The sequence below is a fragment of the Oryctolagus cuniculus genome, chromosome 16, assembly GCF_051225735.1.
Source record: "Oryctolagus cuniculus isolate XC-2025 breed Fujian yellow rabbit chromosome 16, ASM5122573v1, whole genome shotgun sequence".
NCBI classification, from domain to species: domain Eukaryota; kingdom Metazoa; phylum Chordata; class Mammalia; order Lagomorpha; family Leporidae; genus Oryctolagus; species Oryctolagus cuniculus.
Genome location: NC_142882.1, coordinates 10868136 through 10940224, shown reverse-complemented (window position 1 = coordinate 10940224; position 72089 = coordinate 10868136). Strand labels below are relative to the sequence as shown.

The window sequence follows — 72089 nt, the reverse complement described above, 5'->3', positions numbered from 1 at the left end:
TTATGGCCTGGGAAAGCAATAGAAGATGACCCAAGTTCTTGGACCCTAGCACCCATGTGGGAAACTTGGAAGAAGCTCCTGGCTCCTGTATCCTTGCTTCAGAACTGCACAGCTCAGCCATTGTGGCCAATGGGGAGTGAACCATCAGATCAAAGACCTCTCTCTCTCTCTCTCTCTCTCTCTCTCTCTCTGCATCTCCTTTCTCTGTGTAACTCTGACTTTCAAATAAATAAATAAATCTTAAAAAAAGAAATGAACTAAGGATATGAACAAGCATTTTTAAACGGATGAAAAATAAATGGCCAAGAGACACATGAAAAGATCTCCCCATCATTTTAATTGGGGAGAGGCAGAATTCCCTACACTTGAACCCACAATATGGTGACCATTCAGACAAAACTCAGCCTTTACCAAATAGACTCTCTGAGGATAGAGAGGAGGGAAAAGCAGGATTTCTCATGTGCACCTCCCACCTGTCATCTGAATGTTCTCCCTCTTTCCAATTGTGCCTCCCCTCCAGCTTCATCCACTTCTGAGGAAAATCCAATTTACCAACAGTGCTGGGGAGGATGTTTCCTTCCATGAAATGAGACACCGTATGGCACACTATGATATCCACAACATTGTGAATTTTCCTGCTGGATTTCGTTTGCTGATTAAAATTGGGGAGTTTTCCTCTGAGAGTGCACACGGCCAAGAGTTGGTCCTCAATGAAGACATGATAGAATGGCCTGTTGCTTTTAAGGAGGTGTGGATCCATGGGAATATTGGATACATATGGAGGTTCTGAATAGAATCTGAGAGGAGATTATGTGTGAGAATTTAAATAAGCATTCAACTCTCATTTCACATCTTGGCTTCCAAAGTTATGGTGTTCCTTACACATATAAGAACCAGTGTGTATTAGAAGTGCACGTGTGTATTAGATATTGTTGTTTTTTACTTTTGGCATATTTATGCATCCTGAGGTTGAGTGACTAGAATGAGCAAGGTTAAGGAATGGAGACAGAGATCAATATACAGAAATAAATTACTAAATGCATGTATACACAGATTCTAAAATTTTATTTCAACTTTTTTATTTATATAACTTGAAAAAATTTCATGTATTATATATATATATATTTATAAGCATAGTGATATTTTAATCACTTGGTGAGAGTCATTATTATGTTTTGATGCAGTATGAACACAAGTAAATTATGAGTTGACTATTTGTAGAAACTATTCCCATTTTCCTTTGTCATTGTGCTGTGAATCAGTTCAGTTTTCATGTATTATGTATATATATATATATTTATAAGCATAGTGATATTTTAATTACTTGGTGAGAGTCATGTTTTGATGCTGTATGCACACAAGTAAATTATGAGTGGACTTATCCATCACCTATTTGTAGAAAAAATTCCCATTCTCTATATTTTCATTGTGCTTTCCAACCAGTTCAGTTTTTCTTCTGAATTGTACCTCATAGCTGTGTTGAAATACCCTAGACTGTTGTGCATGATTACTAACTTAAAACCTCATAGCTGTGTTGAAATACCCTAACTGTTGTGCATGATTACTAACTTAAAACCTGAGTAGCACCCTTACTGCAAGTATGGCCCAAGTAATATCATTTCCTTTCTTTTTTAAAAAAGTATTTATTTTATTTGAAAGAGTTACAGAAAGAGAGAGAGAGAGAGAGAGAGAGAGAGAGAGAGAGAGAGACCATCTACTTATTCATGCTCCAGACAGACACAATTGCCCAGGTTCAGCATGGCAGATGCCAGCAGCCAGGTTCACTTGGGTTCAGGGGACCCAAGCACTTGGGCCATCTTCTGCTGCTTTTTTCATTTCATTAGCAGGGAGCTGGATTGATATGGATCTACTAGAACACAAAACAATGTCCAAATGTGTTGCTGGTATTGCAGGTGGTGGCTTTACCTGCCATGCCACAATACTGAAGATATTTTTGTTTTTTACATTGACATATGATTGAAAGAGAGACAAATTCACCAGCTAGCCTGTTCTTAATCTTTTAAACAGGTCTTCTCCATTTGAGTATAAGTAAGAAAAACCTTAAACCTGATGACCCCAGATAAATATTCTAACCCATGTGATTACAAGGCTTCTCCTGAGAGACCCTGGGGACAGTAGAGAAGAGGGTTTGGAAGACTCCATGCCCATATGAAATACGGGAAATTCATCATTTTATAGAAATTAAAGCACTGAAAGAAATATCTCTGGGTGACAAGATGAGTCCACATAGCCCTATATGCTAAGGGGGTTGTTTGAATGAGTTTCTGCCAAATGGAGATAAACATCATACCTGGAACAGGACTGCTGAAACCTCCTCTATTGTTTCTTGGTATACATCAGAGCAGGCAGGACTCACCACAACATTGCAAAGGAATGTTTCCTTAACAAGGAAGAAAGAGCAAATTGTGAAATGGAAACACAGAGTCTTCCTTTTCCACACAGATGCAGAGCAGTGCATCCCATGTGCAGATCACGAGTACCCAAACCAGGAAAGAAGTCGCTGCCTCCCTAAACTGGTGACATTCTTAGCCTTTGAAGAATCCCTGGGGATGGCTCTGGCCTGCATGGCTGTGTGCTTTTCTATCCTTACAGCTGTGGTCCTCTGGATCTTTGTGAAGCACCAAGACACTCCCATCGTCAAGGCCAATAATAGGACCCTCAGCTACATCCTGCTCATCGCTCTCCTCCTGTGCTTCCTCTGTTCCTTACTCTTCATTGGCCATCCCAACACAGCCACCTGCATTCTATAGCAAATTACATTTGGCCTTAGGTTCACAGTGGCTGTTTCCACCATGCAAGCCAAGACCATCACTGTGATTCTGACCTTCAAAGCACTGAAACCTGAAAGAACCATCAATTTCTGGTATCAAGCACTTCTAACTTCATCATACCCATCTACTCCTTGTTCCAACTGGCTCTTTGTGGCATCTGGTTGGGAATCTCTCCTCCCTTTATTAAGTTAGATGCACTCTCTTAGCATGGTCTTATTATCCTGGCATGCAGGAAATTTTCCTTCCCTGCCTTCTATTGTGTCCTGGGCTATTTGGTCTCCTTTGCCCTGGCCAGCTTAACTATGGCTTTCCTAGCCAGGAATCTGGCTGACACATTCAATGAAGCCAAGTTCAGCATGCTGGTGTTCTTTTTTTCTGACAAGCAGAGTGGACAGTGAGAGAGAGAGAGAAAGGTCTTCCTTTTTCCTTTGGTTCCCCCCCTCCAATGGCATCTGTGGCTGGCACGCTGCGGCCAGTGCACCACGCTCATCCGAAGCCAGGAGCCAGGTGCTTCTCCTGGTCTCCCATGCGGGTGCAGAGCCCAAGGACTTGGGCCATCCTCCACTGCTTCCTGGGCCACAGCAGAGAGCTGGACTGGAAGAGGAGCAACCGGGACAGAATCCGGCGCCCTGACCAGGACGAGAACTCAGGGTGCTGGCACCACAGGTGGAGGATTAGCCTATTGAGCCACAGTGCTGGCCTTTTTTTTTCATGCTGGTGTTCTGCAGTGTCTGGGTGACCTACCTGTCTGTCTACAAAGGGGAAAGCCATGGTGGCCATGGAGGTCTCCATCTTGGCCTCCAGTACAGGGCTCCTGAGCTGCATCTTTGCCCCCAAGTGTTATATTCTCATAAAACCTGATAAAAATACTTTGAAATGTTTAAAGAACCAACACAGTTCTAGCGGATCCTGAAAGTTTTTTCATGAGTTTCTTCACATTTTCCTACTTTAATCAAAAAACAAAGGGCAGCAGCATTTCAACCGTATCAAATAAGCAAAACTATAAACCATTGTTGGTTAGGAAGTTAGCCCAGCTATTAAGATGACCATGTCCCACATGACAGTAGTTGTGTCTGTAACTGGGCTATGACCCCTCACCCCACTCCAGATTCCCAGGAAAATAAACCCTTTGAGTCAGTGGTGACAACTCAGAGCTATTGGGCCCCTGTCAGTTTACATTTTTTCTGGCTCTTGGCTCTGGCCTCCGTCCAGGCTCAGCCACTGCAGGCACTGAGAGGTGAATCAGTGAAATGTTGTTCTCCAACCATCTCTCTCTTTCTCTCTGTTTTTTATCTCTCTGCCTCTCAAAAAAATACAATGCATACTAGAAGTATTTTAATATGAAATAAGAGTAATATTTAAAACTGAAACACAGGAGACCAAGTTTTAAATCAAGTTGTAAATAGCAATGTCATTTTATGATAGGGCTATGCCTGAACTTATAGACACTGTTTACTGCTTAGGAGATTTGTCATTCTATAAGACTGCTGTGTGAACTGCTTCCCATGTTCAAACATTCTCACTGTTCTAATTCTTTTTTTAAACTTTTATTTAGTAAATATAATTTTCCAAAGTACAGTTTATGGATTACAATGGCTTTTCCCCCCCATAGCTTCCCTCCCACCTGCAACCCTCACATCTCCTGCTCCCTCTCCAATTCCATTCACATCAAGATTCATTTCGCATTATCTTTATGTACAGAAGATCAATTTAGTATATATTAAGTAAAGATTTCATCAGTTTGCACCCACACAGAACATAAAGTGTAAAATACTGTTTCAGTACTAGTTATAGCATTAATTCACATTGCACAATACATTAAGGACAGAAATCCCACATGAGGAGTAAGTACACGGTGATTCTTGTTGACTTAACAATTTGACACACTTGTTTATGGTGTCAGAAATTTTCCTAGGCTCTAGTCATGAGTTTCCAAGGCTATGGAAGCCTCTTGAGTTCTCTGACTTCGATCTTATTCCAACAGGGTCATAGTCAAAGTGGAAGTTCTCTCCTCCCTTCAGAGAAAGGTACTTCCTTCTTTGATGACCTGTTCTTTCCACTGGGATCTCACTCACAGAGATCTTTCATTTAAGGATTTTTTTTTTGCCAGAGTGTCTTGGCTTTCCATGCCTAAAATACTCTCCTGGGCTCTTCAGCCAGATCCCAATGCCTTAAGGGCTGATTCTGAGGCCAGAGTGCTGTTTAGGACATCTGCCATTCTATCAGTCTGCTGTGTATCCCCCTTCCCATGTTGGATCATTCTCTCCCTTTTTTATTCTATCAGTTAGTATTCACAGACACTAGTCTTGTTTGTGTGATCCTTTTGACTCTTAGACCTATCATTATGATCAATTGTGAACTGAAATTGATCACTTGGACTAGTGAGATGGCATTGGTATATGCAACCTTGATGGGATTGTATTGGAATCCCCAGCACGTTTCTAACTCCACCATTTGGGGCAAGTCAGCTTGAGCATGTCCCAAATTGTACATCTCTTTCCTCTCTTATTCCCACTCTTATATTTAACAGGGATCACTTTTCAGTTAAATTTCAACACCTAAAAATAAATTTGTGCTATGTGTCCCATGTTAGATATTTAAGAGATGTTTCCAAATACATGCATTTTTAAAATTTATAGAAGGCAATGAACCTTCTGGTAAATGTTTCCTAATGGTTGAAATTGCTTGCCAAGTTTTCCTTTGATATGGGTACTGTCAGTAAGCAATCTGAGACTTCCTTCCACATTTCTCTATTCTAAGCCTGGCTTTTTCCCTAATTTTTCTATTCTCTTCAAGGTGGAAACTGACTCTATGCTAAAAGATTCTCTAAGATTCAAAATTTTTTATTTAGTTCTTGTAAAAGGGATGGCTAACATTTTCTGTAATAATAGTATAGCAAAGGGACAGCTTAGATTATGATTTCATAGCTAGATTTACTTTGCCGTGGGCACAGTAAACAGACAAAACCTCCCCTTCAGACCAAACAAAGGGAGTGAAAGTTTTAAAGTGATGACATAGCTTTCCTCATGGGCATTCTCTACCTCAGAAAAACACTACTAGAACATGCTAGTGACTATAGACTTCCAGTTTAGGCCACTGGAGACTAGGGATGGGACTTGAGCACTCCCTTGACTTGCATCCTCTGGTCTGTTTAAAAAAAAAAAAAAACAAGGATAAGAAGAAAGCTAGGTATCAGACACAATGTAAAGATAGGTGGCAGGCCTATTAACAGCGGCTCTCTTCAGTAATCTGCCCTCAAAGAGACCCAACAGGCCAGTCCATTGCAGTGGCTTTCAATGTGGAAAGCTAGGACTTCAGCAGAAAGTCAGCTTATGAAGAGCCTTGGCAGCTCTGCCAGCAAAGAGGTGGATCATCGGAAATGGAACTTTCCTGGAGTTGAAAGACACCCAGGTCAGAGCCACATATCTTTCTAGCTCTAAGCTGAAAATCCCTTCACTCAGCCCAGCTTCCAAAGTAACCACTGCTGCTGAGGGGTTGGCCAAGTACAGCCGGTAATAGTGCAGACAGAAATGTAAATTTCCTGTTAGAGTTGCCAACTGCCTTTGCCTGGCCAGCTCTCCTCCCATTCCAGGTAGGTAATAGAAATCAACATGGTGTTTTCCCCAAGGAGGTTCACGCCTCCCTTGGGATGTGCCCATTGGGCAGAGATAGATAGGCCTGGGCCACATAACTGACAAGGCATTAAAGCCCAACAGATTATTATCTGGCCCCTTCTGTCAGTTTATATTTTCCTCCCAATTGGGGGACTTATTTGTGGCTTTGAAAGCACCTTTCTTAGGTTCTCCAATAATGACTATGTCTTTTGTTCTAGACCCTATCTAGCTCATCTGGGGCCTTGTTCCTTTGTAATTATAGCCTCTACTCTAACATCAATGCCTCTACTCCCAACCTGTGTGTATTTATGGTGCTCTAGCCCAATTAATGTTGCATAATTGTTCAGAATTTCTCTACAGACAAACCCCTCTATCCGAAAAAAAAAAATGATGAGTGGCTTTTCTCCTGGACTTGGCTGGGATCAGCTTTAAACCACATCTGTCAAACAGTCCTCACAAGGGTCTAGAGACCACTCTCATTTCCTCTTTTATATGAGATCCTCTCATTACTTGTTTAATGCCACTCTTAGGATCATTAGTTGCTTTTCTCACCCTGTCTTTTATATTACCATGTCTGTTTAAGTGTTTACAGGAGGTGATAATGGAATTAACCAGGCCTTCAGCAACCAGGTGGTCAAACAAATGCTGCTACAAGGATATACTGGGCTCTCCACTGAGGAGAAGTGAAGTGGCTTGAGACATCACTCCATGCAGGCAGAGTGTACCTCATCACCCCATGTCAGTGGAAAGTAGCTCTAAACAGATAATCAGGGCCAGCGCTGCAGCAAAATGGGTTAATATCCTAGCCTTCAGTGCTGGCATCCCATATTGGCACCGATTCAAAACCCAGCTGCTCCACTTCTGATCCAGCTTCTGACATGGCCTGGAAAAGCAGTAAAAGATGGCCCAAGTCCTTGGGCCCCTGCACCCATATGGGAGACTCGGAAGAAGCTTCTGGATCCTGGATCCTGGCTTCAGATCAGCATAGCTCCAGCCATTGCAGCCATCTGGGGAGTGAACCAGCAGATGGAAGATTCTCTTTGCCTCTCCTTTTCTCTCTATGTAACTCCAACTTTTGATAGTTTATGAACTTAAATTAATCACTTTAACAAGTAAGATGGCATTGGTACATTCTACCTTGATGGGATTGAATTGAAATCCCCTGGGACGTTTCTAGCTCTACCATTAAGGGTAAGTCCGAATGAGCAGGTGCCAAATTGTACATATCCTCCCTCTCTTATTCCCACTCTTACATTTAACAGGGATCATTTTTCATAAATCTAAATGCCTAAAAATAATTGTGTGTTAACTAAAGAGTTCAACCAATGGTATTAAGTAGAACAAAATAAAATCACTAAAAGGAATAAAATAGTAAGTTGTTCCTTGACAGCCAGGACAAGGGCTGAACAAGTCATTGTTCCTTTTAGTGTCCATTTTGCTTCAACAGGTTTCCTTTTAAGTGATCAGTTAGTTGTCACTGATCAGGGAGAACATATGATATTTGTCCCTTTCAGACTGGCTTATTTCACTCTGCATCCTATTGAATGGGGAAGAGTTGGAAGCATTTCCACTGAGATCTGGCACCAGATGGGAAGGCCCACTCTCACCACTGCTATTCAACATAGTACTGGAAGTTTTAGTCAGAGCCATCAGGCAAGACAAAGAAATTAAAGGGATACAAATTGGGAAGGAAGAAGTCAAATTATCCCTCTTTGCAGACAATATGATTATTTACTTAGGGGATCCAAAGAACTCTACTAAGAGACTATTGGAACTCATAGAAGAGTTTGGCAAAGTAGCAGGATATAAAATCAATGCACAAAAATCAACAGCCTTTGTATACACAGGCAATGCCATGGCTGAGAAAGAACTGCTAAGATCAATCCCATTCACAATAGCTACAAAAACCATCAAATACCTTGGAATAAACTTAACTAAGAATGTCAAAGATCTCTACAATGAGAATTACAAAATCGTAAAGAAATAAATAGAAGAGGATACCAAAATATGGAAAAATCTTTCATGCTCATGGATTGAAAGAATCAATATCACCAAAATGTCCATTCTCCCAAAAGTAATTTATAGATTCAATGTGATACCAATAAAAATACCAAAGACATTCTTCACAGATCTGGAAAAAATGATGCTGAAATTCATATGGAGACACAGGAGACCTCGAATAGCTAAAGAAATCTTGTACAATAAAAACAAATCCAGAGGTATCACAATACCAGATTTCAGGACATATTACAGGGCAGTTGTAATCAAAACAGCATGGTACTAGTATAGAAACAGATGGATAGACCAATGGAACAGAATAGAAACACCAGAAATAAATCCAAACATCTACAGTCAACTTATATTTGAACAAAGATCTAAAACCAATTCCTGGAGCAAGGACACCTATTCAACAAATGGTGCTGGGAAAACTGCATTTCCACATGCAGAAGCATGAAACAAGACCCCTACCTTATACCTTACATAAAAATCCACTCAACATGGATTAAAGACCTCAGTATACAACCAGATACCATCAAATTATTAGAGAACATTGGAGAAACCCTGCAAGATATAGGCACAGGCAAAGACTTCTTGGAAAAGACCTCAGAGTCACAGGCAGTCAAAGAATGAATTAACAGTTGGGATTACATCAAATTGAGAAGTTTCTGTACTGCAAAAGAAACAGGAAAGTGAAGTGCAACTGAAAGAATGGGAAAAAGTATTTGCAAATTATAGAACTGATAAAGGATTAAAAACCAGAATCTACAAAGAGATCAAGAAACTCCACAACTACAAACCAAACAACCCACTTAAGAGATGGGCCAAGGACCTAAATAGATATTTTTCAAAAGTGGCAATCCACGGGCCAGTGCCATGGATCACTTATTTAATCCTCTGCATGCGGTGCTGGAATCATATAAGGGAATAAGGCTCTAGTCCCTGTTGCTCCTCTTCCAGCCAATCTCTCTGCTGTAGTACGGGAAGTCAGTGGAGGATGACCCAAGTGGTTGGGCCCTTGCACCTGCATGGGAGGACAGGAAGAAGCACCTGGCTACTAGCTTTGGATCAGCATAGTTCCGGTCATAATAGGCATTTGACAGGTGAACCAATGAAAGGAAGATCCTTCTCTCCTTCTCTCTCTCTATCTGTCAAATAATAATAATAAAAAAAGAAAATCCATATAGCCAACAGATAATAATAAGAAATATTATTTTAATTACATTATAATAATACTATTATAATTAATATAATTATAATGGTATTATAATAATTATTATAACATAATAATAATAATAATCCAAATAGCCAACAGATCTCTAGCCATCAGGGAAATGCAAATCAAAACCACAATGAGTTTTCACCTCACCCCAGATAGAATGGCTTACATACAGAAGTCAAATAACAACAGATGCTGGCAAAGATGTGGGGAAAAAGGCACACTAATCCATTGCTGGTGCGAATGTATACTGGTAAAGCCACTATGGAAGACAGTTTGGAGATTCCTCAGAAACCTGAACATAGCCTTACCACATACCCACCCATCCCACTCCTTGGAATTTACCCAAAGGAAATGAAATTGTCAAATAAAAGAGCTGTCTGCACCTCAATGTTTATTGCAGCTCAATTCACAATATCTAAGACATGGAATCAACCTAAATGCCCAGCAACAAAACACTAGATAAAGAAATTCTGGGATATGCACTCTATAGAATATTATGCAGCAGTAAAAAAGATGAAATATGGTCATTTGCAACAAATTGAAGGGTCTGGAAAACATGCTGAGTGAAATAAGCCAGTCTGAAAGGGACAAATATCATATGTTCTCCCTGATCAGTGACAACTAAATGAGCACTTAAAAGGAAACCTGTTGAAGCGAAATGGGCACTATGAAAAACAATGACCTGATCAGCCCTTGTCCTAACTGTTGAGGAACAACTTACTATTTTATTCCTTTTAGTGTTTTTTTTTTTTTGTTGTTGTTGTTGTTCTACTTAATATCATTGGTTGAACACTTTAATTAACACACAATTTTTCTTAGGCATTTAAATATATGAAAAAGTGATCTCTGTTAAATCTAAGAGTGGGAGGAGATATACACTTTGGCACCTGCTCATTCGGACTTGCCCTAATGGTAGATCTAGAAATGTGCAGGGATTCCAATTCAATCCATCAAGGTGGCATGTACCAATGCCATCTCATTAGTCAAAGTGTTCAGTTTAATGTTATAATTGATCATAATGATAGTATTAAGTCTCAAAAGCAAAGCATAAACAATACTAGTGTATGCTAATAATAACTGAAGAATTAAAAAGGAGATAATGGTCTGACATGGGTAGAAGGATACACAGCAGACTTATAGAATGGCAGCTGTTCTAAACAGCACTCTGTCCTCATAATCAACCCTTAAGACATTTGGCTCTGGCGAAAAAGCCCTTGAGACTTTCATAGGTATGGAAAGACAAGACACAGTGCCAAAAAAATAACCTAAATGTAAGATGTCTGTGTGCGAGATCCCATCAGAAAGAATGGACCATTACAGAAGGAGGTAACTTTCTCTGAAGGGAGGAGAGAACTTTCACTTTGACTATGGACTTCTCCTAATAAGATAGGAGTTTGTGAACACAAGAGGCTTCCATAGCCTTGGCAACTCATGACAAGAGCCTTGACTGATTACTGATGTCATAAATAAGAGTGTCAATTGTTAAATCAACAGCAGGGGTCACTGTGCACTTACTCCCCATGTAGGATCACAGTTGTTTTTTTTTTTTTTTTTTTTTTTACTTTTATTTAGTAAATACAAATTTCCAAAGTACAGTTTATGGATTACAATGGCTCCCCCCCCATAGCTTCCCTCCCGCCTGCAACCCTCGCATCTCCATCTCCCGCTCCCTATCCATTCCATTCACATCAAGATTCATTTTCAATTATCTTTAAATAAAGAAGATCAATTTAGTATATATTAAGTAAAGACTTCATCAGTTTGCACCCAGACAGAACATAAAGTGTAAAATACTGTTTGAGTACTAGTTACAACATTAATTCACATTGCACAATACATTAAGGACAGAGATCCTACAAGAGGAGTAAGTGCACAGTGACTCCTGTTGTTGACTTAACAAATTGACACTCTTGTTTAAGGCGTCAGTAATCTCCCTAGGCTCTAATCATGAGTTGCCAAGGTATGGAAGTCTTTTGGGTTCACCGACTTCGATCTTATTTCAACAAGGTCATAGTCAAAGTGGAAGTTCTCTCCTCCCTTCAGAGAAAGGTACCTCCTTCTTTGATGACCTGTTCTTTCCACTGGGATCTCACTCACAGAGATCTTTCATTTAGGGATTTTTTTTGCCAGAGTGTCTTGGCTTTCCATGCCTAAAATACTCTCCTGGGCTCTTCAGCCAGATCCCAATGCCTTAAGGGCTGATTCTGAGGCCAGAGTGGTGTTTAGGACATCTGCCATTCTATGAGTCTGCTGTGTATCCCCCTTCCCATGTTGGATCATTCTCTCCCTTTTTTATTCTATCAGTTAGTATTAGCAGGCACTAGTCTTGTTTGTGTGATCCTTTTGACTCTTAGACCTATCATTATGATCAATTGTGACCTGGAATTGATCACTTGGGCTAGTGACATGGCATTGGCACAAGCCACATCGATGGGATTGTATTGGAATCCCCGGAACGTTTCTAACTCCACCATTTGGGGCAAGTCAGCTTGAGCATGTCCCAAATTGTACGTTTCTTCCCTCTCTTATTCCCACTCTTACATTTAACAGGGATCACTTTTCAGTTAAATTTCAACACATAAGAATAACTGTGTGTTAATTACAGAGTTCAACCAATAGTATTAAGTAGAACAAAAAATTTGAAAAGGGATAAAGTATTAAATTGTACATCAACAGTCAGGACAAGGGCTGATCAAGTCACTGTTTCTCATAGTGTCCATTTCACTTCATCAGGTTTCCTTTTTGGTGCTCGGTTAGTTGTCACCGATCAAGGAAAACATATGATATTTGTACCTTTGGGTCTTGCTTAATTCACTCAGCATGATGATTTCCAGATTCCTCCATTTTGTTGTAAATGACGGGATTTCATTTTTATTACTGCTGTATAGTATTCTATAGAGTACATGTCTCATAATATATTTATCCAGTCTACTGTTGATGGGCTTTTGGGTTGATTCCGGTCTTAGCTATTATGAGTTGATCTGCAATAAACATTGAGGTGCAGACAGTCTTGTTTTTGCCAATTTAATTTCCTTTGGGTAAATTCCAAGGAGTGGGATGGCTGGGTTGAATGGTAGGGTTATATTCAGCTTTCTGAGGAATCTCCAGACTGACTTCCACAGTGACTTGACCAGTTTGCATTCTCACCAACAGTGGGTTAGTGTCCTTTTTTCTCCACATCCTCACCAGCATCTGTTGTTGGTAGATTTCTGAATGTGAGCCATTCTAACCGGGGTGAGGTGAAACCTCATTGTGGTTTTGATTTGCATTTCCCTGATTCTAGTGATCTTGAATATTTTTTCTTGTGTTTGTTGGCCATTTAGATTTCCTCTTTTGAAAAATGTCTATTGAGGTCCTTGACCAATCTCTTAAGTGGGTTGTTTGTTTTGATCTCTTTGTAGATTCTGGTTATTAACCCTTTATCTGTTGCATAGTTTGAAAATAATCTTTTCCCATTCTGTCAGTTGCCTCTTCACTTTCCTGACTGTTTCTTTTGCAGTACAGAAACTTCTCAATTTGATGTAATCCCAAATGTTAATTTTGGCTTTGACTGCCTGTGATTCCAGGGTCTTTTCCAAGAAGTCTTTTCTGGTACCTATATTTTGCAGGGTTTCTCTAATGTTCTCTAATAATTTGATGATCTTAGGTCGTAGATTTAGATCTTTAATCCCATTCAAAATAGGCACAAAAAACACAAATACCTTGGAATAAACTTAACCAAGGATGTTAAAGATCTCTACGATGAGAATTACAAAATCTTAAGGAAAGAAATAGAGGAGGCTAACAAAATATGGAAAAATCTTTCATGCTCATGGATTGGAAAAATCAATATCATCAAAATGTCCATTTTCCCAAAAGCAATTTATAGATTCAATGTGATACCAATAAAAATACCAAAGACATTCTTCTCAGATATGGAAATAATGATGCTGAAATTCATATGGAGACACAGGAGACCTCAAATAGCTAAAGAAATCTTGTACAATAAAAACAAATCCAGAGGCATCACAATACCAGATATAAGGACATACTACAGGGCAGTTGTAATCAAAACAGCATGGTACTGGTACAGAAACAGATGGATAGACCGACCAATGGAACAGAATAGAAACACCAGAAATCAATCCAAACATTTACAATCAACTTATATTTGATCAAGGATCCAAAACCAATCCCTGGAGTAAGGACAGTCTATTCAATAAATGGTGCTGGGAAAACTGGATTTCCATGTGCAGAAACATGAAGCAAGTCCCCCAACTTACACCTTACACAAAAATCCACTCAACAATCAGTATTTATTAAGATTTTTTGGACAACGTGGCATCCCCACAAGGAACACTGCTTGACCATGCTCCTCCTGTTTCTGGGAAAGAAACCTCACTTAAATCACAATGCCAAGAAATATATGTTAAACAATCAATAGCCAGGGCAAACAGAACGTGAAGCATGTTAATTAGATGTCTTAGCAAATAAGAACACTTACATTGTCTGCACATTGATAAATAGAAATTAATTCAGTCTCCAGAATTTTAGGAATAGCAATTTAATATAAAATAACATTGCTGTTATAGCCTTGATGCACATCCGAGGTTTGATTTACACCATGATTTACTTTACTCAATTTAAATTTTTTCCCTAAACTCCATTACTAACTCTGAGAGGGAGAGAAAAAGAAGTTTAGTGATAGAGACAAAGAGAAATCCTATTCAATGCCTCATACCTCCTCAACCCCAGTGCTTGTTCCTGGGTCGAGGCTACAACCAACAACAGGGAGTCAGACCCAAGAATTTTACATGGATGGCCAGGACAAAGTTACATGAAGATTCACCACTTTCTCCAGGGCCCTAGGAATCAGTAGCCCAGGTCAGGAGCAAAAAACAGAGCCAGAAACTGATGCCATTCTCTCAGATCACTAGGCTAAACACCCAACCCACCAGTTACATTTAAAGGAAAAGTCAATTTCATTTCCTTCATATAGCTTAAATGCCACTTCAGTCTGGATTATCGGTCCTAAACTCTGAATATGTGACAGCTAAACAAGTGGAAATCTTTAGAATCCCTTAGAACTTGCTCTTTTCTTTAAGTCTTTCAAAGAATTCTTTTCAGGCCTTATGAGAATAATGTAGCACTTGGGGAGGAAGATGCAGCCCAGGAGCCCTGCACTGGAGGCCAAGATGGAGAAGACCTCCACGGCCACCATGACCTTCCCCTTGGTGCTGTGGTAGACAGGCAGGAAGGTCACCCAGACACTGCAGAACACCAGCATGCTGAAGGTCAGGAACTTGGCTTCATTGAATGTGTCGGGCAGGTTCCTGGCTAGGAAAGCCACAGTGAAGCTTGCCAGGGCCAAGGAACCCAGGTAGCCCGGGACACAGTAGAAGGCAGTGGCCGAGCCCTTGTTGCACACCAGGATGATATGGTCATGCTCAGAGTGTGTATCTAACTCAGTGAAGGGAGGAGAGATTCCCAACCAGATGCTACAGAGAGCCAGTTGGATCAGGAAGCAGATGGGAATGAGGGAGTTAGAAACTCCTGATACCAGCAATCGCCTGATAGTTCTTCCAGGTTTTGTAAGCTTGAAGGCCAGAAGCACAGTGATGGTTTGGCCAGCACAGTAGAAACAGCCACTGTGAACACAAGGCCAATGCTATTTGCTGGAGGAGGCAGGTGGCTGTGTTGGGACGGCCAAGGAAGAGTAAGGAGCAGAGGAAGCACAGGAGGAGGGCGATGAGCAGGATGTAGCTGAGGGTCCTGTTATTGGCCTTGATGATGGGAGTGTCTCGGTGCTTCACAAAGACCCAGAGGACCGCAGCTGTGAGGACAGAGAAGCACAGAGCCATGCAGGCCAGAGCCATCCCCAGGGATTCCTCAAAGGCTAAGAAGGTCACCAGCTTGGGGAGGCAGTGGTTTCTCTCCATGTTTGGGTACTCGTGATCTGCACATGGGATGCACTGCTCTGCATCTGAGGAAAAAGAGAGACTCAGGATTGATACTTAATTGCTGCCTTTTTCTGTCCAGGAAAGGCGTCACTTTTGCAATGCCACTTTGAAAACAGACTGACTCTATCATATACCAAGATGCACTAGGGTAACTCTGCATTCCCAATCCAGGGAGAATGCTCTCTTCCTAGAATCAGTGGGTGCTCCTAGCTTTTGTCTCAGAGACAATCTGGACACACACAAGCACCTATGTGATGAGCTACGAATTCCCATATGATGGTAATTTTTTTTTTGTTTCTTGTTTCATATACTTAGTGGGTGTTGCACATCACTCTGATAAATTATTTGTTATAATCTTTACACCTGATAAATGTATTCTTTCTCTGAAGTGTGAAAAATTAAGTGCTTTCTACTGCTGCATTAATGGTCATTGAATTATTATTTTTGAGCAATAAAAACTATTTTTGGGCCGGTGATGTGGCTCAGCAAGTTAATGCCCTGGCCAGCACCCCATACAGGTGCCGGTTCCATTCCCAGCTGCCCCTTGATCCAGCTCTCTGCTATGGCCTGGGGTAGCAGTAGAAGATGACCCAAGTCCTTGGGCCCCTGCACCTGCCATGGGAGACCTGGTAGAAACTCCTGGCCCCTGGCTTCTGGTCAGTGCAGCTCTGGCCATTGCAGCCATCTGGGGAGTGAACCAGCAGATGTAAGACTTCTTTCTCTGTCTCTACTTGACCCTGTAACTCTGTCTTTCAAATAAATAAAATAAATCTTTTAAAAAGTATTATCTGCTCTGTATTTTGAATAATGGAAGCATTTTCTAATTAGTGTATGTCTACTTTACATAATTTGATATATTTGGCTTTCATAGGTAATTCCTTAAATGTTTATCTTGTGCAAAGACCCTTTTTAATGATGCCAATCTGCATCCTTTATGATTATATATTGTCTTCATATTTCACACGCATAATGCTAAATATGGTACAAGAGTAATAAAACATTTCTGTATCAACTTGCACCGTCCCTGTACATTGCATTTATGCATGAAAATACATGGATTTGCTCTTCTAAGGAAGCATAACTAAGCTTGGTGGTGATGCTTTTTACATGTATTGCCTAGATTTAAGCACAGCCCATTGGAAGAGCTCAGATTAGGACTGCCTCTCTCAGAATTGGAGGGTAAAATAAGATGTCTTGTCAAATCAATAGCACAATTAAGCCCAAAAGGATGAGCGCCACCAGAAACCAGTCTACTCATAATGTGGTAGACATAGCGAGCGATCATAAAATGGATGTATGGAGATAACAAGTGAATGTTTGTATTCATAGCAATGGTTCACTACAATCTCATTACAAAAATTCTTGGTTTTTTTCATTTTTTGTTTTTGTTTTTTGTTTTTTTTTAACTTTTAATTAATAAATATAAATTTCCAAAGTACAACTTTTGGATTACAGTGGCTTTTCCCCCCTATAACCTCCCTCTCACCTGCAACCCTCCCATCCCCCACCTCCCACTCTCTCTCCCATCACATTCCCAATCACAATTCACTTTGGGTTATTTATTCTTATTTTAAATTTTTATCAATGTAAAGAGAACAGATTTCATATATTTTATAGAAACAACTCTAAAATGGTAGCCATACTTCCCTCCCCCCTTCCCTCCCAGAATACTCCTCCTTCCTTCCTTCCTTCCTTCCTTCCTTCCTTCCTTCCTTCCTTCCTTCCTTCCTTCCTTTCTTGTTTTAACTTTTACAATAATACAAATTCAATTGCTTTATAACCACAGACTTAATGCACCATTAGCCATAATGTTCAAGAAGTAAAATGTAGAAACAGCACACTGTTCCACAGGGGTATAGAAAAGAGCTAAAAACATAATGAAATCCTAAGATGTCAGTTTCATTCTTAAGCAATGCTTTTTTGTAGTCTATATTAACTACTAAATATCAGAGAAAACATATGATGATATTTATCTTTTGGGGACTGGATTATTTCACTGAGCATAATGGCTTCCAGTTGCATCACTGTTGTTGCAAATGGCAGGATTTCATTCCTTTTTTGGCTGAGTAGTATAATTATGACAGTGGAGATATCAGTAGAAATGGATACGGTTTCTACCTGTCTGATTGGAAATGTCTCTGTCTGTGCAAAAAGTGCAAGTATAGCAGCAGACAGGTCTTCCTTCCTGTGGCACTTTCCTGAATCCTGGGCCACAGCTCTGGCTACACACAGATTGAGGAGTCTGAAAGGAAAAAGTAGAAACATTCATCTTGATTATTGGCCACATTGATAGAATTTCAATGCTTAACCCCTCACAACAGAAAATGTGACCTTCAGTTTAAGGTCATCTCTGTGTCTCCTCCGACCCCTGCCATGTCATCATTAGCTAGGTGGCTAACTTGGAGCTTCTGTGGTCATCAGTGTACTTTGTCAACATGTACCAAATATTACAAATGTACTTAATCACTTTTATTTCACACATCACCAACTAACATCCCCTGCCATTTATCTCTTATTGAACCACTATATTCAAAATATGTTTAATGTGGGTTTCTATGTGGCAATGATTCTGAAAACTAGAATGTCTGAGAAAAAATGGAGCATGAACTCATACTTAGTTGATTAGAATATTTTATAGCACAGATAAAAGAAACAAAAGACATGATATGGAGGCACACCACTGAGAGTAACTATGAAAAATTCAGGTCAACATAGAAATGGTTAGAATGTGTTACGAAACAATAATTGTGTTTAGTACATTTCTGATATTTTCCATTCAGGCAGGCCATTAATTTTAGAGATAAACACATCACTTGGGTGCAATGCATTGTTGTTATATTTGGTCATGCAGAAAATATCATATTTTGGAAACATGACAAATTATTGTCAATATCAAGATGTTATGTAGAATAAATTGTGGAAGACTGAGTAGCATGTGAAATGAAAAAAGGAAATGCTATCTACAAAGAGGTGAATGATAAGTCAACCCATAGTCCACTGTGTTCATCATGCATCACAACATAAAGACCCTCACCATATGTGATTAAGGTCTTCAGAATATATAGATATATTTAGTATTTATGTGTCTATACACTAATCTCTCTATTTCTTTTCATTTATAGCCTTCATTCTATTCACGAAACATCTACAAAATATATGTGTTCAAATTAAAAAAAAAATAAATCAGGGGCTGGTGCTGTGGCACATTAGGTTAATCCTCCACCTTTGGCACTGGCATCCCCTAAGGTCACTAGTTCTAGTCCTGGCTGTTCTTCTTCCAATATAGCTCTCTGATGTGGCCTGGGAAACAGTAGAAGATGGCCCAAGTCCTTGGACCCCTTTACCCATATGGGAGACTGGATGGAAGCACCTGGCTCCTGGCTTCAGATCAGCACAGCATGGCCATTGCAGCCATTTGGGGAGTGAACCACTGGATGGAGGACATTTCTCTCTGTCTCTCCCTCACACTGCTATAACTCTACCTCTCAAATAAATAATTTTTTTATCTTTTATTTAATGAATATAAATTTCCAAAGTACGACTCATGTGTTACAATGGCTTCCCCCCCCATACCGTCCCTCCCACCCACAACCCTCCCCTTTCCCACTCCCTCTCCCCTTCCATTCACATCAAGATTCATTTTCGATTATCTTAATATACAGAAGATCAGCTTAGTATACCTTAAGTAAGTATTTCAACAGTTTGCTCCCACACAGAAACATAAAGTGAAAAATAATAGATGATTTTTTTTTAAATGATGATGAAATCAGATCAGACCTATTGTCATGTTTAATCCCAGTGAGAGTCAAGTTGGGAATTGATAATTTCTTTCTTTCTTTCTTTTTTTTTACAGAAGATCAGTTTAGTGTACATTAAGTAAAGATTTCAGTCGTTTGCACCCCCATAGAAACACAAAGTGAAATATACTGTTTGAGTACTCGTTATAGCATTAAGCCTCAGTGTACAGCACGTTAAGGACAGAGATCCTACATGAGGAGTAAGTGCACAGTGACTCATGTTGTTGACTTTACCAATTGACACTCCTGTTTATGGCATCAGTAATCTCCCTATGCACCAGTTATGAGTTTCCAAGGCTATGGAAGCCCCTTGAGTTCTCCGACTCTTATCTTGTTTAGACACGGTCATAGTCAAAGTGGAGGTTCTCTCCTCCCTTCAGAGAAAGGCACCTCCCTCTTTGAAGACCTGTTCTTTCCACTGGGATCTCACTCACAGAGATCTTTTTGCCAGAGTGTCTTGGCTTTCCATGCCTGAAATACTCTCATGGGCTTTTCAGCCAGATCCGAGTGCCTTTAGGGATGATTCTGAGGCCAGAGTGCTATTTAGGACATCCACCATTCTATGAGTCTGCTGAGTATCTCACTTCCCATGTTGGATCACTCTCCCCTTTATTTATTCTATCTGTTGGTGTTAGCAGATACTAGACTTGTTTATGTGCTCCCTTTGACTCTTAGTCCTTTCATTATGATCAATTGTGAACTGAAATTGATCACTTGGAGTAGTGAGATGGCATTGGCACATGCCACCTTGATGGGATTGAATTGGAATCCCCTGGTATGTTTCCAACTCTACCAATTGGGGCAAGTCAGCTCGAGCATGCCCCAAATTATACATCTCTTCCCTCTCTTATTCCCACTCTTATGTTTAACAGGGATCGCATTTCAGTTAATTTTCAACACTTAAGAATAACTGTGTGATAATTACAGAATTAAACCAGTCATATTAAGACGAACAGACAAAAAAAAATACTATGAGGGATAATGTATTAAGTTGTCCATTAGCAGTCAGGGCTATGCTGATCAAGTCACCATTTCTCATAGTGTCCATTTCACTTCAGGAGGTTTCCTTTTTGGCGTTCAGTCAGTTGTCACCGATCACGGAGAACATATGGTATTTGTCCCTTTGGGACTGGCTTACTTCACTCAGCATGATGTGTTCCAGATTCCTCCATTTTGTTGCAAATGACTGGATTTCGTTGTTTCTTACTGCGGTATAGTACTCTAAAGAATACATATCCCATAATTTCTTTATCGAGTCTACTGTTGATGGGCATGTAGGTTGGTTCCAGGTCTTGGCTATTGTGAATTGTGCTGCAATAAACATTAGGGTGCAGACTGCTTTTTTGTTTATCAATTTAAACTCCTTTGGGTAAATTCCAAGGTGTGGGATGGCTGGGTCGAATGGTAGGGTTATATTCAGGTTTCTGAGGAATCTCCAGACTGATTTCCATAGTGGCTTGACCAGTTTGCATTCCCACCAACAGTGGGTTAGTGTCCCTTTTTCCCCACATCCTCGCCAGCATCTGTTGTTGGTAGATTTCTGTATGTGAGCCATTCTAACCGGGGTGAGGTGAAACCTCATTGTGGTTTTGATTTGCATTTCCCTGATTGCTAGTGACCTTGAATATTTTTTCATGTGCCTGTTGGCCATTTGGATTTCCTCTTTTGAAAAATGTCTATTGAAGTCCTTGGCCCATCTCTTAAGTGGGTTGTTGGTTTTGTTTTTGTGGAGTTTCTTGATCTCTTTGTAGATTCTGGTTATTAACCCTTTATCTGTTGCATAGTTTGCAAATATTTTTTCCCATTCTGTCGGTTGTCTCTTCACTCTCCTGACTGTTTCTTTTGCAGTACAGAAACTTCTCAATTTGATGCAATCCCAATAGTTGATTTTGGCTTTGACTGTCTGTGCCTCCCGGGTCTTTTCCAGAAATTCTTTGCCTGTGCCAATATCTTGAAGGGTTTCTCCAATGTTCTCTAATAACTTAATGGTGTCAGGACGTAGATTTAGGTCTTTAATCCACGTTGAGTGGATTTTTGTGTAAGGTGTAAGGTAGGGGTCTTGCTTCATGCTTCTGCACGTGGAAATCCAGTTTTCCCAGCACCATTTATTGAATAGACTGTCCTTGCTCCAGGAATTAGTTTTAGATCCTTGATCAAATATAAGTTGGCTGTAGATGTTTGGGTTGATTTCTGGTGTTTCAATTCTGTTCCATTGGTCTATCCATCTGTTTCTGTACCAGTACCATGCTGTTTTGATTACAACTGCCCTGTAGTATGTTCTGAAATCTGGTATTGTGAAGCCTCTAGCTTTGTTTTTGTCGTACAAGATTGCTTTAGCTATTCGAGGTCTCTTGTGCCTCCATATGAATTTCAGCATCATTTTTTCTAGATCTGCGAAGAATGTCTTTGGTATCTTGATTGGGATTGCATTGAATCTATAAATTGCTTTTGGGAGAATGGACATTTTGATGATGTTGATTCTTCGAATCCATGAGCATGGAAGATTTTTCCATTTTTTGGTATCCTCTTCTATTTCTTTCTTTAAGGTTTTGTAATTTTCATCGTAGAGATCTTTAACGTCCTTGGTTAAGTTTATTCCAAGGTATTTGATTGTTTTTGTAGCTATTGTGAATGGGATTGATCTTAGCAGCTCTTTCTCAGTCATGGCATTGCTTGTGTATACAAAGGCTGTTCATTTTTGTGCATTGATTTTATATCCTGCCACTTTGCCAAACTCCTCTATGAGTTCCAATAGTCTCTTAGTAGAGTTCTTTGGATCCTCTAAGTACAGAATCATATCGTCTGCAAAGAGGGATAGTTTGACTTCTTCCTTCTTGATTTGTATTCCTTTGATTTCTTTTTCTTGTCTGATGGCTCTGGCTAAAACTTCCAGAACTATGTTAAATAGCAGTGGTGAGAGTGGGCATCCCTGCCTGGTGCCAGATTTCAGTGGAAATGCTTCCAACTTTTCCCCATTCAATAGGATGCTGGCTGTGGGTTTTTTATAAATTGCTTTGATTATATTGAGGAATGTTCCTTCCAAACCCAGTTTGCTTAGAGTTTTCATCATGAAAGGGTGTTGAATTTTATCAAATGCTTTCTCTGCATCAATTGAGATAATCATATGGTTTTTCTTCTGCAGCCTGTTAATGTGGTGAATCACATTGATTGATTTGCGAATGTTGAACCATCCCTGCATACCAGGGATGAATCCCACTTGGTCTGGGTGGATGATTTTCCTGATATGTTGTTGTATTCTATTGGCGAGAATTTTAATGAGGATTTTTGCGTCTATGTTCATCAGGGATATTGTTCTATAATTTTCTTTCAGTGCTGCATCTTTCTCTGGCTTAGGGATTAAGGTGATGCTGGCTTCATAGAAAGAATTTGGGAGGATTCCCTCTTTTTCGATTGTTCTGAATAGTTTGAGAAGAAATGGAGTTAGTTCTTTAAATGTCTGGTAGAATTCAGCAGTGAATCCATCTGGTCCTGGGCTTTTCTTTGTTGGGAGGGCCTTTATTACTGTTTCAATTTCTGTTTCAGTTATGGGTCTATTTAGGTTTTCGATGTCTTCATGGTTCAATTTTGGTAGATTGCATGTGTCCAGGAATCTATCCATTTCTGATAGGTTTTCCTGTTTGCTGGCATACAGGTCCTTGTAGTAATTTCTGATGATTCTTTTTATTTCTGTGGTGTCTGTTGTTACGTTTCCTTTTTCATCTCTGATTTTATTGATTTGGGTCTTTTCTCTTCTTTTTTTAGTTAGTTGGGCCAATGGGGTGTCAATTTTGTTTATTTTTTCAAAAAACCAGCTTCTCGCTTGGCTGATTTTTTGTAATGTTTTTTTGGATTCAATCCTGTTAATTTCCTCTCTGGTTTTAATTATTTCTCTTCTCCTACTAGATTTGGGTTTGGTTTGCTACAGTTTTTCTAGGTCCTTGAGGTGCGCTGAAAGCTCATTTATTTGGTACCTTTCCAATTTCTTGGTATAGGCACCTATTGCTATAAATTTGCCTCTCAATACTGCTTTTGCTGTATCCCATAAGTTTTGATATGTTGTGTTGTTGTCTTCATTTACTTCCAGAAAGTTTTTGATTTCTCTTTTGATTTCTTGAATGACCCAGTGTTCATTCAGGAGCATGTTGTTCAGTCTCCATGTGTTTGCATACTTTCTGAGGTTTCCTGAGTTGCTAATTTCCAGCTTCATTCTGCTGTGGTCTGAGAAGCTGCATAGTATGATTCATTTTCTTTTAAATTTGCTGAGACTTGCTTTATGGCCTAGTATGTGGTCAATCCTAGAGAAGGTTCCATGCACTGCTGAGAAGAATGTGAAGTCTGTAGATGTAGGGTTGAAAGTTCTGTAGATATCTGTTAGGTCCATTTGGGCAATAGTGTCAATTAAATCTGCTGTTTCCTTGTTGATCTTCTGTCCGGATGATCTGTCTATTTCTGAGAGTGGAGTATTGAAGTCCCCCAGTACTATTGTATTGGAATCTAAATCTCACTTTAAGTCCCTTAACATATCTTTTAAATAGACTGGTGCCCTGTAATTAGGTGCATATACATTTATAATAGTTACATCTTCCTGTTGAATTGAACCCTTAATCATTATATAGTGTCCCTCTTTGTCTCTCTTAACAGTTTTTGTATTAAACTTTATTTTGTCTGACATTAATATGGCTACACCTGCTTTTTTTTTTTGGTTTCTGTTGGCATGGACTATCTTTTTCCAACCTTTCACTTTCAGTCTGCATGCCTCTCTGTTAGAGAGATGTGTTTCTTGTAGGCAACAAATAGATGGGTTGTGTTCTGTGAGCCAGTCAGCTAAACGGTGTCTTTTAACTGAAGAATTCAGACCATTAATGTTCAATGTGACTATTTATACGTAGTGACTTTGCCCTGCCATTTTCCCGGAAATATTTTCTAGTATATGCTTTGAGCTTCCCATGCTCTTTTACTGGTAGGTGTTCTTCCTTTCCCTTCTTTCATATTGATGGCTGTGTTTCTGTGTTTCTGAGTGTAGCACATCTTTAAGTATCTTTTGCAGGGCCGGACGAGTGGCCACAAAGTCTTTCAATTTCTGTTTGCTATGAAAGGTCTTTATTTCACCTTCATTCACAAATGAGAGCTTGGCAGGATATAATATTCTGGGCTGTCAATTTTTCTCTCTTAGCACCTGTGCTATGTCTCGCCATTCCCTCCTAGCCTTTAGTGTTTCTGATGAGAAGTCAGCTGTGAGTCTGATTGGAGATCCTCTGAGAGTAATCTGACATTTCTCTCTTGCACATTTTAGGATCTTTTCTTTATGTTTCACTGTGGTAAGTTTAATTACCACGTGTCGTGGTGAGGATCTCTTTTGGTCATGTTTATTGGGGGTTCTATGAGCTTCCTGTACTAGGATATCTCTGTCCTTCTCCAAACCTGGAAAGTTCTCTGCTAGTATCTCACTAAAAAGGCCTTCCAATCCTTTCTCTCTCCCCATGCCTTCAGGAACTCCTAGAACTCGAATGTTGGTTTTTTAATAGTATCCTGTAGATTCCCAACAATATTTTTTAGGTTTCTAATTTCCTCTTCTTGTCTTTGGTTTGACTGTATGTTTTCCTGTGCTCTATCTTCTAGGTCCGATATTCTCTCTTCTGCTTCACCCATTCTGTTTTTAAGGCTTTCTAATGTGTTTGTCATTTGATCTATTGAGCTCTTCATTTCATTTTGATTTCTCTTCACTATAACACTTTCCTGCTCTACTAGTTTCTGAGTTTCATTTTGACTCTTCCTTAAAATTTCGTTTTCACGAGAGAGATTTTCAATCTTGTCCATTAAGGATTTCTGTAGTTCAAGGATTTGCTTTTGAAAACTTCTAAATGTTCTTATCATAAATTTTTTGAAATCCGTATCTCGCATTTCTTCTATCTCATCATCTTCATACTCTTGGCTTGGGGTGTTTTGCTTATTTGGAGGCATCATAGTGTCATCGTTGATCTTGCTCCCTCTATTTCTGTGTTTGTTACTCGGCATAGTTAATTCTTCTTGCGTCACTGTGCGTTTTTTTTTCTTTTTTTTTTTTTTTTTTATACTGTGTCCGTGTTAAGTGGACTGCCTGCTGTTGGAGGAGCCTTGGAGGCTTGAGATGGGTGTGGCCTGAGAGCTCTGCCTGGTTCTTCCAGGTTAAGGGTGTGCAAAGGTGACACCCTCAGGTTATGCGTGGTAAATCTCTCTCTTTTTATTTATTTATCTATTTTATTTATTCAGGGGGTAAGTAACACCGCAGGGCACGGCTGTGCAGAATTGATGGTATTTAGCTTCCAGTCTTTGGCTCCTCTGGACTCCCACTGGGTTGCCTAGGCTACTGAATTGTATTGACTCAGTTCCTTAGCTCTCCCCCATTGATATGTAAATCCAGAGAGCAGGCCTGCTCTTTGTCTCTTGGGAATTCTTCTAGCCTTGCAGCCTTGTAACCTTTGCAAGGTTAGGGGGAAGAGAAACCCCGAAGCTTTTTTTTTTTTTCCTTCTTTCCGGTAGTGAGTTTGCTGCACTTTCCGTCCCCCCTCTAGATTCTGACCCCCGTTTCCCCACCAATGTCTCGGGTTATTGAGCTCACCTCCCCTTCCATCGCCGATGTGTGGACTCGGAGCCCTGAGCGTCCCAAGTCTCCCCGCTGTTGTCTGTGTGGCATGCACTCCCCTTGGAGCACTGGGGCTTCTGCGGCTCGGTCCCGCGACTTGGCTTCCGCGTGGTGGGTGACCTTGTTCTCCCAGTAGGTCCTCCGATTCACGATTCCCGTGCAATTTTTTCCTGGTTCTTTTTTCTGCGGCTACCGTAACTCCCCTTTTATTAAACTAAATTTTCCCAAACTATCGGTGTGCGCCCTCACTATTCCGCCATCTTGGCTCCGCCAAAAATAAATAAAATTAAAAATAAATTAAAAATAAATCAGTAGATTATTCCAAGTTGCACATTCATTCAACATGCATTACCTAAGACTATATAAGGATTACCTCTCTCTATATATAAGAATACATAATATATATTACCTATATACAGGATGACCTACATATATTTTATATATATATATATAGGATTACCTATATATATATATAATATGTAAGGATTATATATATATTATAAGGATTGTAATATATATATTATAAGGATTATAATATATATATAATAAGGATTATATATATATATAAGAATATGTAAGGATTAGCTACATATATAAGTATTACCATGTATTTGGAAACCATGATGTGAACTGAGACTCTGATGCTTACATAAAGGCTTCGTAATTAATCTACTCCCAAGATTCTACTCAGACCTCTATGTAGGCCTGTGGTATTGAAAGGGATCCATACCTCTTTGAATGCAATAGGCCATTCTATCATCTCTTCATTGATGACCAAGGCTTGATCATGTGAACTCTTAGAGAAAAACTTTCCAATGTTGACCATCAACCCAAGGCCCACAGGAAAATTCACAATATTCTGGATATCATATTGTACCACATCGTGCCTTGTTTCATGGAAAGACATGTCACTTCCAGCACTGTTCCTAAACTGGATTTTCTTCAGGAGTGGGTGAAGCTAGAGGACAAACATAATTGTAAGATGTACAGCATTCAAGTTTAGGTGCTAGAGATGGGATTAAAATGGTGGAGAAGGGAGGGTGATGGCTGCTGTAGTCTAGGAGAACATAGTTTAAGAAAAAGTAGAAGGACTGCAGGCTCAGGGAAGTGTTAGGAAGAAAACAGCAGAGGAAATTCTACACAAATTGGAGGGACACAGTGGACCTATGTGGAGGGTAAGGACATGCACAACTCAGGACCCCAGCAGCTGAGAGCCTCTGCACCAGTGTTGGAGAGTGAGGTGAGACCAATCCGCAGGAGCCAAGCAACTGGCGAAAAGCTGCAGGAAGAGCTTAGAGGGAATCCAGCTTGGAGTCCCATGGGGGATAGTGTACCTGCCAAACTACAGGAAAATAAACAAAGTAGGGGGCATGTTTTCTCTCTCTCCAATTACTCTGCAACTGTGTCCTGTAACAAGCTGATAGAGAACAGGCATAACCTTGGACATACATAACAGCTGCACCAGCAAACAGCCAAGCAGAGACTCCTGAGTCTGGTGAGGAGGACAGGGGGCTGAGTGCTTGTGACTGTGGGAGGCTTGTGTGCAGGATTGTGTTGTGTTCTTACCTGAGCTTCTTCTAGAGTTCAACAAAGTAATCTTAAAAGTCACATTATTAATGCTTTTAAAATTTGACATAAGCCTATTTTTTAGATACACATTTTTCTAAAACTGAAGATTTCCAGCAGTCCCTGTTGATCCAAAACAAGACAAACATATAAGAGGACTCAGCCTGTGGCTGACACTTTGGGCACTCACTGCTGGAGGTGCCATATGATCAGGGCTCCCTGGTGAGCTGGCCAGGGACATTGTTGGAGAATCTGAGCTTACACCGAGGACTGCACAGATCCTCTGTGTGGTCCTTATGGCAGAGCAAACAAATAATATACACACTGGAGCTAGCACCCAGTAACTGGTCTCCTTTGAGTAGAGGAGCTCAGCTGAGTCTACACCAACAGACAAAAACAAACCTATCTGATCAAAAAAAAAAAAAAAAAAACAAGAGAGAAAGAGATAGAGATTTACTATGCCAAACCTGGGTGTGTCACCTCAGTTACAAACCTCACCCTGGAACACTGAAAAGAGCTTCCTGGACATATCTACCACAAAGCTCTAGGGATTTCCTGGAAGCAGACATTCCATTAATCCACACATAGTCCAAAGATGAAAGCCACCACAGTGATAAAACACAGAAACCAACTAGTATCTCCACAAATGACGATCAACAAATGCACCAGTTCAAGAAACAGAATAAGAAAGACACTATGATGGCCACAAAAGTACACAACACTTCAATACTAGATTGTGAAGACAATGAGATTGAAGAAATCCCAGAAATGGAATTCAAGTTACAGGTTATTGAGTGGTGTACATGCACTAAGCAGTCACTTCCCAGGCTCATAATCCTCAGGGATTCTTCTTAGGAGAGACTTAGTTGGGTTTGGGTGGTCACCATGTCATGGGTTCATGTGAGGGGAACTATTCTATCATTGCCTGAAGAAATGATGGGAAGTGATTTGATACAAACAGTAAATTATATTAGCTGGCTTAGGCATGCACTCTGCTGTATCCATGACCAGGAAGGAGGTTTAGTTGGGGCTTTAGGGAAGGTAAGCTTTGCACTTAAACATGGGTCTGTCATGGATGGGTGTGCTAAAGGATAATTTTAATGATGGTAACCAGTTGTGTTCTTACCTGAGCTTCTTCTAGGGTTCAACAAAGTAAACTTAAAAGTCAGAATATTAATGCTTTTAAAATTTGACATAAGTCTAGTTTTTTAAAGATATACATTTTTCTAAAATTGAAGATGTCTAGCAGTCCTTGTAGATCCAAAATAAGACAAACACATGAGTTATATGTGTTAAATTATCTATACTTAGAATTTTATATCTCACTAATGCTTAAAATTGATACCATGTGGGTTTCTTTCCACTCAGCTCTCCTATAGAAACTTAGTTGAGAATTTGATTAACTTTTTAAACCTTATCTGGCAGTATATGACAAAAACCATGGAGTTCTACTTCAGTAAAAAAAGTGCAAATATATTAGGGCTTCATGCCTGTCCTGTTCTGGAGGAGGTTTACCTGCCAAGGGAGAAGCTTAGGTTGAGCTGCATCTCCTGGAGATCCCATTTCTACTTTCTCTAGAAACATCTTATGGAGGGCATGGGCCACTGCATACACTGCATTGTAGATGAAATAGCTAGAGTAAGATAGAGTCATTATGTCGATGTCTCCTGGGGAAAACTCTAAATAAGTGTTTGGTGGGCAGTCTCCTATTTCTCCACATAGCGACCCAGAAGGTAGGCAGGTGAAAATGTGAAATCATAGTTTAGTGAAGTAAAAGTCTTCTGGGTAGTGGGAAGGGTCCACTGTCTTGAGAAAATGTTTGAGGCCTGGGATTTCCCCCTTGTGTGGTGAAAATGAGAAGCCTCCATGGAAAGAGTGCAGTACATGGTATGTCTCATGCACAACAATGTTCCACTTTGCTACCATGATCCACACCTTGCCCACGGTTAAAAAGTATCCTCCTGCAAAGTCCACATTGATGAGGCTCCTTACTTCACCATAGAGTATGTGCACATTTGCAGAAGAAAGGCTGATCCCAGTCATGAAAGTGATATCAGTGGAGGCATACAGTCTCTTAGTGGCAGGGAGCTTTTGTGTGAAGGCCACACAGAGACCTTTCTTTACCATCTCTGTCTCGAAATTCCGAAGGAACTGCTCTCCTTTCATATCATCAGATACAAAGAGCGCCACCCAAGTCCAGCCAAAATGCAGCAACAAGGAGATCATTCCATGGACCACAGAGCTGTCACTGGTGGCCATCTGATAGAGTGAGGGAAACTGGTCTTTATCATTTAGCAGAGGATCGAAAGGGCCATAGGTGATCTGAAAGCCAAAGTAGTCATGACTGTGAATTATCTTTGTTGGGGTAAGGCTGAGATATTCTCTCCAAGGGAGGCCTTTGAGGAGAATGTTACTGGGTAAAAAGAAAGATTGCTCTAGAGATAGCTGAATTCTGTTATTCTGCACACAAAGAACACCATGCTTCTCATGTCCTTAGCCTTTGGAATAAAGGTGATAGCATGAAAATGTGTCATATCCCTATTTTCTCTTCACATCCTGCAGTGCAAACTGGGAAGGCATCAATTCTGAATGCAATACCACCAAGATAATATCCTGCTCTCTCTCACCCAAATGTGGGATAGAACCCATGTGGCATGTAAACCATGACAAAGTCTGTATGGATCTCCTGATACACTGGATTTCATTTCTTTTCACAACATCACATAACTTGTCATGAAAATCACAATTACTCACTCTGATTTTGGTGAAATAATTTTTCCAGCTTAGAATCCTCTTATGCGACTGAAGTCTTTTTTTTTGGCAGTAATGGGCCTATATTGCTGATGGTGTGTACTGGGTCTTATAAATCACTGATTTGCTAATGCAGATCCTGGGAGGCAGCTGTAATGTCTTGATTAATTGAAATAGTTAACCCTCATGGAAGACCTGAACAGAATTCCTATACCCGGGGCCTACAATTGCCAGACTCCCAGCACATTAGTGAGTGTACCAATGAATGGAAGACCTCTGTTATGTCTCTTTCTGCCTCTCAAACCAAAATGTTAGGAAAAACCATCTGTGATGTCAGGAATTGTAAATAGAACACTCAGTGAGATTCTTCTGAAGGAATCTTTCAGTGCAGGTGAGTGAGAGAGGTTTGGATGATGGAGTCCAGGAACACCCATTTCACTGGAACTGAGCCTCGAACACTCTTAGCAAACTTAGGGAAGGCATGGTCCTCTGTGATGTCCCAAAGGAAAAGCAAATGTCCAGGTTTTTAAATCCCCACATATACATTATCACCTGTGGATGCCACCTTGGACAGTACACTTCTTGGCGCTGTGGAAATTACCTTTGAGATACTGAGCTGTGAATACAATGAAGTCAATAAATCCAATGGTAGGGATGGATATATTGGCCCTAGGTAGGAATCTGAGTGGAGACCCTCAGCATTCACTGCCCCTTCCCTTTCTTCCTACCTCCTTCCTTCTGTTAATAATTTCACAGGCCAGGGTTTTCCCACTTAAAATCATGGTGGGATATATATTCTTGGTTTTTTTTTTTTAGTATTGGATTTCTTTTTTTAAATTTTATTTAATGAATATAAATTTCCAAAGTACAGCTTATGGATTACAATGGCTTCCCCCCATAACGTCCCTCCCACCCGCAACCCTCCCCTTTCCCACTCCCTCTCCCCTTTCATTCACATCAAGATTCATTTTCGGGCCGGCGCCGTGGCTCAATAGGCTAATCCTCCACCTTGCGGCGCCGGCACACCGGGTTCTAGTCCCGGTTGGGGCGCCGGATTCTGTCCCGGTCGCCCCTCTTCCAGGCCAGCTCTCTGCTATGGCCAGGGAGTGCAGTGGAGGATGGCCCAGGTGCTTGGGCCCTGCACCCCATGGGAGACCAGGAAAAGCACCTGGCTCCTGGCTCCTGCCAGGATCAGCGCGGTGCGCCGGCTGCAGCGGCGGCCATTGGAGGGTGAACCAACGGCAAAAGGAAGACCTTTCTCTCTGTCTCTCTCTCTCACTGTCCACTCTGCCTGTCAAAAAAAAAAAAAAAAAAAAAAGATTCATTTTCGATTCTCTTTATATACAGAAAATCAGTTTAGCATACATTAAGTAAAGATTTCAACAGTTTGCTCCCACACAGAAACATAAAGTGAAAAATACTGTTTGAGTACTCGTTATAGCATTAGATCTCAATGTACAGCACACTAAGGACAAAGATCCTACATAAGGAGTAAGTGCACAGTGACTCCTGTTGTTGACTTAACAAATCAACACTCTTGTTTATGGCATCAGTAATCACCCTAGGCTCTTGTCATGAATTGCCAAGGCTATGGAAGCCTTTTGAGTTCACCGACTCTGATCATATTTAGACAAGGCCATGGTCAAAGTGGAAGTTCTCTCCTCCCTTCAGAGAAAGGTACCTCCTTCTTTGATGACCTGTTCTTTCCACTGGGATCTCACTCGCAGAGATCTTTCATTTAAGTTTTTTTTTTTTTTTTTTTTTTTTTTTTTTTTTGCCAGAGTGTCTTGGCTTTCCATGCCTGAAATACTCTCATGGGCTCTTCAGCCAGATCCGACTGCCTTAAGGGCTGATTCTGAGGCCAGAGTGCTGTTTAGGACATTTGCCATTCTATGGGTCTGTTGTGTATCTCACTTCCCATGTTGGATCATTCTCTCCCTTTTTTATTCTATCAGCTAGTATTTGCAGACACTATTCTTGTTTATGTTATCCCTTTGGTTCTTAGTCCTATCATTATGATCAATTGTGAACAGAAATTCATCACTGGGACTAGTGAGATGGCATTGGTACATGCCACCTTGATGGGATTGAATTGGAATCCCCTGGTATGTTTCTAACTCTACCGTTTGAGGTAAGTCCCGAATTGCACATCTCTTCCCTCTCTGTTTCTAATTCTACCATTTGAGGTAAGTCAGCTTGAGCATGTCCTGAATTGCACATCTCTTCCCTCTCTTATTCTTGGTTTCTACATTGCCTTTTCAACACAGATGAGAGAATGGTGTTAGGAAAAACTTAAACATTCTTCTCTGAAATTCAGAACACACATACCTGTGGGGTTTTGTAGAGCTCCAAAAGGGTTCCGATTTCAGCAGAAAATGTTGCTGTGGTTCCTGCAATGATGGCGACTGATTTGTCTTGTTTTTTGCAGTTGTAGTTAGGGACAAATATATCCTGTCCTGAGAGCCAGTGCAGAGTGCTCCACAAGGTGAGCTGCTCACTGGGAAAACCATTGTAGAATTGGTAACCCAGGGACATATTTGGTAATAAGTAGGGATTCTTATTGATCTCATGGATGGCAAAGTGAAAGGCCAGGGCATGTTGGTAGTTCTTCCACAACCACCTATGAAGAGGGTCAGATTCATGGAAAGGAATGAGTTCTTCAGTGCAGATGTGGGAAAGAAGCAAACTGCCTATGCACACACTTCTCTTCATGAACTTTTTAGACAAGCCTTGATGTACCTCAATATAGAATCTGAGTCTTACTCAGAGACAGAAATCAAGATGCAATTTTTGTTTTCTGTTAGTTCTGAAAGAGTTTAAATGGCAACTGATTTGCCAATTGTTTAAATATTATCCCCTCTAAACGCATTCACCTGAATTAATTTTTCATGTTCCATTTCTGCAATTTTCTGCTCTGATGTATCAAATCTTGGAAAAGAAGCCTCATTAAATTATATTTACTTTGAAGCCGGCACCGCGGCTCACTAGGCTAATCCTCCCCGTTGCGGCACCGGCACACCGGGTTCTAGTCCCGGTCGGGGCGCCAGATTCTGTCCCAGTTGCCCCTCTTCCAGGCCAGCTCTCAGCTGTGACCAGGGACTGCAGTGGAGGATGGCCCAAGTACTTGGGCCCTGCACCCCATGGGAGACCAGGATAAGTACCTGGTTCCTGCCATCAGATCAGTGCGGTGCGCCGGCCGCAGTGCACAGGCTGCGGCGGCCATTGGAGGGTGAACCAATGGCAAAGGAAGACCTTTCTCTCTGTCTCTCGCTCTCACTGTCCACTCTGTCAAAAAAAATTAAAATAAATAAAAATAAAAAATAAAAAAAATTATATTTACTTTGGAGGCCGGCGCTGTGGTGTAGTGAGTGGAGCCGCTGCCTCTAGTGCTGACATTCCATATGGGTGCCAGTTCAAGTCCCAGCTGCTCCTCTTCCAACCCAGCTCTCTGCTATGGCCTGCGAAGGCAGTGGAGGATGACCCAAGTCTTGGGCCCTGGCACCCATGTGGGAGACCCAGAGGAATCTCCTGTCTCCTGAATTCAGCTGAGCACAGCTCTGGCCTTTGCAGCCAGTTGAGGAGTGAACCAGCAGTTGGAAGACCTCTCTCACTCTCTCTCTGCCTCTCCTTTTCTCTCTGTGTAACTCTGGTTTTCAAATAAATAAATTAATATTTAATTTTTAACAACCAACTTTCAATTCACTTTATAATCACTAAATATAGTGATTATTTATATTTATAATTCAACAAGTAAAAATAATAGATTTAGGGCTTCTAAGTAATATGAACTCAAATTATATCACTTTGTTGTCCTCTCTCCTCTTCACTGAACTTTCTTAACATTTCACATTGAACATTCTTTTCCTTTTTTGTGAAAAAATATGAATTCCTGAAAATTGCTCTGAACTTTCTCTAATTTATACATTTCATCCATAATTTGATTCATATGAAAAATCTCACTTCTTAATAAGGTATATGTGACTGGAGGTTTGCATTGATTCTTATGTTTCAATGTGGGGATTAATACTAATATATAATTTCACTTTATTTTAAATATTTTGAAGCATTTTTATACAGTTCCCCAAAGGCATAGTTTTACATTTAGGAAAAATGAGTTTACATGTTGTGTCACAAAATATTGTGTGCATTATTCTTATATATGAAACTCAGGGTTTTCTTCTATTGTCTAAACAAAAGTTCCCTTTATGGAAACACTTAATCAAACACATTTTAGCTCATATACATAACTTATTTGTTATACCTGAAGTAGATCCAACACAAAAATTAGGCTTTGAAGATCTGCCGAATGCTTACATTATTTTAAACGATAAATTAAGAGCATTAATGAAACTTTTTTGTTTACTTTTCATCATTTTACCTTATTGCTATGATTTTCCTTTTTGAAGTGAATTTTTATTCACCCTGGAGCTATTTGTAGTACTTGCTATCAGGGGAAATATGATTAGCTGAATTCTTTGTTTCCTGATGTAAACATGGGGAGTATTAAGTTCCAGACACTGCTATAACCTGGTAGAAAACCTTCAGAGATCATAAGCATCAAAGCTACATGTATTGGGGCCAGCGCTTTGGCATAGTGGGTAAAGTGCTGCCTGCAGTGCCGGCCTCCCATATGGGTGCCAGTTTGAGTCCCAGCTGCTCCACTTCTGATCCAGCTCTCTGCTATGGCCTGTGAAAGCAGTGGAGGATGGTGCAAGTCCTTGGGGCCCTGCACTCATGTGGGAGACATAGAATAAGCTCCTGGCTCATGGCTTTGGGTTGGTGCAGCTCTGGCCATTGCAGCCATCCGGGGAGTGAACCTGCAGATGGAAGGCTTTCTCTCTCTCTCTCTCTCTCTCTCTCTCTCTCTCCCTCTCCTCTCTGCCTCTCTGTAACTCTGCCTTTCAAAAAAATAAATAAATATTTAAATAAAAAAAGAAAGAAATCATGTTTTAAAAAAAAGTGATGGGGGCTATGCTGTGGTGCAGCAGGTTAATGCCCTGGCCTGAAGCTCCTGCATCCCATATGGGAGCCAGTTTCAGACCCAGCTCTCCACTTGCAATTCCACTCTCTGCTATGGTTTAGGAAAGCAGTAGAGCATATCCCAGGTCCTTGGGTCCCTGCACCTGCATGGGAGACCTGGAGGAAGCTCTTGTCTCCTGGCTTTGGATCCCTGCAGCTCCGGCCATTGTGGCCAATTGGGGAGTGAACCATCGGATGGAAGTCCTCTCCTCCCTCCCTCCTTTTCTCTTTCTCTCCCTTTACTCTCTCTCTCTGTAATTCTGACTTTCAAATAAATGAATACATCTTCAAAAAAAAGTGACATGTGTAGATATAATTTCCTACATGGCACCAAGGCCCATAAAGTGGTTGCTTCACCAGGAGTAATCTTTCCAATACTAGATAATAAAGTGAAGAATTCTCTAATCAATAACCCTGGCATATACGCAGAGGTATTCAGAATATAAGAAATAATGTTCAAGATGGCTAGAGAGGGCCAACATTTGCTCCATGACAGGAAAAAAAAAAAAAAAAAAAAAAAAAAACCAGAACAACAAAGGGAGGACCACATTTCCAAAAGATTGAGTGAAAACTCAGGGCATCAGGCCTGGAGTTATGCTCCCTCACATACAATCTCAGGAAATTCTCTTTTGCTTTTGTGTGTTGGAGCCAACTGGCAGTAGTCAATACAGAATCCCAGAAAACCAGAATTTAGGAAGTCCCCTTCTGCAGCTCTTAGCACTTGGTGCTTGATGGCCAAGCCACAAGATCCGGGTCTCAGTTGCACCTAATAGCACCAGAACTGTAACTATTCTCTCTAAGTCCTGGGAGTACCTTGCTTTCCCTGTGGGACCTGGGAAATGCACTATTTCCATTGCACTGATGGAAGTCCTTGGCTGACAATGTGTAAGCCTCACCACAACCTACACTTTTACTCCAGAACCTATGAAAGATATCCTTCCTGCTCAGCAGCTCCAGTACTGAGACTACTGGCACTATAGTTCTTAGATCACCTCTAAACAGCCTGCAGGACTAGGCTAAATTCTGCCTGCATTTAACTGCATGGTTCCCTTCAAATTTCCCAGTGCTAGAAGTGGAGCTTTTGGTGCTATAAGCCCCACTATTACCCACACACTGCCAGAAAATATAGGAAAGGTCTACTCACATCACCCAGTTATAGGGACAAAGCTACTGGTGCCAAGTTCCAGCACGCCTGGGACAAAGGAGAGACATATGTGTCTCTCCCAATCTAAAAGTGTAGCTACTGACATCACAAACCCTACTGCAATTCACAACTAGCTCTGCGGCCTGAAGGCAGACACATTTGGAAGCTCACACCCACCACAAAGTCTTACCAGTATCCCCATGAACTGCTGCAGACTGGACAACTATGGGATTCATAGACACTGCTGACATTGGTCATAGCTGAAGAGACCACTTAGAGATTACAATCCTGGGCTCATGAAGAACCAAAGTCAGAGTAACCACACAGCTGACATTCCACATTCCATCTAAACAAAAAAGCCTTTTGCAATGAAAGTTACTCCACAAAGAAGAAGGAATGGTTCTATCACATGCGCAGATGTTAATGCGGGGACCCAATGGAAATGAAGAAGTAAAGAAGCATGATAGCTCCAAAAGAATATAATAGTTCTACAGAAATAGGTACTGCCTTGAAGGAAACCTATGAAGGCCTCAAAAAGAATTCAAAGTAATGATCCTAACCAAACTCAATGAGATACTAGGGAACACAGATGATCAGTTCAGCACAGAAATCAATGAATGGTATGAATGAGAACTCCAACAGAGAGAGAGAGAAATCATTAAAAATAATTAATCAAAATCTTTGGAGCTGAAAAAATTAAACCAATGAATTAAATACAGTTTAGATCTTCAACAACAGATAAACCAAGACAGAGGGGAAAAAACTGCTGTTCTTGAGAGTAGATTTTTGAAATAATACAGTCTGGTAAAAATAATGAAAAGGCCAGTGTAATATGTAGGATATCAATAAGTAAACAAACACATGTTGTTACAGGAATAACTGAAGGAAAAGGCCATGGAGAACTTCCTGAATGACAAAATAACTGGAAGATCCCTAGGTCTTGAAAGAGATATAAACATCCAGATAAAGGACGTTCAACCTTGAACAAACTCAACTAACAAAGATGTTCCACAAGGAATGTTGCAATCAAATTGTCAAAAGCTAATATTAGGGGGCCGGTGCTGTGGCCCAATGGGTTAAATCCCTGACCTGATGCACTGGAATTCCAAATAGGTGCTGGTTCTAGTCTTAGCTGCTCCTCTTCTGATCCATCTCTCTGCAATGGCTTGGGAAAGAAGTGGAAGATGGCCCAAGTGCTTGGGCCCCTGCACCCATGTGGGAGACCCAGAAGAAGCTCCTGGCTCCTGGCTTCAGATAGGCCCAACTCTGGCCATTGCAGCGATCTGGAGAGTGAACCAGTGGATGGAAGACCTCTCTCTCTGTCTCTACCTCTCTATGTAACTCTGTCTTTCAAAAAAATTAAATAAATCTTTTTAAAAAGTTAGTAATAGATGATTCATCATTTAAAAAAATCATCTATCATTTTTCACTTTATGTTTCTGTGTGGGAGCAAATGGTTGAAATCCTTACTTAATGTATACTAAGCTGATCTGTATAGTAAGATAATCTAAAATGAATCTTGATGTGAATGGAAGGGGAGAGGGAGTGGGAAAGGGGAGGTTTGTGGGTGGGAGGGATGGTATGGGGGGGAAGCCATTGTAATCCATAATTCGTACTTTGGAAATTTATATTCATTAAATAAAAGTTAAAAAAAATGTCCTACATGAAGGACCTCAGTGGTTGAGACCCCAGTGGAAAGAAGTGGTCATCAAACAGGGATGTACTTTTCTCTGAAGGGAGGTGAAAACTCCCACTTTGCTTATGGCCTTGTCTAAATACTGATGGAGTTTGTGGATTCAAAGGCTTCTGTAGCTTAGGCAGCTTATGTCAAGAGCCTAGGGTGATCACTGACATCACACCTAAGAGTGTTAAATGTTAAAATAACAATAAGAATCACTGTACACTAACTTCCCACGCAGGACCTCTGTCCTCAAAGAGTTATATTATAATTATATCTTAAGTGCTCACAAAAGATGTATCATTATTGGTGCGTCTTTAAAGTTAATTAAGTTTCTAAAAAAAAGTGAAATTAACTTCAAGATGCAATGACTTTGAATAGCCCTTTTCTTGATTGTTGAGGAACAATTTTTTGTTTTATTTTTTGTTTGTTTTTTTTAATGCAAATTGTTGAACATTACTTGGTATAGCATTGATCTTCAGTGTATAAAGTTAATTGAAAATAGATCTTAGTGGAGAATGGGACTGGGAATGGGAGATAGAGGAGGAAGGGTGGGAGAGTGGATGGGAGGGCGGGTATGGTGAGAAGAATCACTATATTCCTAAAGTTGTACTTATGAAATGCATGAAGTTTGTATTCCTTAGATAAAAGGTTTCTTTGAGGAGAAAATAAACAAATGTATATGATTGTGTCACAATAAAATTTTATTTATAAAAAAAAAGTTAGTAATAATGAGAGGATCCAACAGAGTGAAACAAAAGCATTAAGGTTCACTTAGGTTATTAGCAAACTTCTCAGCAAAAACTCCAGAAGAGAATGGGATGCTATATTCAAGGTCTGGGGAAACAAAATTTCACCCAAAAATACTATATCCAGTGAGCTACCCCTTCAAAGTGAATCAGAAATAAAATCTTTCCCAGACAAGTGAAACTGAGACAACTCATCATCACTAGATAAGCATCACAAGTAATTCTGAAGGGAGTCCTGTATTAGAACTAACGGATCATAATAATCATCATGAAAACACATTATAATGCAAAATTCAGTAATATAGCAAATTCATAAGAGAAAGAGCAAATCCAAACTTATCATGACAGAAAGCTACCAAAACACAAAGCTAAATAATGAGAGGCACAAACAGAGATTTTATAAAACAGGAAGTAAGACATCAACCAAACCACATCAGTTAGTTCTCACCTTTCAATATTAACTTTGAATGTAAGCGGATTTATTCTCCAGTCAAAAAATACAGACTAACTGAATGGATAAGAAACTATACTCAGGGCTGGCACTGTGGTGCAATAAGTTAATCCTCCACCTGCGGTTCCGGCATCCCCTACAGGTGCCGGTTCTAGTCCCAGCTGCTCCTCTGCCAATCCACCTCTCTGCTATGGCCTGGGAAGCCATACAAGATGGCCCAAGTCCTTGGGCCTCCACACCCACAGGAAAAAGCTCGTGGCTTTGGATCAATGCAGCTATGGCTGTTATGGCCATTTAGGAAGTGAAACAATGGAAGGAAGACCTTTCTCTCTGTCTCTTTTTCTGTCTGTAACTCTACCTTCCAAATAAATAAATAAAATATTTAAAAAAGAAACTATACTCAACCCTACATTACTCATTAGAAACTCATTTCACATTTAAAGATACACATTCACTGAGAGTAAAGGATTGAAAAACATAATGGATACAAATAGAAAGAAAAAAGGATCATGAGTACATGTACTCATATCAGGTAAAAACAGATTTCAATCCAGAAATTAAAAAAGAGATAAAGAAGATTATATATTAATAACAGGATTCATTCAGCTAGAAGACATAACAATACATATATATGCATATATACAATAAAAACCCAAATATGTAAGGCAAATATTATTATAAATAAATGGATAATTGTAATACAATAATAGTGATGCACTTCAATATCTCACTGTCATCAATGGACACATCATTTAGCCAGAAACTCCGCAAAGGTATTTAAGAGAGGCAGACCATGGAGCAAATGAACAACACAGGCATTGACAGAACATTTTAATTAAATACCACAAGAATACACATTCTCCTCATTAGCACACCAAACACTATCCAGGATAAACCACACATTGGGTGACAATCGGTTCTCAGAGTTTACATATACAACACTTTCTTCATCTACTCTTCGTTACTATTATGGATTGAGCTTCAATAAACATTAGAATTCATGTATCACTTTCATAGGCCGACTAAGCCAGACACAGAAAGACAAATAACACATTTTCTCTCATATGTGAAAGTTAAGATATGCAGAGTATAAAAAATGTATGTATGTCATCTTGTTTGGAGTATAAAATTATAAATATTGACTTCTCTGAATTACACCATCTATATAATATAGCCTTATTTCTACAGTTTATGATCATTGTAATGAGTCCCACATTATGTCATATTAATATACTGGCTTTAATAAATATAGTATGTGTGTATATGTAATATATATATATATACATAAAATAAATTTGGCAAACTGGTAAAAACTATTAAATCTAAAAAATGAACTATAGTTTTTAAAAATATCTTGAAGCAAAAAATGAAAACACAGCTTGTCAAATATATTTATTCTACCAAAAGCAGAATTAAGAAATTTCAGAAATAAATGCATACATTAAAATATAGAAAGATTTCAGATAAAACAATATAACAATGTATTTTCAAGGACTTAAAAAGCAAGAACAAACCAAACTCCAAATTAGAAGGAGGTGAAAAATCTGAACAAAAATAAGTAAAATTGAAACTAAAAAAATGCAAAAGATCAAGAAAACAAAAAACTGGTACTATGTACAGATAAACGAAACAGACAAAACTTTACTCAGGACAACAAAGGAAAAAGAGGAAAAACTCAAATAAAATTAGGGATGAAAGGGGAAACATCATAACTGATACCACAGAAACACAGAGAACCATGAGAAACTATTACAAACCACTCTATGTAAGCAAAATAGAAAACTTTACGGAAATGGAGAGGATCCTCGGTACATACAACTTGTCAAAATTACATCAAGAAGATATATAGGGGGCTGGCACTGTGGTGTAGCGGGTAAGGCCATCACCTGCAGTGCCAGCATCCCATATGAGCAGTGAATTGAGTCCTGGCTGCTCCACTTCCAATCAAGCTCTCTGTTATGGCCTGGGAAAGCAGTGGAAGATGGCCCAAGTGCTTGGGCCCCTGCACCGGAATAGAAGACCTGGAAGAAGCTCCTGGTCCCTGGTTTCAGATTGGCACAGCTCCAGCCATTGCGGCCATCTGTGGAGTGAGCCAAGAGATGGAAGACCTCTCTGTCTCTCTCTGCCTCTCTGTAACTCTGCCTTTCAAACAAATGAATAAATAAATGTTTTTTTGAAAAGAAGATATATAAAACCTAAGATTGTTAAGCAAGTAATAACAATAAAGCAGTAATGAAAAATCCTATCAAAGAAAAACCCAGGGCTCAATGTCTTCAAAACTGAATTCTATAGGACAGTTAAAGAAGAAATAACTCTGATTCTTCTCAACTATTCCAAAATATTGAAAAGGATGGAACTCTACCGGCATCACTCTGATACCAAAATGAAACACAGATATAACAGAAGAAAAAAAAAACACTACTGATCAATATACTTAAAAAACACAAGTGCAAAAATTTCCAACAAAATGTTAGCAAGCTGAATCCAACACTACAACAAAATACCATAAATTGTGATCAAGTGAGATTTAACCCAAGAATGCCAACTGGATTTAACATTCACAAATCACATATTGTTGTAAATCACATCAACAGAATGAAAAAAATCTCAATGATCTTTTACATAGATGCAGAAAAATATCTGATAATATTCAACATTCATTCACAGTTTTTTTTTTTTTTAACAAACTAGATACAGGAAGAACATACATCAAAATTGCAATGGCTCTACATTTAAAAAATAGCTAATATCATATTGAATGGGGAAAATCTGAAATCATTTTCCCTCAAACCTGGAAGAAGAAAATGACATTCAGTTTCAGCACTCTTAATCAATACAGTATCAGAAACAGCAGCAAGAGAATAGCAGAATGAAAAAGAAATAAAGAACATCAGAATTGGAAAGAAAAAAGTCAGATGTCCATGTTAGCAGATATCACGAGAAGAAAAAAAAAACTACTCCATCAATAATCTATTAGAATTGATAAATCAATTCAGTACATTCACAAGGCACAGAATCAACAAAAACCAGAATTTCAATATACTAATAATTATCTTGCTAAATGGAAATCAAGAAATAAATCTCTTCTGTGTATAAAGTTAATTGAAAATGGATCTTAGTGGAGAATGTAACTGGGAATGCGAAAGTGAAGAAGAGGAGGGGTGGGAGTATGGGTGGGAGGGCGTGTATGGTGGGCAGAATCACTACATTCCTAAAGTTGAAATTTATAAAATGCATAAAGTTTGTAATCCATAAATAAAAAGTTTCTTTGAAAAAAATAAAATAATGGTTCTCACTTAGGGAAAAAAAAAAAAAAAACACTACTTGGGCTTCCTGCAACCTATAGCAGAGTGCCAGTGTTTGAGCTATGGTCTGCTTCTGATTCCAGCTACCTGCTAATGCACACGCTGGGACACAGCAGTGATAGCTCAAATACTTGGGTCTCTGCCGTCCTGGATTGAATTCTGAGCTGCTTCTGTGGCCTGGCCCAGCCCGGCTATTGCTGGCATTTGAGAAGTAAACCAGTAGATGGAAGATATCACTTTCCTGTCTCTGTTTCTCTGCCTTTCAAAGAAAATGAAAATAAATAAAAATAATAAATAATAATTTTAAAAAGAAAGTAATCTCACTCACAGTAGCTTCAAAAATTAAATATTTAGGAATAAATTAACCTGAAAAGGTAAAGTTATCTAGAATGCAAATAATAGTGAAATTTATTAAACATTTATGAGAGGCATCATTACAGACACACAAAAAAATGGAAGGTTGTCTCTTGTTCATGGATTAGAACAATTAGCTGTGTTAAAATGCTATCTAAAGATTCATCGAAATCCCCATTAAAATTCTAGTGACTGAAAAAAGTAAAAGAGGAACAATAAAGAAAGGAAGAAAAAAAAGAAACAAAGAGAAAGAATTCTAGTGACATTATTTATAGATTTAGAAAAACAGGGGCTGGCACTGAGGCTCTGGCATCCCATATGGGCACTGGTTCTAGTCCTGAATGCTTCTCTCCCAATCCAGCTCTCTGTTGTGGTCTGGGAAAGCAGTGCAAGATGGCCCAGGTCCTTGGGCTCCTGCACCCATGTGGGAGACCTGGAGGAAGCTCCTGCCTCCTGGCTTTGGATTGGCACAGCTCCTGCCATTGTGGCCATCTGAGGAGTGAACCATCGGATGGAAGACCTCTCTCTCTCTCTCTCTCTCTCTCTCTGCCTCTCCTCTTTCTGTATAACTCTGACTTTCAAATAAAGAAAAAAAAAGAAAAGAAAAACAGTCTTAAAGTTCATATGAAAGCACAAAAGACTGAGAATAGAACAGGAATTTTAAGAAGAAAAATGGCTTCCATTTGTGTACGGAGTCAACAGCTCTGAGACTGGGCAGAGACAGAAAGACCTTCCCACCTGCTGGCTCACTGCCCAGGGGCCTGCAGCAGCTGTGACTAAGCTAGGCTAGAGCCAGCACCCAAAAGCTGTATTTGCATCTACACAGAGTCATGGGAGTCAGTACTTGGATCATCATCTCTCAGGATGAACATCAGCAGGAAGATGGACCAGGTGGAATAACCAGGCTCTAACAAGGTGTCCTGAAGAAAGGGCCTCTGCTGTGGCCAGGGATTGCAGTGGAGGATGGCCCAAGTGCTTGGGCCCTGCACCCCATGGGAGACCAGGAAAAGCACCTGGCTCCTGGCTCCTGCCATCGGATCAGCGTGGTGCGCCGGCTGCAGCACGCTGGCCGCGGCAGACATTGGAGGGTGAACCAACGGCAAAGGAAGACCTTTCTCTCTGTCTCTCTCTCTCTATCACTGTCCACTCTGCCTGTCAAAATAAATAAATAAATAAATAAATAAATAAATAAATAAATAAAAAGAAAGAAAGGGGACGTGCTCCCGAGATTTTGCACGAGGAAACTCTCCTGGATCGAGTGGCTGTGAATCGAAGGACCTACTGGGAGAACAAGGTCGCCCACCGTGTGGAAGCCGAGCCGCGGGAGCTGCGGGAGCTGCAGGGTCTGCACACCAGTGCAGGAAGGGGAGTGCATGTCACACAGATGCCAGCGGGGAGAGTTGGGACATCCAGGGCTCCCAGTCCACACATCGGCGCTGGAAGGGGAGGTGAGCTCAATAACCTGAGACATTGGCGGGGAAACGGGGGTCAGAATCTACAGGGGAGCCGGAAAGTGCAGCAGACTCACTACCAGAAAGAAGGAAAAAAAAAAAAAAGGTGGGGGGTTTCTCTCTCTGCCAACCTTGCAAAGGTTGAAAGGCTGCAAGGCTTGAGTTTGCAAGAGACAAAGAGCAGGCCCCCTCTCTGGATTTACATAACAACAGGGGAGGGCTAAGGAACTGAGTCACTACAATTCAGTAGCATAGGAAACCCAGTGGGAGTCCAGAGGAGAAACGGAGCCTACACAGACTCTTTGGGTAGAAGCCAGAGACTGGAAGCTAAATACCATCAATTCTGCACAGCCGTGCCGTGCGGTATTACTTACCCCCTGAATAAATAAAATAAATAAATAAAAAATAAATAAATAGAGATTTACCATGCATAACCTGAGGGTGTCACCTTTGCACACCCGTAACCCGGAAGAACCAAGCAGAGCTCTCAGGCCACACCCATCTCAAGCCTCCAAGGCTCCTCCAACAGCAGGCAGTACACTTAACACAGACATAGTATAAAATAAAAAAAAAAATTAAAAAAAAATGCACAGTGATGAAAGAAGAATTAACTATGCCAAGCAACAAACACAGAAATCGAGGGAACAAGATCAAAGATGGCACTATGATGCCTCCAAATAAACAAAACACCCCAAGCCAAGATTATGAAGACGGTGAGATAGAAGAAATGAAAGATACAGATTTCAAAAAATTTATGATAAGATCATTTAGAAGTTTTCAAAAGCAAATCCTTGAACTACAGAAATCCTAATTGGACAGGATTGAAAATCTCTCTCATGAAAATGAAATTTTAAGGAAGAATCAAAATGAAACGCAGAAACTAGTAGAACAGGAAAGTGTGATAGTGAAGAGAAATCAAAATGAAATGAAGAGCTCAATAGATCAAATGACAAACACACTAGAAAGCCTTAAAAACAGAATGGGTGAGGCAGAAGAAGAATATCAGACTTAGAAGATAGAGCACAGGAAAACATACAGTCAAACCAAAGAAAAGAAGAGGGAATTAGAAATTTAAAAAATATTGTTGGGAATCTACAGGATACTATTAAAAAAAACAACATTCGAGTTCTAGGAGTTCCTGAAGGCATGGAGAGAGAGAAAGGATTAGAAGGCCTTTTTAGTGAGATACTAGCAGAGAACTTTCCAGGTTTGGAGAAGGACAGAGACATCCTAGTACAGGAAGCTCACAGAACCCCCAATAAACATGACCAAATGAGATCCTCAACATGACACGTTGTAATTAAACTCACCACAGTGAAACATAAAGAAAAGATCCTAAAATGTGCAAGAGAGAAACGTCAGATTACTCTCAGAGGATCTCCAATTAGACTCACAGCAGACTTCTCATCAGAAACACTACAGGCTAGGAGGGAATGGCGAGACATAGCACAGGTGCTAAGAGAGAAAAATTGACAGCCCAGAATATTATATCCTGCCAAGCTCTCATTTGTGAATGAAGGTGAAATAAAGACCTTTCATAGCAAACAGAAATTGAAAGACTTTGTGGCCACTCGTCCAGCCCTGCAAAAGATACTTAAAGATGTGCTACACTCAGAAACACAGAAACACGGCCATCAATATGAAAGAAGGGAAAGGAAGAACACCTACCAGTAAAAGAGCATGGGAAGCTCAAAGCATATACTAGAAAATATTTCCGGGAAAATGGCAGGGCAAAGTCACTATGTATCAATAGTCACATTAAACATGAATGTTTGAATTCTTCAGTTAAAAGACACCAATTGCTGATTGGCTCAAAGAACACAACCCATCTATTTGTTGCCTACAAGAAACACATCTCTCTAACAAAGATGTATGCAGACTGAAAGTGAAAGGTTGGAAAAAGATAGTCCATGCCAACAGAAACCCAAAAAAAGCAGGTGTAGCCATATTAATATCAGACAAAATAAACTTTAATACAAAAACTGTTAAGAGAGACAAAGAGGGACACTATATAATGATTAAGGGATCAATTCAATAGGAAGATGTAACTATTATAAATGTATATGCACCTAATTACAGGGCACCAGTCTATTTAAAAGATATGTTAAGGGACTTAAAGGGAGATTTAGATTCCAATACAATAGTACTGGGGGACTTCTATGCTCCACTCTCAGAAATAGACAGATCATCCGGACAGAAGATCAACAAGGAAACAGCAGATTTAATCGACACTATAGCCCAAATGGATCTAACAGATATCTACAGCACTTTCAATCCTACATCTAAAGACTTCACATTCTTCTCAGCAGTGCATGGAACCTTCTCTAGGATTGGTCACATACTAGGCCATAAAGCAAGTCTCAGCAAATTTAAAAGAATTAGAATCATACCATGCAGCATCTCAGACCACTGCGGAATGAAGCTGGAAATTAGCAACTCAGCAAACCCCAGAAAGTATGCAAACACATGGAGACTGAACAACATGCTCCTGAATGAACACTGGGTCATTCAAGAAATCAAAAGAGAAATCAAAAACTTTCTGGAAGTAAATGAAGACAACAACACAACATATCAAAACTTATGGGATACAGCAAAAGCAGTATTGAAAGCAAGTTTATAGCAATAGGTGCCTATATCAAGAAATTGGAAAGGCACCAAATAAATGAGCTTTCAGCGCATCTCAAGGACCTAGAAAAACTGCAGCAAACCAAACCCAAATCTAGTAGGAGAAGAGAAATAATTAAAATCAGAGAAGAAATTAACAGGATTGAATCCAAAAAAACACTACAAAAAATCAGCCAAGCGAGGGGCTGGTTTTTTGAAAAAAAATAAACAAAATAGACACCCCATTTGCCCAACTAACTAAAAAAAGAAGAGAAAAGACCCAAATCAATAAAATCAGAGATGAAAAAGGAAACCTAACAACAGACACCACAGAAATAAAAAGAATCATCAGAAATTACTACAAGGACCTGTATGCCAGCAAACAAGAAAATCTATCAGAAATGGATAGATTCCTGGACACATGCAATCTACCTAAATTGAACCAGGAAGACATAGAAAACCTAAATAGACCCATAACTGAAACAGTAATTGAAACAGTAATAAAGGCCCTCCCAACAAAGAAAAGCCCAGGACAAGATGGATTCACTGCTGAATTCTACCAGACATTTAAAGAACTCACTCCAATTCTTCTCAAACTATTCAGAACAATCGAAAAAGAGGGAATCCTCCCAAATTCTTTCTATGAAGCCAGCATCACCTTAATCCCTAAGCCAGAGAAAGATGCAGCACTGAAAGAAAATTATAGACCAATATCCTTGATGAACATAGAAGCAAAAATCCTCAATAAAATTCTCACCAATAGAATACAACAACACATCAGGAAAATCATCCACCCAGAACAAGTGGGATTCATCCCTGGTATGCAGGGATGGTTCAATATTCGCAAATCAATCAATGTGATTCACCACATTAACAGACTGTAAAAGAAAAACTATATGATTATCTCAATTGATGCAGAGAAAGCATTTGATAAAATTCAACACCCTTTCATGATGAAAATTCTAAGCAAGTTGGGTATAGAAGGAACATTCCTCAATATAATCAAAGCAATTTATAAAAAAAACCCACGGCCAGCATCCTATTTAATGGGGAAAAGTTGGAAGCATTTCCACTGAGATCTGGCACCAGACAGGGATGCCCACTCTCACCACTGACATTTAACATAGTTCTGGAAGTTTTAGCCAGAGCCATCAGACAAGAAAAAGAAATTAAAGGAATACAAATTGAGAAGCAAGAAGTCAAACTATCCCTCTTTGTAGATGATATAATTCTTTACTTAGAGGATCCAAAGAACTCTACTAAGAGACTATTGGAACTCATAGAGGAGTTTGGCAAAGTGGCAGGATATAAAATCAATGCACAAAAATCAACAGCCTTTGTATATACAGGCAATGCCATGACTGAGAAAGAACTGCTAAGATCAATCCCATTCACAATAGCTACAAAAACCATCAAATACCTTGGAATAAACTTAACCAAGGACGTTAAAGATCTCTACGATGAAAATTACAAAACCTTAAAGAAAGAAATAGAAGAGGATACCAAAAAATGGAAAAATATTCCATGCTCATGGATTGGAAGAATCAACATCATCAAAATGTCCATTCTCCCAAAAGGAATTTATACATTCAATGCAATTCCAATCAGGATACCAAAGACATTCTTCTCAGATCTAGAAAAAATGATGCTGAAATTCATATGGAGGCAAAAGAGACCTCGAATAGCTAAAGCAATCTTGTACAACAAAAACAAAACCGGAGGCATCTCAATACCAGATTTCAGGACATACTACAGGGCAGTTGTAATCAAAACAGCATCGTACTGGTACAGAAAGAGATGGATAGACCAATGGAACAGAATTGAAACACCAAATCAACCCAAACATCTACAGCCAACTTATATTTGATCAAGGATCTAAAACCAATTCCTGGAGCAAGGACAGTCTATTCAATAAATGGTGCTGGGAAAACTGGATTTCCACGTGCAGAAGCAAGAAGCAAGACCCCTACCTTACACCTTACACAAAAATCCACTCAACATGGATTAAAGACCTAAATCTATGACCTGACACCATCAAGTTATTAGAGAACATTGGAGAAACCCTTCAAGATATTGGCACAGGCAAAGAGTTTCTGGAAAAGACCCGGGAGGCACAGGCAGTCAAAACCAAAATCAACTATTGGGATTGCATCAAATTGAGAAGTTTCTGTACGGCAAAAGAAACAGGAGAGTGAAGAGACAACCGACAGAATGGGAAAAAATATTTGCAAACTATGCAACAGATAAAGGGTTAATAACTAGAATCTACAAAGAGATCAAGAAACTCCACAAAAACAAAACAAACAACCCACTTAAGAGATGGGCCAAGGACCTCAATAGACATTTTTCAAAAGAGGAAATCCAAATGGCCAACAGGCACATGAAAAAGTGTTCAAGATCACTAGCAATCAGGGAAATGCAAATCAAAACCACAATGAGGTTTCACCTCACCCCGGTTAGAATGGCTCACATACAGAAATCTACCAACAACAGATGCTGGCGAGGATGCGGGGAAAAAGGGACACTAACCCACTGTTTGTGGGAATGCAAACTGGTCAAGCCACTATGGAAGTCAGTCTGGAGATTCCTCAGAAACCTGAATATAACCCTACCATTCAACCCAGACATCCCACTCCTTGGAATTTATCCAAAGGAATTTAAATTGGCAAACAAAAAATCTGTCTGCACCCTAATGTTTATCGCAGCACAATTCACAATAGCCAAGACCTGGAACCAACCTAAATGCCCATCAACAGTAGACTCGATAAAGAAATTATGGGATATGTATTCTTTAGAATACTATACTGCTGTAAGAAACAAAAAAATCTAGTCATTTGCCACAAAATGGATGAATCTGGAACACATCATGCTGAGTGAAATAAGCCAGTCCCAAAGGGACAAATACCATATGTTCTCCGTGATCGGTGACAACTGACTGAACGCCAAAAAGGAAACCTGTTGAAGTGAAATGGACACTATGAGAAATGGTGACTTGATCAGCATAGCCCTGACTGTTAATGAACAACTTAATACATTATCCCTTTTAGTAGTTTTTTTTTGGTCTGTTCTACTTAATATGACTGGTTTAATTCTGTAATTATCACACAGTTATTCTTAAGTGTTGAAAATTAACTGAAATGTGATCCCTGTTAAACATAAGAGTGGGAATAAGAGAGGGAAGAGATGTATAATTTGGGACATGCTCAAGCTGACTTGCTCCAAATGGTAGAGTTGGAAACATACCAGGGGATTCCAATTCAATCCCATCAAGGTGGCATGTACCAATTCCATCTCACTATTCCAAGTGATCAATTTCAGTTTACAATTAATCATAATGAAAGGACTAAGAGTCAAAGGGAGCACATAAACAAGTCTAGTACCTGCTAACACTAACCGATAGAATAAATAAAGGGGAGAGTGATCCAACATGGGAAGTGAGATACTCAGCAGACTCATAGAATGGCAGATGTCCTAAACAGCACTCTGGCCTCAGAATCAGCCCTAAAGGCATTCCAATCTGGCTGAAAAGCCCATGAGAGTATTTCAGGCATGGAAAACCAAGACACTCTGGCAGAAGATCTCTGTGAGTGAGATCCCAGTGGAAAGAATAGGTCTTCAAAGAAGGAGGTACCTTTCTCTGAAGGGAGGAGAGAACCTCCACTTTGACTATGACCTTGTCTAAACAAGATAAAAGTCAGAGAACTCAGAGGGCTTCCATAGCCTTGGAAACTCATGACTGGAGCATAGGGAGATTACTGATGCCATAGACAGGAGTGTCAATTTGTAAAGTCAACAACAGGAGTCACTGTGCACTTACTCCTCATGTAGGATCTCTGTCCTAAGTGTGCTGTTCATTGAGATTTAATGCTATAACGAGTACTCAAACAGTATATTTCACTTTGTGTTTCTATGGGGTTGCAAACTGTTGAAATCTTTACTTAATGCATACTAAACTGATCTTCTGTAAAAAAAAAAGATTGTAAATTCCCAACTTGACTCTCACTGGGATTAAACATGACAATAGGTCTGATCTGATTTCATCATCATTTAAAAAATCATCTATCATTTCTCACTTTATGTTTCTATTTGGGAGCAAACTGTTGAAATCTTTACTTAATGTATACTAAGCTGATCTTCTGTATATTAAAATAATCGAAAATGAATCTGGATGTGAATGGAAGTGGAGAGGGAGTGGGAAAGGGGAGGGTTGTGGGTTGGAGGGACGTTATGGGGGGGAAGCCATTGTAATCCATAAGTTGTACTTTGGGAATTTATATTCATTAAATGAAAGTTAAAAAAAAAACCTCAAATTGGAGGCATTACTATTCTTAAAGGAATTATTTTCTTCTGATTCCACTTACAAATCTTGATGCAATCATTTCACATAATAACGAATGCAATATAGTATAGTGTCAGTTTATGATATATACATGTTTTAGAATATTCATTTGGTGCAACTAAAGTGAATAACAGTGCATGTTTATCAAACATTTTAGAAACAAAGGACAACTTTTAAAAACCAATGATAAAGTAAGATTGAATCTGGAAACTAGTTTCTGCAGGCAAAAGAATATTTATGGTTGCTCCACTTGGGAATTTTTTTCTGATTGTTTAAATTATAGAAAATGCCAATGGTACAAATAATACCCAGAACATTGAGGAACAAATAATACTCCTTGCCTGCTATGAGCCACCAGAAAGATCTTCATTTCAAAAGCAGACTTAGATATTAAGATATTATGATGATAACAGTATACTATGCACTGCTATAAGCTCTTCCATGGATAAAATGTGAAAATAATATGCAGCCAAAAACCCAGTCAAAAAGATCACAAAGACATGAATCAGTTTACAGAAAATGTCCAGAATAGACATCTCCACAGAGACCAAGGATGGATTAGTGTTATCCAGCACAGGAGGGAAGGTCAGAGGGATGGGGATGCACTGAAAACAGGTATTTAGATTTTGAAGGGGAGATGAACGTCTCCTAGTTAACAAGCAACTATTTGGCAATAAGCACTGAAAGTTTTATGAAATGGCATACCTCGTGTCCTATTAATTAGCCCAATTATCTGAGTAAGAAAAAATATGCAAGCTTTATTAACTAAATATGATCATTATATATTACTCAAAATCACACACAATTAGTGATTTCCTAAATATGCACATTGAGTAAACAGGTGTGTATTATTAACATAAAATAAAACTTGGTTGGCATGGAAACAGTAACACTATCCATCAGTTATAGGGAAATACATTCATGATATATTGTTAGGTATGGAAGTGTAATTGAGGAGAAACTTAGTCTGTCTGCCTATAACAGGGCTTACCTTGGTTGAGGCCTAGAACATTCTAGGACACAACAAGCACATGATGGTTGACACTCTTCAGCACACAGGGAGGGTGGCCAGACATGTTTTGGGCTGGAGGACATAAGGCAGAGTACAGAGTTTGGCCTCTAAACTTGTGGCATAAACAGAACTCTCCTCTGGGACTCATGAACAAGGCAGGTCCTCACTATCCCTACACAGAGCCCCACCACTGGCAGAATGCAAACAGAAATCAGCTGCCACCTAAGCAGAGAATCCACAAGCATGAAACATTTTCCATCACATGTGCCATTTCACATTGGGACTAGCAATGAAGAAAATACAAAGAGGTAAGGAAACTCAAAGTGAAACAGTGAAAAAGAACGGAAGTATTTAACAGTACATGTTAGAAGTAATTACAAGGTGTGATTCTGACCCAAAGATCAGCACCCCCACTTTCTCACTAGCACAACACTACCTGCGGAGGTAGTAGGTGCTATACACGAGAAAGAACTGACAAGGACAGACTCACATCATTTAAACAAATTGCACACTGCAAAACTCTCCTATCACATGAGCATGTGGATCTCTGGGGCAATTGAGAAGCAAACTCCTCTGCTGGCACCAACAAGGTGTGTAGACACAGGCCTTTTATTAAACCCCTCCTTAAGCACCAATGCAGTGACTGAGTTACCAGACACACCACTAATGCAAAGCTCAGAATTCACACAGTTTCTGCATTGTTTCTGGAGAAACAAATATCAGATTTTGAGAAGAAGCCATTAACTATGTATGGGAAATTATTTCCCTTGCTTCTGATGTTCAGGATCAGGGTTCAAATGCCTCCAGTGTAGTAGGATTTAATTATTGATCTGTGAGGGTACCGGGTCTGCCTCATGGCTTCAAGTCACAAGCAAAATGAGTATTGTCCTTATCGGCAGTGGCTACCTAGACTAAGGCCCTCCCAACATTGACCTCAGGACATAGTCTTAGGACTCCTGTGTGCTTTCTTCACAGGTGCTAGCAATAGGGGACCTGAGGTCCCAACCATCTCACTGACTCCAAGAACAGAACCCCAGGGCTTAATTACAGAGACCTGGCCAATGGAGTAGGCACAAAAATTGTGATTCCTCTCCTATGTCTCTGAAGGAGTCAGAAAGCAAATGGAAATGAAAGGTAGTGAAATGTTAAAGAAAGGAGAGGACCTTAGCTTTCATGGAACTGTGTTTCTGCCATTCTTAGAAGAATTATCAGAACTCGCAAGAGGTGTTGAACACACGCAGACATGAACATATACTCAAATGCAGGCATAACAACACTTAACAGCTAGAGAATATCTAAAATATAGTGGATAAGATTGAAATTGACATTTTGAAATTTGATGGTTATTTACAGCCCTTGGATTACTGTTGAGGAACAGTGTTTTTTCCCTCATCTTATTTGCTTACTGTAGGGTTAATCTTATAAGGGAAAAGTAAATTGAAAATAGATTTGTAAAATTAGGAGTAGGAATAGGAAAGGAAGAAGGGTGAAGGCAGAGGAGGGAGGGAAGGATTATGATTCCTGATTCTGTATATATGAAAGCAATGAAATATGTGTACCTTAAATAAAACTTAAAAAACACATATACACACACCTTGAACTTACCAAGATGCCACCATGTTATACTCAGGCTTGAGTAAAAAGGATAACCGGATCATGTCTCTTTCTGGTTCCATGTAGTACAGGGGAAAAAACACTCCCAGCACTAGGTCTCCATCTCTGAAGACACTTGGCTTCAGATACTCATGGCAGTTCTCAACAATTCTGTCCTGTGAATTAGATAAAGCCTGCAGGAGTAGGTAGAGAAAAATCAGAGGCAATGACATGTCACTGTCTCCCCAAACTATAGTGAGAGCCCTGAGTCTCAGCTGAGAGGAGGAGACACAGGGCTGGATCAGGTCTGAGGGCTCATCAATCAGCAGTGACAGTGGAGCTCTGTGTAGAGCACAGCTGACTCCAGGTATTGACGTGTGCCCTCTGCCTGTAGCAACCTGTGTGCCAGTCTGGTGAGCTAGACCAGAGCACAGCTAGAAGCAGAATGCAGAGTTCAAAGCAAGACACAGTGCTGAGACCTGGCTCTGAGTGTCCTGTAATCAGAGCTGCTCTGGGTTCCCTGTATTTTCAATGCTTCCCATTTGTCTCATCCAAAAACTCAGGGGATCCACCTGCCTGAGGCTCTGCACCTGTTGTCCTCCATTATGGGGGAAAACCCTTTGGAAAAACATGTTTTGCACTTGTCTACCTCCTTTGCCTTTAGGGTTACATCATAGTCCAACAAGGCTTTGGCAATCATAGCATCTTGGTACAGAAGCTCTGTTAAATAGTATGCACAGTGGCCAAGGGTTTTGTGAGTAGACAGCTTTGAGGAATTTGGCAGGGTTAGAAAAAGTTGGTGTTGGAATAACCAAAACACCCAGCTGCATCTTCCCACATGATGCTGTAGACATTAAGTGAAGGGCTGACATCAGTCACAGATGACTTCGGACACCACAGGAATGTTCATCATTATCGTGCCTAATGTCACTCCCAGGGCCACGGTATCCTGCTGCCAAAAAAATGGGCTTCCTTATTAATAAGTGAATAAGCCCTGTGCTCGTGGTCACTAGGCTAATCCTCCACCTTGTGGCGCTGGCACACAGGGTTCTAGTCCCAGTCAGGATGCCGGATTCTGTCCCTGTTGCCCCTCTTACAGGCCAGCTCTCTGCTGTGGCCAGGGAGTGCAGTGGAGGATGGCCCAAGTGCTTGGGCCCTGCACCCCATTGGAGACCAGGATAAGTACCTGGCTCCTGCCATCGGATCAGCGTGGTGCACCGGCCACAGCACGCCGGCTGCGGTGGCCATTGGAGGGTGAACCAACGGCAAAGGAAGACCTTTCTCTCTGTCTCTCTCTCTCACTGTCCACTCTGCCTGTCAAAAAAAAAATAAAAAATTAATAAGTTAATAAGCCATATTCTAGAGAGAGGAAGTACTCTGTCCTCCACACCTACTCCTCCTCCACAGCTGAGCTCCCCACCCATCATCCTGATGCCCTCCACATAGAGAATGCTTTAGTCACTAAGCTCTCAGCATCAGTGATTTCAATATGACAACAGAAAGAAACTGTGTTGGTTCTCAATCACTTATTTTCTGTTGTCATATCTATTTTCTCCCACTTTTCAGAGACAATAGAATGTCCTACATGTGTATTTTCATTTTGAAATTCATAACTTTAAATTATGTAGATGTATGTCTACCACAGAATGATTTGATACCTGTACACAATGTTGAGTGGTATAATACAACTGTTTTGTGTTTCAGCTTTACTTCATTGCCTTATTTTTTCTTGTGTTGACCACACTTAAAAGTCTACTATGTCAACACTTTCTTAAGTATACAACATGTTGTTCACTGAGTTATCTCATGATTTGTGACAGTTCACTTGAACTCCTTGGTCTTGCCTAATTTTGACTGCTGTGATTAACAGGTTCTGAGTTTCCCACTTCCTAGTGTTTTAATCACAAAGCTCTATTTATTTTTTTCAAAAAATATTTATTTATATTAAAGTCAGAGTTACACAGAGAGAAAGAAAGGCAGACAGAGAGAGAGGTCTTCCATCAGCTGGTTCACTCCCCATATGTCCACAACGGTTAGAGCTGTTCCGATCAGAAGCCAGGAGCCAGAAGCCAGGAGATTCTTCCGGATCTCCCAGGTGGGTGCAGGGGCCCAAGGACTTGGGACATCTTCTACTGCTTTCTTAGGCCATAGCAGAGAGCTTGATTGGAAGTGGCGAGCCAGGACTCTAACCGGCATCCATATGGGATGCTGGCACTACAGGCGGCAGCTTTACCAGCTATGCCACAGCGACAGCCCCAAAAGCTCTCTTTCTGAAGTTGACTTTGGACACCAGACCTAGGGGTGAGGAGGGGATATATTTATTTTTTGTGTGTGTTTGATGTATTTCATGCATCCAAATATCCTCAAGACTCATCCATGTTGTCAAGTAATAAGATTTTCCTTATTGTTAGGATTGGATAATATTGCATTGTATGTACAGACCACATTGTCTTTATACATTTATCTGTTGATGGACACTTAGGTTGATTCCACACTTGGAACTTTTGCATACTGTTGCAATGAACATGGGAGTGCAGATGTCTCTTTCACATGCAAATTCCAAATCCTTTAGATATATAATTACAGGTAGCACTGGGACTGCTGGGTAATATGAAGGTTCTATTTCTCATCATACAATTTTCATTATATTTATACTAATTTACCTTTCTACCTTCATCCTTGGTAACATTTATTTCTTCTGTGTTTTTTAACTTTTTATTTTATTTATTTGAAAGTCAAATTTATACTGGGGAGGAGGAACAAACAGAAAGAAACAGAGAGGAGAGAGGAGGGGGGGAGAGAGATAGAGAGAGAGAGAGAGAGAGATTAAGAGAGAGAGATCTTCCATCCACTGGTTCACTCCTCCTAATGGCCACAACGGCTAGGGCTGGACCAAGCCAAAGCCAAGAGCCAGGAGCTTCTTTCAATTCTCCCATGTGTGTTCAGGGGCTCAAGCACTTGGAACATCTTCTGTGGTTTCCCAGGTCATTAGCAGGCAGGTGTATTAGCAGTGGAGCAGTCAGATCTGAAACTATCACCTATATGGAATACCAGTGTCATAGGCAGTAGCTTTACCTGCTATGCTACATTGCCAGCCCCCTTTTTATGTTTTTTTCTAATAACTCTTCTAACATGTGTGTGGTGATATCTCTTTATAGCATCAGTTTGCAACTCTCTGATGATTAGTGATGATGAGCATTTATTCATATACCTGTTCACTGTGAAACTTCTTTTCAGAAATATTTATTCAAGTCTTTTGGAAGCATTTAGTTCTGTTTTTTTTTTTTTCTACTTTAAGTCCATGGGTGCAGCAGCCATTCCATCTCTCTTGATTACAGCAAGAAATCAGTGTCTGCCTGTTACAGAAAAAGAAAAAAAAATCATGATTTCTTTTCCTGTGTTCCCACAGCTGCAGAAGCTACACTGGTATGGCTGTGCCATGGCAGGATGAAGTGGTGTCCTAAGGAATCCCGAAGGTAAGTTTTGGGGTCCCACGCAACTGCTTGGGCTCCAGGACCCAGGGAATGTCCATTGGTTAGCTTCCTAAGGGTTTCATGAGAGTGACATTTCTGGATGGACATGCAGAGCTAGATTGGGAAGCTGGGGTTGAAGGTAGGGCTGTCCCCTGCCCTGTGCCCTGATTGCTGTTCCCCAACAAGCAGTAACTGCTGGCTTTTCCCCCCAGCTCCTGCAGAGGGCCAGCACCCAGATGATCATGGTGGTCTTGGAAGCGGGAACAGAGCTGCAGCTTCGCCTGGGAGCTGAGGGCCTGGTGCTGGCCCCACAGACAGCCCTGCAGCTCACACTGGGCCATGTGGTGGTTGTGGTGGTCCCTGAGAACATCCTGACAGCAGCAGAGGGGCTCTGGTTCCCTGCCCAGGGCTGCTGGCTCCTGCTCACAGGTGCTGACCCCACCTGGGAGATCAGCATGGAAGATGGATCTGCCGTTCCCCAGGGAGCAGTCGCTGTGTGTGTCCCACAGGCACACAGGAAGGCTGTTGCTCCCCACGGCCCCCAGCCACCGTTGGCATGCCCAGGCAATGCAGCGCCAGGAGCTGCTCCTCTCATTGCCCCAGCCCCCTCTTCCTCACCCCTCGCTACAGAGCTGCCGCCACTCTGGGCTACTCCCATATGCCCAAGCCTCACCCAGAGAGGCATCCTCTGCCAGCTGAGTTCCAGTTGAGTCTCCATGGCCTGGAACCCCTGGCCTGCTCTGTCCTCAGACCTCTGCCTCCCTCTCCCAGCACAGGGCCCAGAGCTTGCATCAAGGCCGGCCCCAGGCCAGGCTGCAAGGCGCACAGACATCTCTTCCAACACTGATGCACCAGGAGCCCTCAGGCTCCACACAAACTGCAGAGATGCTTACATCAAGGCCATGGACACCTGCCCCTTCTGGATTCACCCATCCCTGACATCACCCCCGAGTATGCGCGGGGGACACTGCAGATGTGTGGTGCTCTCAGATCTGCCACAGGTGCTGGAGAGATAAATAGTGGTAGTGATGAATTTGGGGTGTCAGTGATTTCCAGTGTCCTCACTGTCAATGGGATGAGAATTTTGGGTGACACCATTGTAAATACCTAAAATCCAATTGTAAATAATAGAACACTGTGAAAAAAATCAAAATAGCAGCACTGTGAGTCCTTACACATCTTGCAATTATTGAAGGTGAATTTGGACAGTTTGGGATTGTCGGGTTTATCTGGGGCCTCTAACTCTTGTGAAACCTGTGTACATACATGGTGTGTATGATGAACTAAAGTTTCTTATGGAGTCCTTCTGTATGTGTGAAACACACCCTGGATTTAGACTTTGAATGGTGAGATGGCATTGGTATATGCCACCTTGATGGGATTGAATTGGAATCCCCTGGCGTGTTTCTAACTCTATCATTCAACCAATGGTATTAAGTAGAACAAAAAAAAATATTAAAAGGAATGAAATAGCAAATTTTTGCTTGACAGTCAGGACAAGGGCTGATCAAGTCATTGTTTCTCATAGTGTCCATTTCACTTCAACAGGTTTCCTTTTAGGAGCTCAGTTAGTTGTCACCAATCAGGGAGAACATATGATATTTGTCCCTTTGGGACTGGCTTATTTCATTCAGCATGATGTTTTCCAGATCCCGCCATTTTGTTGCAAATGACTGGATTTCATTTTTTTTATTGCTGAATAGTATTCTATAGAGTACATATACTATAATTTCTTTATTCAGTCTCATGTTGATGGGCATTTTGATTGACTCCATGTCTTAGCTATTGTGAATTGGCTACTCCTCTTCTTATCCAACTCTCTGCTATGGCCTGGGAAAGCAGTGGAGGATGGCCCAAGTCCTTGGGCCACAGACCCATGTGGGAGACCTGGAAGAAACTTGTGGCCCCTGGCTTCAGATGAGCCCAGCACCTGCCATTGCAGCCATTTGTGAAGTGGACCAATGGAGGGAATTCCTCTCTCTCTCTGCTTCTCTGTTACTCTGCCTCTAAATAAAATAAACAAATCTTAAAAAAAAGAAAATCAGCCATTTTGAATGTCTGTATCCAATATAGAAGGCTTGGGGTCTAGTCCTAGCTCTTCTCCCATTTCCAGCTTCTTGCTGATGTGACCTTGGGAGATGAAAGTTGTAGCTGAATGTTTAGGTCCATGCCACAGCTGTCTGCAGGGCATTGGGTTCTGAGCTGGTCCAGACCCTGGTCTGCCTATTGTAGCCATCTCTCTCCCTGTCTCCCCAATTCTCCCTCTCACCATTTCTCTTTCAAATAAATTTTCAAAAAATAATGAGTAGCGGGGCCAGCGCTGTGGCACAGCATGTTAACGTCCTCGCTTAAAGTGCCAGCATCCTATATTGGCTCCAGTTCGAGTCCTGGCTGCTCCACTTCAAATCCAGTTCTCTTGTATGACCTGGGAAAGTGGTAGAAGATGATCCAAGTCCTTGGGTCCCTAAACCCACATAGGAGACCAGAAGGAAGCTCTTGGCACCTGGTTTTGGATCAGCACAGTTCTGACCATTGCAGCCATCTAGGGAGTGAACCTAGGGAAGATTCTCTCTCTCTCTCTCTCTCTGCCTCTCCTCTATGTGTAACTCTGACTTTCAAATAAATAAAAATCTTTTGAAAAATGAGTTAGTAATACATCTTCAGAAAATAAAAATAAAGTATAAACCCTCCACATCTACATTTTTGCAATTAAAATTTCATCATGGTTATAAAAACATAATATCCACAAAGTTAATCCTTCCTTCCTGAATGAATTTGTTAAGTCTCAAGAAAAGGAAACATCATATTATTCAACCCCTATAAGATGGGTGGGTGGGGGTTTGAGGAAGTTACAGATATGATGTCTTTAAAAGATTTATTTATTTACTTATTAATTGAAATTCAGATTTACAGGGAGAGACAGAGAGAGCAAGCAAAATTTTCCATCTGCTGGTTCACTCCTCCAATGGCCTCAATGGCCAGGGCTGGGCCAGGCTGATGTCGGAAGCCTGAATCTCCATCCTGATCTCCCACAGAGAAGGCACAGGCTCAGGTAATTGGGCCATTACCCGCTGCTTTCCCAGGGTCATTAGCAGAAAGCTAGATGGAAAGTAGAGTAACTGGGACTTGAACCAGCTACTGGGACTTGAGCCAGCCATAGAAAGTGGCAGTCAGTGTCACAGTGGCAGCTTAGTGCACAGGGCCACATTGCTGACCTTGTCTTTTCATTCTAAATAAAAGGAATCCTACTCTTTTTCTTTTAAGATTTATGTATCTGAGAGGTAGAATTGCAGAGAGAGAGAGAGAGATTTAAAGGACTTTTATCTGCTGGTTCATTCCCCAAATGGCCACAACAGCCAGAGCTGAACCAATCCGAAGCCAGATGATTCTTCCAGGCCTCCCAATCAGGTGCAGGAGCCCAAGCACTAGGACCATCTTCCACTGCTTTCCCAGGCCATGAGCAGAAACCTGAATTGGAAGTGGAGCAGCCAGGACACAACCTGGCATCAATGTGGGATGCTGGCACCACAGGTGGAGGCTTAGCCCACTATGCCACAGTGCTGGCCCCAGGAATAGTACTCTTGACCCAATGTCTGTGTATGTCATGCCACATTTCCATCATCAATTTCTCTGATATGTGGCTGTTCTCAGTATCTCTTAGTATACAAGCCTGATGCTTAGGAGGAAGAAGGAACCGACAATGCCTGCACACTCATGGGAAAGTGCACCCCCATCATATTTGGTCATGGCCCATGCTGGTTTCCAGTTTCACGTGACTATACATTTTTGGACCCTAGACTCCATTTTTATGCAGCTTCATTCTCAGTACATTTAGGTTCTGCTTTGTTCCCACATTTTGTGGAAAGCAGGGGTCATGTTTAAATCACATGCAGTAGTTTCTCTTGATGATTTTCTTATTTGCAGGACTGGATGTCCTAGCTGGTGATTCTTGTGAGTGAATTGATAATACAGAAAGAGGGACACTTTTTTCTTGGGTTCCTTAAAAATATTTTTTTATTTCTTTGAAAGTTAGAGTTAAAGAGAAAGGAGAAGGAGGAGGATGGAGGGAGGGAGACAGAGAGAAACAGAGAGAAACTGAGAGACACAGAGAGAGACAGAGACACAGAGAGAGAGACAGAGAGAGAGAGAGAGAGATACAGAGAGACAGAGAGAGAGGTCTTCAAATCATTGGTTTACTCCCGAAATGGCCACTACAGCTGGGGCTGGGCCAGGCTGAAGCCAAGAGCTAAGAGCTTCACCTGGGTTTTCCACATGGGTGAGGGGCCCAAGCACTGAGGCTGTCTTCTGCTGCCTTCCCAGGTGCATTAGCAGTGAACTGGGGAAGAAGGTGAGCAGCCGATTCTTGAACCAGTGCCCATATGCGATGCCGGCATCTCAGGCAGAGGCTAACACTGCTACGCCCTAACACCAGCTCTAGAAGGAATATGCTGACCACTTGACCCACTAATCTCACTGCTTCCTGGTGAGTTGGAAGAGATTTGCTCTTTTATCCAGAAAATATTTCATAGTAGTGATATTCACATTCTGCTATACTGTATCATTCGTTCCCTGAAATAATTGCTTATGAATGTTTACACTGTTAAATTTGATTTTTGAAAATAATATTGCAAAGAATGTTACTCATAATTTGTATGAACTCCTCAGAGAAGTAGAGATAAATTCATCACCTTATGTGAGTTTCTGATTAGAACTCCCACCTAATTGTCCAAACAGACAACCTCGGGATGTCTTTAAAGGAAAGAGTGTTTGGGGTGAAAAAGATTTACTTTATTTATTTGAGAGAGAGCAAGATCCCAATTGCTGTTTCATCCCCAAATGCATGCAATCATGGGGTAGGGATAGGCCAGACCAAGTATTGGGAATTCAATCCCAGTAACCTCATAGGTGGCCAGGACCCACCTACTTGAGCTATACACCTGTTGCTTCCCAAGGTACAAGGACATGGAGTAGAGCCTGAACTTGAACTCAGTTACTCCAGTATTGGAGTGTGCATATCAAGCATGCTCCACAACTCCCAGCCCAGAAAAGACTGGAAAAGACTCATGGCATTGAGAAATACTGAGGGATATGAAGATCACCTTAAGTGAACTTATTTAGGAGTTGTGGACATGCTTTTGAGATTATGTTTCTGAGTGTGTATGCAAGAGTGTGGTAGGGAGGGTGTGAGCTTTCTCTCTCTCTCGCTCTCTCTCTCTCTCTCTCTCTTTCAAGATTTATGTCTTGGGGCTGGCACTGTGGGGTAGTGTGTTAATCCTCCACCTGCAAGGTCGGCATCCCATATGGCAGCTGGTTCGAATCCAGCTGCTCCTCTTAGGATACAGCTCTTTGCTATGGTCTGGAAAAGTGGCTGAAGCTGGCCCAAGTAATTCAGCCCCTGCACCCATGTAGGAGACCAGGAAGAAGCTGCTGGCTCTTGGTTTCAGATCAGCCCAGCTCCATCTGTTGTGGCCATTTGGAAAGTGAGCCAGTGGGTTGAAAATTCTCTCTGTCTGCCACACTCTCTGTATGCAACCTCTCAAATACATACATAAATCTAATATCTGTATATTTCTTTGACATCAGAATTACAGAGAGAAATAGAGAGATGGAGAAAAAGAGATCTCTCATCTGCTGTTTCACTCCCCAAATGGCTGAAATGGATAGGGATGGCCCAGGCTGAAACCAAGAGACAGGAAATCCATCTAGGTCTCCTTCATGGGTGCAGTGGCCCAAGGATTTGGGCCATCCTTTGCTGTTTTCCGAGGCACATTAGCAGGGACCTGGATTAGAAGTGGAGCAGCCAGGACTCAAACCAGTGCCTATACTGAATGCCTGTGCTACAGCCATGGACTTAACCTCTTGCACCACAACTCTGGTTCTGAGCTTCTGACTCTTGGAAGTGGACATCACTGTCTTGAGAATGACCCTCCCTGTCTGTTCACTGTGGCCTTGAACGAAGGTGGCATCTTCCAGCCTACAATATGCCTTTTGAAATGTGTGCTTGTGAAAGAAAATCAATACAACAAACACAGAACTCATTTTTGTATTTTGTTCAACCAAAAGAAGCCAAGTAGCATCATTACAAACATAGGATATCAAATTGTAAAGATTTGACTAAACTTCTTCTTCTGAATTCAGATCTAGGATGTATATCATGAACCCAGTGCATCTCCATATAAAATTTGAATGCCTAAGTTTATTTATAGAATTCACGAGAGTTACAAACACCATCTTCCACAGCACAGCTCTAGGGACACTGGCAAAATCCCCTTCCTCCAAGTACACCAAATACAGAGCTCCACTTCTCTGCCAAGCATCTCCAGCTGGTGACAGTCTGGTGAGAGCCCACAGCATTTCTCCACAGTCCCCCACACCCACAGTGTCCCCCTCGTTCAGCGGGGCGTGAGGTCAGGGAGGTGGCAATCCCAGAAGGGGCAGGTGTCCATGGACTTGCTGTCAGCTTGTCTGCAGTTTGGTGGGGCCTGAGGGCTCCCAGTGCATCAGTGTTGGAAGAGACATCTGCGCGCCTTGCAGCCTGGCCTGGGGCGGGCCTTGATGGGAGGGGCTCTGGGCCCTGGGCTGGGAGAGGGAGAGGGAGGCAGAGGTCTGAGGGCAGAGCAGGCCAGGGGTTCCAGGCCATTGAGACTCAACTGGAACTCAGCTGGCAGAGGACGCCTCTTTGGGTGAGGCTTGGGCATGTGGGAGTAGCCCAGAGTGGCGGCAGCTCTGTAGCGAGGTGTGAGGAAGAGGGGGCTGGGACAGTGAGAGGAGCAGCTCCTGGCGTTGCATTGGCTGGGCATGCTGATGGTGGCTGGGGGCCTTGGGGAATACCAGCAACCCTGTCTGTCTGTGGCACATACGTATCGGCTGCTCCCTGGTGAGCATCTTCCAGGTGGGGTCAGCACTTTGAGCGGGATGCAGGGAGCCTGGGCAGGTAACCAGAGCCCTCTACTGCCTCAGGATGTGCTCAAGGACCACTACCACCACCACATGGCCCAGCATGAGCTGCAGGGCTCTCTGTAAGGGCCAGCACCAGTCTCTAAGCTCCCAGGTGGAATTGCAGCTCTGTTCCACTTCAAAAACTACCAGGATCATCTGGGTGCTGGCACTCTTCAGCCCTAGATGGGGCAGAAGCCAGGAGTTAGGGCTTGTCAGAAAGCAGCTGACAGGGTACAGGTGGCTGTGTCCCTACCTGAAACTCAGCCCCCAAATCCAGCCCTCCATGGACACCCAAAAATGTCTCTTTCCTGAAACTCTCAACAAGATCACCAAAGGACGTTCCCTGGGCCCTGGAGCACAATCAGTCATGTGGACCCCAGGACATACCCTCAGGGCTCCATGGAGTACTGCTTCATCATGGCATGGACATGGCTGCCCTTCCTGTGCAGCTTCTGCATCTAGGGGAACACGGAGTGTGTTGAGGGGAGGCCGCTGTCCCGCTGGAGTCCCAGTGGAGGGCCATAGTTGCTCCCACTGCGGAGGTGGCTGCAGCCCTGGGCATCCTAGAGAAAGCCCCTCCCCCATTCCAGTCAGTCTTGGAAGGGGGAGCCTTTCCTAGTGGGGGCAGTCAGGTGAGAGCATAGAAAATGCCTTACCTGGCCTGGGACCCTGCTGCAGTCTCTGCCTTTTGGGGAGGTTGCCTTGTGTCCCGTGTGGCCTGCAGGAGAATGGGACTCGGTCAGCTGAGACCAGCAAGACCTGTTACGCTAACCCCTAACTCATTGCAGCCCTGCAGCCCTGAGCCCATCCCAGTCCCCCAGATTCAACGCCCAATGCTGGGGCTGCCCGAATCCCTCTTCTCCCCTGAGGGTGGGGACTTCTGATCTGCCAAGGCCCATGTGGATATTACAACATCAATTGGGGGCCATACCAACCACTCAGCTTAAAAAGGAGTCTGCTCTGCTGTTCTGCAATCAGGGTCCCACCTGCAAATCCTTTAGCACAGGCTGAACAAAAGAGCATCACTGGACCCAGGGGGCTGATGTTCCCACCCCTGAAACTGTGCTCACTTCAGCACACACCGACATGGGACAGGAACCTACGAGGCATCTCTCTCTCTCTCTATCTCTCACTCTCTCCCTCTCTCTCTCTCTCTCTCTCACACACACACACACACACACACTCAATCTGTCACCTAGACACTCTCCTCCAACATACCTGCTGTCTCCAACAGGGCCGCTGGTCACTTCTGGGCAGGAGACACTGGGGCTGCTTGGGCGCCAGCAGCCGCTCATGGTACAGATTCTCTGGTCTGTCTGTGCCAACCCCAGGCGATGTATGCTTCCTGCAGATCTCCCGTTGGCTCCTGCTCTTTCTCTTCACCTGAGGCAGAGGGATCAGCCCCCCAGCTGGGACCCCAAGCGACTTGAGTGCTAGGGAGATGTTCCTGCGGCCTCACACAGGCAGAGTGAGCTTGGACAGAGGGAGCTCCTGGGAACGCCTCCAGGTGTAGTAGGCAGGGTTAGAGCCAGGGAGGAATGGTAGCCTTGGCTTCCTCCTCGTATTTACAGCCTGATGAGCTTATGGGGGGAAGGGTTTGCTAGGCAGAACTCAATCAATCAGAATAATGATCGGCTGGCAGTCTATCAATGAAAGTGAATCCAATAGAACCTCCCCATATTAAAATCGCATCCAGTAAGCACTGCCTATGGTATGCAATTCTGTTAAACACTTCTCTTCCTCCTTGATGTGATTGTTTTTCCCATAACCCTTGTGCAATTTTACAGGATTTGATTTTTACAGTGTAGTTTATTTATTTGAAAGTCAGAGTTTACAGAGGGAGATGGAGAGGCAGAGAGAGAGAGAGAAAATTCTTCCATCCATTTTTTCACTCCCCAGTTGTTTACATAGCCTTAGCTGTGTGGATCCGAAGCCAGTAACCGAGAGCATCTTCTGGGTCTCCCACATGGGTACAAGGGCCCAAGGACTTGGGCCATCCTCTATTGCCTTCCCAGGCCATAGCAAAGTGCTGGGTCAAAAGTGGAGCAGCCAGGACCAAAACCAGTGACCCTATGGGATTCCGATACTGCAGGCAGTGGTTTTACCTGCTATGCCACAGTCCCAGCCACAGGATTTGATTATTGAAATCATCCTTTTTTCCTATTTACTACTGGTTTCCTTCCTTCCTTATTTATTTAGAAAGGCAAAGTGGCAGTGGGATAGGGAGACCCAAAGAGCCATCTTGCATCCACTGGTTCTTTCTACTCCTTTTCCATACTCATCAGGGAGCAGGATTGGAAGCACAGGAGCCAGGACTCCAACCTGTGCCTCTATGGGATGTGGATGATTCCAGGCTGGCTTATTCCCCTGGGCCACAACAGCAGCACAATTTCTCCTGTAGCCTATTAAAACCAATGGCATATGCAAATTTCTGTGTATGGAAACTTTCTAGTTTTTTACATATAAATATGTTTTCTATATATATTTTTCCTTGGCCTGTGGCTTATCCACTGATGGGATTGTGACTGGGGGAATTCATTGCATTTTTCCCGGTAGCTGTGGATTTCCCACTGTTTTGCTTATCTATTGTCTTCCTCTATAAGGACGAGCCAGAAGGCAAAGATCCAGCATTTTCCAAGAATCCACAGGCTGTATGCATCCTACTCTGAGGGCAGCCAGGCAAAACTTGTGACCATGGGAGAACCTGCATCATTCTCATCTCCAAGCCAGCCCTCCCTGGTGAGTTGAGAATTATTGTGACCACCCAGTGTCCACTGGTGTACTTCTTTCTTTACTTAAATTTCTCTCAGTAACTGACAGGATTTTTCTAAAGATTTAGTTATTTATTTGGAAGGCTGGGTTACAGGCAGAGATTGGGAGAGAAAGAGAAGGGGAGAAGCCCTCCACGTGCTGGTTCACTCCAAACATGGCCGCAACTTCAAACATGGGGCTTCACTCCCTGGTTTTGAGTGACAGTCAATGTCATCTACCCTTAATTATGTGAACTTTCTTGGGATCATAGACCAGATTGTTCTGAAATATTTCTTAATTTATTTCAAAGGAAGAGTTACATAGAACAACAGTAAGAGCTAGTGAGAGATGATCTTCCATCCTCCCCCTCTCTCCTTCTCTCTCTGGCACTCTGCTATCAAATAAAAAGAAACCCTAAAACACACAGCTTTTTGTTCTCATCCCCTCAAACCGCCTGTGGTTCCAATGCACTTGGCCTCAAACCTTTTGGATGACAACGGTGCACAGTGTGAGGCAGCTTCCACCAGGAGAAGGGGAGGTGGAGGCACCTGGGACCCCTTCCATGGCTGGAAGTCTGTGTCTTCCACTCTGCTCAAGTTTGATTTTGTTTTCCAAGGGGAGACTGAGAAGAATGATTATTCCTGAGACCTTGCAAAGGAAGCAAGTAGCGTGTGTGTTGAAGGCCAAGCCGAGACCCGGAGCAGGCTCTGCACAGCCAGTCAGACTGACCAGCTGCATCTTCAAGAGTCTGATCACTCGAGTCTCTGCCCACCCGGGCAATGTGGTTCAGCACTTGCTGACAGAGGGGTACCTGGAGAAGCCCCAGCAGGTCTGTGCACTCAGGCGACTGCAGGGGCTCTGCGCCAGCAACAGCGAGGGAGAGCCTTTACCCACTTTGGAATTTGCAAACTCCTGGAAGATGACAGCACCAGCAATCCCAAGCAGATCCCCAGGTCCGGCTGGTGCTGGGTGTCTGCAATCCATGCCCAAGCCTACCCCTGAGCCAGCCTCCAAGGTGGTAGTGGTGATTCCACCAGCAGATCTGGGTGTCTCCTGGCCTTTCTCCAGCTGGCAGGTAACTCCTGAGGACATCAAAAGGCAGACAAGGAAAGTGAAGGAGCTGAGGAGGAGACTGGCTGAGGCCCTGCAGGCAGACAAGATCATCAGAGAGGAAGAGAAAGTGGAGAGGGGAGACTGAACATGGGGAAGCTGGAGAGAAGGGGCAGCCATGTGGTACAGGCTCTGTGGGGATGGGGGAGCCCCCAAGAAAGAGCTTTCCATGTTGGTCTTTGTGTGTAATGCCAGTTTGACCCCCTTCATGGATCCAATAATCCCCAACTGTACTTTATTAAACTCTGATAGAAAGGAAGTGTGGATTGTGCCTCTTTTTGTGGGGGACATGGTAAGTTTCCCTTGAGAAAGTGTTTCAGTTTCTCTTTACAGTTTTTTTTTTTTCATTTTTACTTCACCATCTTCATCGGTAATCTATTGAGGGATTATTGCCTTACTCGTTTTTCTTCTTCCATTACTTAACATTAAAGGAAATGATGGCCCCTGCTCCAAAGACATTCTCTTCCTCTGATGTCCATGTGAATGATTTTCACTTTTAAAATTTTTTATTCATTTTTTGAGAGGTGGAGTTACAGAGAGTGAGAGGGAGAGACAGAGAGAAAGGTCTTGTATCCACTGGTTCTTTCCCCAAATGGTTGCAGTGGCTGGAGCTATGCCAATCTGAATCAGGAGCCAGGAGCTTCTTCTGGGTCTCCCACATTGGTGTAGGGGCCCAAGTGCTTGAGCCATCTTTTACTACTTTCCCAGGCCTTCTCAGATAGCTGGATTGGAAGAGGAGCAACTGGGACACCAACCAGTGCCCATATTGGATGCTGGCGCACTACAGGTAGAGAATTAACCTACTGTGCCACAGGGTCAGCCTCTGAAGTATTTTCAGGTAAACAAATCAGTGGCATTTGGTACATTTGAAATTTTGGACAAGTTTCACCTCTGTTATTTTGATTGATACCATTGTTTACAATTCTTCTATATCAAGCTACTGAAGAACAAAATCTTTTTAAGGAATATGTAGTTGGCTACTTCCAACATCAGGGTCATGAGCTTCAAAATGTCACAGTTTTGAACATTCTATTTAAAATTTTCATCACAGGACCAGCTTGGTGGCCAAGCAGGTAAAGCTGCTACCTCAGACACTGGTTTCCCATATGGGAGTCAGTTCGAGTCCCAGCTGCTTCATTTCCAACCCAGCTCCCTGCTGATAAAACTGGGAAGAAAAGTGATAGCTGACTCAAGTGCTTGGGCCACTGCCACCCACATGGGAGACCCAGAAGAAACTCCTGACTCCTTGAATCAGTCTGGCCCAGCTGCTTATTGTAGAGGCCATTAGGGGAGTGAACCCATGGATGCAAGATCTCTCTCTCTCTCTCTCTCTCTCAATCTCTCTCTCTCTATATATATATATATCTTGAGCTCTGACTTTCAAATCAATAAATAAATCTTTTTTAAAAAGTTCTCATGTTTGGTCACACCTTGTTCCCTGAAATGTCAGAAGACAGAAACATTCACACACAAGAGACCAATTTTTTAAGCATGAGGGGAAAATGGCTTTTTCAAGCTTTCCTGCTGTATAGTAATGCAAATTTAGTACTTTTCTTGTATGCATGTTGACAACTTTGGGCATCACATACATCATAGTATCAGCATCACCATCAAAGAAGTAGACATTCATGGGCACCAAATCCCCTTAGGTTGGGTGGTAAAAAAAATCTTAAGTATGAAAATAATCATATGGATAGGATTAAGTGTTAAAGTGCACATAGAAATAGGATTAAATGTGTGCTAATGATAATAATGATAATGATAATAATAATAATAATAATAATAGAATTTAAAAGGAGAGTGTTCCAACATGGGAAGCAGTCCACACAGCAGACTCATAGAATGATAATCACTTTAAATAGCACTCTTAACTCAGAAACAACCTTCAAGGCATTCTGTTCTGCTACAATGCCCACATGAACATTTCAGGCATGGAAAGTGAAGACACTACTGCAAAAACGTGTCCTACATGAAGGACATCGGTGGGTGAAACCCCAGTGGAAAGAAGGTGTCTTCAAGAAAGGAGGTACTATTCTCTGAAGGGAGGAGAGAACTTCTACTTTGTTTATTGTCTTGTCTAAATCCTGGCGATGTTTGTGGATTCAAAAGTCTTCCATAAGGGCCGACTCTGTGGTGTAGTACGTAAAGCCACTGCCTGCAGTGTTGGCCTCCCATATGGGTGGAATTTCAAGTCCCTGCTGCTCCATTTCCTATACAACTCTCTGCATGACCTGGGAAAGCAGTGGGAGTTGGCCCAAATATTTGAGCCCCTGCACTTGCATTTGAGACCTGGAAGAAGATCCTGACTCCTGGCTTTGGATGGGCACATCTCTGGCCATTGCAGCCATCTGGGGTGTGAACCAGTGGATGGAAGACCTATTTCTCTCTGCCTATACCTCTTTGTAACTCTGCCTTTCAAATAAAATAAATAAATCTTTAAAAAAATGTTCCATAGCTTAGGCAGCTCTTGTCAGGAGCCTCAGTTGATGACTGGCGTCATACACAAGAGTGTTAATTGTTGAATTAACCACAAGAGTCACTGTGCACTAACTTCTCATGCAGGGCATCTGTGCTCAATGAGTTGTCCTCAATGAGATTTAACTGTGAAACCTGTTCTCAAAGTTTTATTTCATTTTAGTGTATTAAGTGGAAGATTTGAACATCCCTTGTATCGACTGTTGAGGAACAGTTGTTTTTGTTTTTGTTTTTGTTTTCATGCAAATTGTTGAACTCTTTACTTACTACAGAGTTGGTCTTCTGTGTTAAAGTTAATTGGAAGTGAATATTAGTGGAGAATGGGACTGGGAGTGGGAAAAGGAGGAGGGAGTCTGGGCATGTGGGTGAGAGAACAGGTATGGTGAGAAGAATCACTATATTCCTAAAGTTGTACTTATGAAATTCATGAAGTTTGTATTCCTGAAATAAATGGCTTCTTTAAAAAAAAAACAAAGTAGGCATTTGCATCCACATGCCTTTCTGAAGTATGAGAATTCACATCAAAAAATACCAAGGACATTCCAGAAACCCGCTCAATAATATTACAGAATCCTGATGATTGAATCAACATCTCCCCCATCATTTCCATGGGTAAGGAAAATTTCTCCCACTTGAGTGCAGGAGGCCATGACCACTCAAACAAAACTGAGCCTCTCCCAACAGAGAACTTGAGATTTGGAAATAAAAATGAGATTGCTTAGGACACTTGGTCTGGGATAGCAGCAAAAGATGGCCCATTTATTATATGTAGAATATATTTAGTAACTCAAGGGATATATAGGTTAAATTAGTTGAAGAGATTAAAGTCTAGGAAAAAGACAAATAACCATATATAAAAAAAGTCGCCAAGAGTTTATTTCACATCTAATTATTTTTTTCTTGTAGTTACATTACTTGAAATAGTCTGTGCTCTTATTTACAGTCCATCATTTGGAGTAATTTACAATGAATTTGTCTAAGGGTCCCAAAGATGTATACCTAATATACCTTATATTAGGCATCATAAGCCCAGAAGATAAGGATTAGCTCACACTATGAATAGTTGTAATATCATGCAGAGATTTGGAAGTTTTGTTTTTGGTCATGCAGTAATCCTTATGATATCAAAAGAAAATGACATCCTCCTATATTAGAGATGTAACAACATAAGTAGTATGTATACATAGGTTTAAATTTATAGAATGTACACTTTTTTAAGTTTGGGCCTACAAGATAACACAAGGTGTCTTTAAACAGAAATTGTGCATTCTGAAAAATCTATGGATCAATTTGTATTTGCTGAACCAAAATTGAGCTTGAATTATTGAATGTAAATAGAAG

At 41.3% G+C, this 72089-nt stretch overlaps 1 protein-coding gene, 1 long non-coding RNA gene and 1 pseudogene across 3 annotated transcripts; 1 reads left to right on the top strand and 2 right to left on the bottom strand.

The window, feature by feature from the left end:
- Positions 1 to 14676: 14676 nt before the first annotated feature.
- On the bottom strand, positions 14677 to 54083 carry LOC149121471 (vomeronasal type-2 receptor 116-like; annotated as a pseudogene).
- A 7657-nt stretch (positions 54084 to 61740) lies between these two features.
- Positions 61741 to 68496, top strand: LOC149121469 (uncharacterized). Its single transcript, XR_016222942.1, has 3 exons — positions 61741 to 61956; positions 67016 to 67151; positions 67780 to 68496. It is a non-coding gene; the product is annotated as an uncharacterized LOC149121469 (long non-coding RNA).
- Positions 63624 to 66005, bottom strand: LOC149121470 (uncharacterized). Of its 2 annotated transcripts, none has more exons than XR_016222941.1 (4): positions 65631 to 66004; positions 65069 to 65130; positions 64800 to 64870; positions 63624 to 64591 (listed from the first exon to the last, which is right to left on the bottom strand). XR_016222941.1 is itself a non-coding variant. In XM_089316006.1 (4 exons), the coding sequence occupies exons 1-4, from the start codon at positions 65705 to 65707 to the stop codon at positions 63930 to 63932; spliced, it is 333 nt and encodes a 110-aa protein (XP_089172132.1). In that variant the 5' UTR covers positions 65708 to 66005; the 3' UTR covers positions 63624 to 63929. The 2 variants fall into 2 exon arrangements, 1 of the variants encoding a protein (XP_089172132.1); XM_089316006.1 differs by having other exon boundaries at positions 63624 to 64052; positions 65631 to 66005.
- Positions 68497 to 72089: the final 3593 nt, after the last annotated feature.

Coding starts and splice junctions, on each gene's coding strand:
- LOC149121470 (XM_089316006.1), bottom strand. CDS start 65,707: ATGAGCGGCTGCTGGCGCCCAAGCAGCCCCAGTGTCTCCTGCCCAGAA. Junction 65,131..65,630: donor GGCCCTGTTGGAGACAGCAG/GTATGTTGGAGG, acceptor ATTCTCCTGCAG/GCCACACGGGACACAAGGCA. Junction 64,053..64,799: donor TACTCCATGGAGCCCTGAGG/GTATGTCCTGGG, acceptor TCCCTCTCCCAG/CCCAGGGCCCAGAGCCCCTC.